Below are 72,089 nucleotides of genomic sequence, written 5' to 3' on the forward strand. Positions count from 1 at the left end.
GAGCTCACTGGTAGCGTCCCAGATCATCAGCCATTCGAGAGTTTAAATCATAAGCAGGATTAATACTAGGTCCCACCTTGCCAAGTTCACCATTTTACAGATTTCAGAAGGCTAAATTGAGACATCGTTATGGAGAATGTCATGTTTCTTTTCAAGATCTCTGTGCCATCTCTGTTTAAAGCAAATTGGCATCTTTCGAGCAAACATCCAAATCATCCTCTTTTACAATCTTCCAGAAATTTTCCTTTTCTGCTCATCAGTAATATCAGTTTCTTTCTCATTTGCAGCAATGATAGCATAAAATTGATCTTTAGAGCAATTTTCAATACCATCTGTTCCCTCCACCTCATTGACACCAGGTAGCTTGAGTCCCATGTTCGCAGCTTGTTGCAGGGTACTAGTTAAATACAGAGAAGTCTGCTGTGTAGAGCCAGACAGGGCATCATCACCAGGAAATCCTAAGACTTTAAAAGTTCATATACATAATCTCGGTCCTGTGCTCCATCATCTTTCAACACTTCTCCATTATCATCAATGGCAAGCACCCTTCGCAAGAAAACCATTAGCCCCTTCTTCCAGCATGTTACCATGACGCCCTCTTATAGGATGATAAGCTGGCAGATGATTTTTTGTACCTGAAATTGCCTCGCTAACTTCATTAGTTGTTGTGGATCCTACCTAATGTATATCCTTTTTCTCCAAGCTTCAGTGCTAGAGGCTTCTAGTGCCTGACTTTCAATCCACTTAAAGAGATTAGGAAGGTCAATCTCAGCACCATCGAGTTCTCCCAATAAGAGGGCACTCTCCCTCTCAAGATCATCAAGAGCTCCTTCCCACTGCTCCACCTATGTTTTCATTTCATCTTCCACAGCCATGTCCAGATCACGCCTTTGAATACTTTCTGCAAATTATCCCTACACTTTCGTGCTCTGTTAGAGGTACCTCTAAGCTTAGTTGATCATCATCCTCAGATGGTGAAATTGATTTGTCATTAGAATAAATCATGAATGAATGAAGTCACTTTCTCCTTATTCCAAAACCACCTGTATCAAACTCTCACTCCATTTACTATCATAGGTATATCTATATCATCCCCTGATGCACCCTCACATTTCCCTGTTGTAAATCAGAACCCCTACCATGGTTAGGCTATGCTGTTATTCATCTTTACTTCTGCACCATCACTTAGGTCTGGCTGGTCATCCCAACATTCTTTACCTCTCATTTTTTTTTATCACTGCAGCTTCCCATCCTTACCTTTATGTTCATTTACACAACCACTACTATAGCATAATTGCATCAGCATTTCAGTACTGCCTCTTTCTAACATCCAGCTGCATTTCACGATTCCTGTCATTCCATTTTCCCAGATGACCACCCCCGCTGTCACAGCTGGTTGTCCTCAGCCATACCACCTATATTAACAGCACCTTCCTACACAGCCCCCTTCACACTCAGCATCTCCACCTTCATACTTCATATCATTTCCTTAAAAATTGTTACATTTCACATGCACCTATTGATTGTAATAACAACAATATGTCACATCACCACACTCATTTGCATTTGCTATACCTTCTATACCTATGTCCACTAACCTTCATCAGCATCACTCTCATCCACCAATGTCACATGCATGTCATATGTGATATATATATATGTATATATATATATATATATAAATATGCATACATATATCTGTATATACTCATATACATATATATATATATATATATATATATATTTAGGTATACATCTATATATAGGTAGGTATCTATCATAAAAATCGTGGCACATGAATATCTCACCATCTACATGTTAAAGCCAATGTGAAACGTGCAAATTCTCTTTTGCTTTCATACTAACTATAGTGTTTTGCAGAAAATATGTGGGAAATGTCATCACTTGGAGGCCTGCATATTTAATTTGATGTAATTGTAATAATTAGATCTCAATGAGAATTTACAAATTTTCAGCTCTAGATAAAATGAATGAGCATTATAAATATCATGAATTACTTGTTTTTCATGCATTTTTGCCTTTATTCTTCAAATTCTCACAAATGGTTACACGAATGGCACGTGCACCATTTCGTAAGAGGTAAATTAATCCTAAGTTGATGATTTACATCAACGGCCATAGTCGGGATGTAAACAAGACTTAGGATTTTTATCTTTTATAGAATAACATTGGATTCACAATGGATCCTCTTCAAAAATCATCATATTTTCAAATATTTCCTTCTTTTATTAGAATTTAATTTAAAATTAACTCAAAATATATACCAATGGCCATAGTCAGGGTATATTGAGAGTTCATTTCATTTTAAATTCTATAAAAGCACCAAAAATATGTTTTATTCTTCACCTGAATTTAAATATAGATTATTATATAATATATTCAATGACCATAATCAAGGAGGTATTATATCTTCAATCTTATTTTTGATTCATTTAAAGAATGAAATAGCTTTTCAAAATCCAATTTCAAAAATTTAAATTCATTCATCATTTAGGATAAAATTGCATCATATTTTTAAGATTCCTTTTTCATAAATGCAAGTAATTCTTTCCTTCATTTCTTAGATCAAATCCTATTCATAAATTCAAATTCAACTCTATTTTTCAAAAGGATTCAATAATTCAAAGTCTCATTTGACTTTGAAACTTCAGAATCATCTTGTATTTCAAATTCCAATATCTATCTTAAATTCAAAATCCAATTTAACTTTGAAATTTATTTGTATATTCAAGATTCAATTTCTAAAATTCATTTTCCAATTTCAAATTAAACTTGGAAGTTCTTGATTCATCTTCTGAATTTAAACTTCAAATCCATTTTAGGATCAAGGATTCAACACTCACTTTGGATCTCAGATTTCAGATCCAAATCCATCTTAGGATCTAGAACCAATTCTACCTTGGATCTCAGACTTCAGATCCAAATCCATCTTAGGATCCAGAGTCCAATTCTACCTTGGATCTCAGACTTCAGATTCAAATCCATCTTAGGATCCAGAACCGAATTCTACATTTGGATCTCAGACTTCAGATCCAAACCCATTCTCATATCCATAACTCAAGTCCATCTCGGATTCCAAATCTCGGATCCCATTCTGTTTAGGATCCGAAATCCAATTCCAAATTCTAGATTTCAATTCCATTTTCGGATCTAATCTAAATCCATTTCTATTCTAAAATACCATTTGATTTTCTCAGTCCATTCCAATTTCAAACTTCAAAAATCTAAATTCAATTCCATCTCAAGTAATTCATTTCCCTTCCTAAATCCAAAGTTCAAATTCAAAGTCCATTTCTGACTTTGAAATTTCATTTCAAAAGTTTCAAATCATTCTTTCTCATTTATTTTCCCAACTCTGATTTACTTCAAAGACTTAGAATTTCTTTGATCTCAAATTCTAAGTTAGATTCAACCATTTCTTTATTCCCCTACCCAGTTCATCCCAGAATACTTGGAAACTTTCAAAAAACATCTTTTCAAAAAGAGCATACATCCTTGCATTAAACCAGCATGATTCTTTGTGCATTTAGAGTTAGAATAAATTCTTAGATTATATTTAGGCAAAGCAAAAGGCATAGATTCGATCCTTGGTTCAATTACCCCTGGTAAAAGCGCCAGGAACGGTCGAACCTCGTACCGACGAGCGAATCTCGTCTCTCCATTTTCCCGCAAATATTTTCAAAACGGAGGCGAGTTAAATTTCTAAATATTTTTCAAATCAAGGTCAAGTGAGACCGCGCAAAATAGTTCATCTTCTCTCTCTTTCTTTCTTTTTTCTTCTCTCTTTCTTTTCTGTCTTTTATTTCTCTCCCTTCAAAAAGGAAGAAAATAGAGGCTGGAAAAGGAAAAGAGAAGGAAGAGAGAGAAAACCACAAGAGAGGAAAAATTTTGCGATGATCACACCATTGCATTCTAAATCCTTTATTTAGCTGTCCCGGATAGCGAACTGACTTCAACGAAGGTTCCGTACTGGCGGTACAACTCAAGCAGGTCAACATATTCATTTTCGTCCAACTGGATCAGGGGCCAAGATCGGCGGCCTGTCATGCGAGCTAATGAATCTCTGGGGTCCAAACCCTTGACATTGATAAGGAATTGATGTTCTAATGGATCGCCTGGTTGATCGGCTGGTTCTGGCAACCCCATGATTTCTGAAAATTCATCCATTAAAACGGTCATTTCTGCCCATGGGAACCAGAAGGTGCACGTCCGAGGATTCCATCGCTCCGCCATTGCATGGATCAGGTTGCCATTGATGGTCTGCTTTCCAACTGCTGACGCCACTTCTAATCCGCACTCGCTCAAATGGTCCGGGAACATTCGGGAAAAGCTTTTTAGCCAGGAATAATACCACCAGGGAACGAAAGTTTCGATGCTGAGGGCTCAATGTTCAGGACAACCTTGTCGCACCTCGTAGGAGATGTGACCTTGAGGAAAGATAGGATCGACTTGACTGGATGCCATCGAACTGATAACAGAGAAAGACTTAGAATGAGACTTAGGAAAATGTGGGAAATTTTGAAAAAATTTGCAGGCAAGATATAAAATGTAGCTGGAAATTCGAGATCCACTAGAAAGGTAGAATGGAAAAAACACCTGGAGTTTTGAAAGAAATGGGATATTTGAGAAAATCATCCAGGGTTTGAGAAAAACATCTTGTGGAAAATAAGGATATTTTGAAAAAGGCCTAATAAGTTGGAAAACATTGGAAAATATAAAGAATTGAGGAAATCACACACATATAATCACATCCAGCACAAACATTTATGCACATTCAGCATTCCCTAAAAGGCTGACTCTAAATGCATCAATTTGAAAACAGCTGTAGGACCCTAATCCTAACTCTAGGTTCAGATCATCTTTGTCCAATCCAGTTATGCCGATATACCCAAATCGAAATTGGAGGTACGTGGCATATAATTTCAACTTCGGTTCTAAGGTAAGGTTTTCCAACATCCTTGAGCGCCTACCGATATACTTCAGACTCTGGCCCACGGTACGTGGTAGGGGGTGTTAACCCAAATAATTGGCCCAGTTGTGAGGCTCTGTCCCGAGCTAGGGATCTGGAAGAGAGCCCAACAACGTGAAGACCGGGTAATAATAGGTAATGGAGATTTTGAAAAATGATCACATGCAAGAAATAGAGGGCTCTAAAACCTAGAGAGATAGATTTTAAAAACTTTGAAGAAGCATACATTGTTTGCATTCAGATCCTAAATTGAGGAGAGTTGTGTTTAGACCTAAGTCTATGTGAACATGAAAACATCTCCTCAATCTGGTCCTACCAAACCATGCCTAGTCTATATGCAGTCAATGTTAGCTAGATCAGAATCTAGGCTCCTAGGTTCGCATGATATAAAAAGTAAAGAGCTGACATTTTGTGAACATAATTTTGATAATTGAACTAAGTCAAGCACAATTTTAATCAGACAAGGACAGGTCCCATCATGGTCGCCAAACCTGTTATCGTCGCAAAAATTTTCCCGTCTTCCCTTCCTTGCGGAAGAGAAAAAGGAAATACTTTCGCGCTTCAAACTTGACCGGATTTTGGAAATTGTTTTGAAATACTCGCCTCCGTTTTTGAAAATTGCAGGAAAATCCATGGGATGGGGCTCGATCTGTCGGTACAAGGTTCGACCATTCCTGCCGCCTTTAACAGGGGTAATCGAACCAAGGACCAAAATTGTGCTTGACTTAGTGAAATTACTGAAATAATGTTCTATCCTAAATGCACAAGGAATTCAGGCATGTGCTATGGGATTGGGTAAAATATAAGTTGGAAAACTATGTTGTATGCTTAGAAAATATTTGGAGTTGAAAAGCATTTCTCAGGAAAAAGATGGAAAGTCAATTTCTCAGGAAACTCATGCGAAGAGGTTTTAAAATCTCGAGAAAGTTTATAAAGATTAGAGAGAATCATAAAGAAATGAGAATCTTGAGAAAATGGTAAGAAATTATTGAGAAAAGATGAGTATTTGAAAAGAAAACACTGGACAGAAAAGCTTGGACTTTGAGAATTTTCTTAGGAAAATGATGGAAAATATATAGAAAAACTCATTGGAGAAAGAAAAACTGAACTTGGGAAAATGAAATCCTGGGAATCTTACCTTTGAAATACTTGGAAATCGATTTTGATCTTTGAGAAAAGTGAGAGACTTCTTTTGAAAATCTTGAGAAAATAACCTTTTCCATGGAAAATTGTGGAAAAACTTGACTTGGGAAAACCGATTTTGAAAATTTCTCAGAGTTTCTTGAGAAATCGATTTCTTGAGAATGAAATTTTCTTAAAAAAATCACGAGAAAACCAATGATTTCATGATGCAAATGAATGAATGAATGCACTTTGAAAAGATTTTCTAAGGAATTTGTTTGAAAAATGTGTATTAAGTCAAAATAAATCCTTCACATATTCTGACTGTGGCCATGAATATGTGTTCAGTGTTTAATTGATTTAATGCACAATACTTTGAAAATATTAGAAATATGATGTGCATTTTAAGATAGCCTAAGAGTGTAGGCTTAATGTGACTGGTAGAAAGATGATGGATTTGGGTCTCGTCCATATTCCGACTAGGGCCGTAAATATGGATTCCACCGAGTTCATCAACTCTCTAAGAGTTGGTGCACTTGCCATTTGTGTTCATCCACGGTGAATTTTGAAAATTTGAGATATATGCATCATAGAATCAGGATATTACTGAAAATCAAACTATATGAGATGCAGCCTAATCTAAGCAGTAAGGTAAATATTATTCCAAATTGAATTGTTACATTTCTTGACATAAAGTAACATAACGGAATATATGACGTAATGTAACGCCCCGAATTTCCAAAACAAAGCTAAGTTAAAATTTTCATGGATTTCTTTTTTTTTCTTTGCAGCGGAACTTAGAAAAGCTTTTAGCAGCGGAATAAGACGATAATGAGTCATCGGTTTTAGAAAACTCCGAGCACGTTGCAGGTATGTGGCCAAGCAACTCATTGACCACCAAAGTGTTCCATTTTATCGAAAGCACATGTTTATTACAACACTACTGCTTAGAAAAGCAGTGAAGGTTCAATAAAAAGGAAGCAGTACAACTCTGTCCAGAGAAACCCTGGAACTCGATGCCGCCTTGCTCCGCATATCGCCACGCAGGTTCAACACCTGAAATCCCCATAAAACGGGGTCAGAACCACTGATGGTCTGGTAAGTAGGCAAACACCTATCTATTCAACTCAAGTAAATGCATAGACCACTCAGGGTCGCAGTTTGTAATACGACGCTCAAGCCTCCATGACTTAGCGTATATCGCAAAAGCCTCATCAGAGCTATGAGTTGAACATCCACGCAAGTCGTCATGACTTCGCATAAGCCTCTTCAGGGCTGTGAGTTAGAATAACCTCTCAAGTCTCTACGACTTAGCCTTGACTTCCTCAGAGTCACGAATGGATGTCTAGCTCAAGCCTTTATGCTTGGCACATCCGTATCCTACGAATCTAAGGACAGCTCTTCGAGCTTCACTTAGTCGTACGGATATCAATGGGGTTCTTTCCCAATCGGTCCAGTAGTATACCGACCATGACACCTTCACAAAGGTTATGCAGGACTGACTCAACAACGTCATCCACTCATACATTCAAAGTAGCGCTGTACCTAAGCTAATGCTTTGTTTCGATAATTGCACCTCCCCCTGGGCTTAGGGGACTCATATCTGGGCGACAACGCGACGATCTGGGGGTTGATTATTCTATGTATTTTAGATACCCCAGAGGCCTGTTGACCCCATCCCCCTAGTAGGACGGTACAGCATACCAGAAGAGATCCTTACTAGGTATCCGAATGCATTCTGCTACTGCAGTAGTTGGGTTCAATCCTTAGATATTTAAGGATAACCACGACCTCCATACCTCTGAGTGACGAAGGCCATCAATGAACTCTATCAGGTTCGGGTGAAATATATGTCACTCAAGGCTGCACCATCACCGTCTTCCTCGGTGAGAAATTCTGAAAGGGGCCTGCCGGTCTTACAATTACTTGACGAGCATTGCATGCCTATAGGGCAGCCTTTAAGAAGTATGTACCGGACCCCAATCAACCACACGGTTTTCACCGTGGAACAAAGGTTTTATTCATATGCATGCTTAACTCTGCTCACGGCACTTCGGCCTTGACCAGCACTTCACCTCTTTCGGTGGAAACAACACACTCCGGCTCAGCGGCCCTTACGAGTCTGGTTGTCTGATAATTCTTAATGAGCATGCACATGACTCGATCTCTACGGATCGGCTACTCGGCATATTTTTACGCAACGAGCTCAGGACCTTGTCAAGGCGCTACCACTACTTTGGCGCAACGACTCTTACAAGTATGATGCCCTTGCAGGTGTCAGGGAGACGAGTCATTCTGACATCGTTCCAACAAAGGACATCATTGTGCCACTTAACTGGTTTTGGCAGCTCTTCTGCCAACCATTCTGTCAACACCTTCTCTGCTCTACCGGCAGTGGTGCGACGAACCTTTCTACATTGTAGAAGGCGTTCCATAACTGGGTAGCACTTCTGCTACGTTCTTTCTGAGCCATTCTTAGCTCCTTCAGGAATTTTAGCAGCACTTCCTCTCTTTTACGGAGAAAGCGTGCGTTTCTTTTATCCGTTTCAGCGGCATCTCCCCTCTTTGGTGGGAAATCGCTACGCTTAACTCGGGAAATGGATGCGCACCGTTGTGCGTACTTTGCATCCATCAAGGTTGCAGGAACCTTGGGCCATAGCCAGGCCATACGTAATTGATTTAGTCTTTACGTAAAGAGCATTTTGCCAAAAGGCGAAGCCTTTCCAATAGGGGCTTCATTCGTCAAGCAGAATCTTGTACGAGGAGCGGTAAGGGAATCGCATGGGCGATTTTGGAGTTGATCTCCGTTTGAACGCTCACTTACGCGCCATATATGTAATATAAGCAGAAGCCTGTGCTTTATACAGCGGCGGCGTAAAGGAAATGCATATACTATTGTTCAGGGTGTGTAACTGAACGAAATATTCTACATATATAACAAAACAGGAGCCTTGGCATCGTTCGACGCGACGGCGTAAGTAAATACATTGCAGAAAGCAGGAGCCTTGGCATCGTTCGACGCGACGGCGTAAGTAAATGCATAATCGGAAGTGCAGTAATCGGAAGTACAGAAAGCAGGTAGCCTTGGCATCATACGACGCGACGGCAAAGGTAAATTACATGGCCTGTGCGATATAAGACGCGTCGGCAGTATCAGCAGATATACACCTAGATCTGTATCCAACGATAGTTACGAGGCGAGCGAGTGAACACCGAAGTGTCCTAGAGGGCTCAACCAAGAACTAGGGTGAGATACTATTTTGAAGAACGCATATACTGCGTATTCGAACATATATATCCGACGATAGTTACGAGGCGAGCGCGTGAACACCGAAGTGTCCTAGAGGGCTCAACCAAGAACTAAAGCAAGATACTACTTCAGAAAGTATATGCTATATACAAACAATCAAATACTTGAGAGAGATGGTTTAATGAAGCGAACTTACTTCAATTTGAGGAAGAAACGACTCCGATTGCTTCAAACGCTTCGAACGAGGCTCGACTTCGAAAAAGGATCAACTTCGAACTTCAGATGAAAAAGGACTTGGACTTTGACTTTGAACCAAACTAGGTTCAAGTCAAGTCAACTAGGTTCAGACTTAGGTCAAGTAGGTTCAGACCTAGGTCAGGTGGGTTAGGACCAGGTCAGGCAGGCTCAGACCAGGTCAAGCAGGCTCAGGCTAAGTGAGGCAGGCTCAGGTGGGCTAGGCTAGGTAGGGGAGGTTTGGAAAAGGAGGAGAGAGAGAGGGGTTGGCGATTTTTAAAGAGAGGGGGGCTCCTTTATTTATAGATTCTGAAACTTGGGCCCCAAGTTTCAGAATCTCCTCTTTACCCCTTGGCTTTTCAGAAATCCCAGGTGCTGGAAGGAGCTGGAAGGCTCTGGAAGGTGCTGGAAGGTGCTGGAATATTCTAGAATCTTCTAGAATATTTTCTGAGAAATATTTCTGTGGGTCCCACCCATATTTCTGTGGGTCCCGCAAGAATTTCGGGTTTTCGGCGATTTTTTTCCGAAAAATTCTGAGTACGCCATTATCTTCGTATTGATGCCACTAAGAAAGTTGGCTCGCAGGAATCCTTTGATTTTGTTCAGATAGGAAGTTATGGCTTCCAGAGTGTTTGAGCATATATTCGCGATTCGACGAATATCCTAAGTGTAACTGGCTCGCAGGAATTGATTTGTTTCGCATTCTGAGAAAAATGCCATTTTTACCGGTAAATGCTTCATGAATTTTATTCAGATATTTTCTGAAAAATTGCGGGTCTTACACGTAAAGAATCAGCATCCTCCGGATTTTCCTGCATATATGAGTTAGCATACAAAAGAGAGATCGGGGATCTTATATTACTGCCAATGTGCCGATGATTATACATAGATTATAATAGAAATGCACATATCACTGAAAACATAGTACCAAAGGTATGTACGTAATGTTTATGAGAATGCCTAGATGCCATATCCAAGTTGAATGAGAAAATTTGCATGTATGTCTAAATGCTTAGGCTTGTGCTAAATGAAGTATGCCTATGGAGATATATTTGCTTGAATATATAGGAAAATGCAACTACCTAAATGCATGGGATAAGGCACATGCTTAAATGTTGTATCTAAGCTAAATGATGAAAATTGCATACATAAGATATCTAAGTAAAATGCTTATGTTAATAAGAAGCTATGCATGATATATACAAAACTAAAGTGCTTATGACATGTAAGAAATATGGAATGTATATATATATATATATATATATATATATATATATATATATATAAAGAGGTAGACTTAGGCTAAATGATGGGAAATTATGTATATATGATGCCTTCTAAATGTAATCGCTAAATTAGGAAGGAAATACTAATGAAATGATATATATGATAAACTGAATGACATGCTGTTAGAGAACTTACTGATATGATAAGAAATACAGGATATACTATAAACATATTAATTAATATGCTACAAAAAGATCACTAGAGATATCCTCAACCTATAAAGTAAAACATGGAGATGCATCAGTGACTGTACGAATGCCTTCTATATAGTGCAACAATGACATCAATATATATTAACATGGATGGATTGTACTGGAATAACCCGATGTAGAGGGTATGGCTGATAGATGAATACCTAGATACTACCACATATGTAAGTGATACAGGGACAATGTACAAATATGTTGTAAATACAGTGAGATGAGGATACGTGCAGGGACAATGTGAGACTATAAATCAAACTGATTTCATAATCAAACCAAGAAAGGCATTATGTATCAACAACTGAGGATCAAAGCATCTGCCTCTATAAGATCGAGTCATCTGAACGCCAAACAGAGGAACGGACACATCTAAAGATAATATATGACTTTTATAATATGACATCACTTAACTCGATTAAGGATTTGGCTCTTTTAATGTAATACATTTATTAAGCTGCCAAGTAAAGAGTTTATAGTTAAATGCAGTAAAGAAAATGGAAGCAATTCTCTGTTCCCTGTTATTAGCTGAATTTCAATCCTTTAGATGAATTGAAACAAGCTGGAAATTCGGTTATTACTCAGCTACAGGGGACAATGCAGGTAGGGTCAAAAATAGAAAGAGCATGATATAGGTAATGGGCTTTAGCATAAACAAAAAAAAATTATTAAGATAAGTTGATAGGCGCAAAACATATGCTGAGTAAAAAAAAAAGTGTAAGGGTGCAGAAGTTATGCCTGAACTGATCATATGTGCATATTAGATGATATATTGCCATACAGTTTTAATGAACCCAACTCATGGAATTTATCCAATGTACATACAGGGGTCGACATTGACATGATGTTATGGGAACATGAGTTCAAGATTAAACCGAAGTTAACTATAGTGCCCTGGTTAAAAGCACCATTCACTTTAGGATAAACCTTATTAGTTATCGCTTTACACCATGATGTGCAGGCAACTCGATGAAAAACCATATAGAGAAAAACAAATGTGACATACTGAATGTTTTAAACCAACTTCAAGCAAAAAGTTGTAAGACAACGAGGAGGTTACTACTACTAATGCCTGCAACCCAAATTGCTGCCCTTACAGGAGACAGAAAAACTGAAGTTCATGAAAAGGCATTTTTTTTGGAAGAAATGAGTATAAGTCATGGATATGCAACAGGGTAATCCAGGTGTGAAGGTCCTGAATTGCAATAAAGAGAAGACATTTTAGATGCTGAAATGAAAAAAAAAAAGTAAAAAAAAACTTTTAAGGAAAATGATGATTTTAGGACTATGCTGAATCGAGAATGTCATTAAATGGGCATCATCGATTCCAGACGCATTGAGAGAGAAAAAGAAAAAAAACCAAGGTGCAAGCCACATTAACTGCAGCAACGGACTTGCATTGCTAATGGCACAAACGTGAAGCCTAATTCACAAAAACGCAGAGGTGAAGAAGATCTTTACCTAGATTCGGTAGAGGTTGAGGGAACGCTTCCTATCAGGGTGGGCCAAAGAAGAGGGAAGTCTGCGTCTTCTGCTGGATGTCCTGCGTCTGGTGGGCTGAAGAAAATGCAGAGGCTGGACCCTTTCGTGAACAGAGGAGAACTGGGGTTAAGGGAAATCGCCCTATTGGGTCCTTCCTCTCAGGTTTTTGCTAGAGTTCCTTGGCCCTTGGCTGAAGGAAGGGCTGCAAATGGTAAGGGGAGAAGAGCCATCTGGTTTGGCCTCCTGCTAGCCGAAGGGGGAAGCCATGAAGAGGGAGGCACTGAAGAGTTCAGAAACACATACCGGGACCCTTTTTCGGGTGGCCTAAGCCTCACTTTTAAAAGAATTGTCTGCCCTTTCAGCCCAATAGCTCTGGCCTCTTTGTGAAAGGTTTTGATAACTTAAAAAAAAACTAACTTTTGAAAAATTTCAAAAAAATGTCGCCATTTGAAAAAAGGGGGGGGGGCTCCTTTTCTCCAGAAGTATATTTAAAAAAAACTTAGGTAAAGTGAAGTTTTGGTAGGGTTTTCATGGTGGCTCCATTTGGGGCTGAAAAGTAATAAAAAATAAAGTAAGAAAAATGAGTAAAAAAATGGATTTTGTTTTGGTGGTGCCACCTCAACTGAATTTGAAAACTTTTTGAGAAAACAAAAATTTTGCTTTTCTTGGCAAGGAGCCTTAGTGGGGCACCACTTACGTGGGCCCACTAAATATTTTATAAAAATTGAGTTAAAAACAAGGTTTTGTAAATCGGTGCCACTTTCGAGTGGGCACTATTTTGGAAATAAGGGGAAATTTTGAGAATTTGAGTGTGACACCACCTCGAGGTGGGTCCCACGTCCTTTATTTGAAATAAGAGCCAAATGAGATATTTTGGAATTTTCACAATAATAGGCTAGTTTTGGAAAACACGAAGCAAAATTTGGCTTGATTTCAAAACTTGGAAGAAAACGGTTCTTCAGGGCGAAATTTTGAAAGAAGTAGGGAGCCTTTTTTTGTAAAAGTTTGAAATAAGATCTTATGAATTTTGAAATTGTGTCCCCCTCTTTTCAACTGGCGAAATTTTGAAAATGTCAAAACCATCCAGATTGTTTTCTTGAGAAAACTTTTCATAATTCGGGGTCCTGGGGTAAAATGGGAAGAATTGATAATTTTGAAAACCCAGGGTTTTAAAAATTGATTTTGAAAAGTTTAGAAATCAAATCTGGATTGATAATTTTAAAAATCAGGAGTTTCGGATCTCAAAATGATATGCTATGCAGTGAAATGATGCGATGCTATGTAAAGACATGTTCTATGAAATGTCACTCTGAGCTCTAGAATTGGGAATTCTAATTTCTTGTCAGGGATAGGATTTTGGAAATTTGCAATTTGAAAATGTCTCTGAACCTAAATATAGAAATTTTGAAGCTCAAGGATGAAATTTTAGACTTTCTGCAAGGTTCAATCTCAGAAAATGACTATTTTGCCCTTCATTGCTCCTAGAGCACTGAAATGTGCCGATCGAGGGTGATGTCAAGAAGGTGAGTGAAAATTTGGGGTGTTTACAGGTGCATGTCTCACAGAACTTGAGGGTTTTCCTTCGCGTACCCGAAGGAGGTAAAAAAATGAACATAAGGACTAACCAATCAGACTGACTTACTGTAGTTGTTACTCTAGAGCCGTATATACTTGTGTTTAGTTGCTACTTTCTGTTGGTTAGTTCCTACTATGTTACTTTAGCTGCTACTTCCTATTGTTCAGTTTTTGTTCTGTTACTCTACTTGTTGCACTGTTACTTACTTGTAGTTTTACAGTCTTGTGGCACGTGCACCTTCCTGACACGCACTTGTACTTTTATTCAATTGCTTCTAACTGTTCCATCATGCTAGTTATAGTCTGGTACTTAGCACACGTGTAGCATGTTGCTTACTTTCTGCTTTTCCTTGAAAATGATAATTTATTGATGGTTTGTCTCACCAACTCGCAAGAGTACTGACCCCGTTTTATGGGGATACAGGTGACAAGTAGACGCAGCACAATGCGATGGCACACAGCAGGAGCCTTGAGGCCCACACTTTGTAGCAGATTCTGGCTTCTTCTGGTTTTGGGGTTTTGAGGGGTTGTACCCCTGCTTTTTGTGAGACTGACCCTTTTTGTACCCAGTCTCATTTTTGTATCATTGTAACTATTGTGGAAATGAAAATTACTTTAATTGTCCACTATGGTTTGGTTTTCTCACTGTGGCTCGCTCAGACTTGCGGCCTTTGCTTTACCCCTATTTCCCTCCTTTACTTCCGCTAGTTGTTTTTCACTCTGTATATCCTTTAAATTTTTTTTTTTTTGCTCAAAAACCAAGGGTTTTTACAAGGTCAGGTTTTGGGGCATCACATTGAATCTTCTTTCGATGACAGACTTCACATACTTCCTAGCTACTCTCTGGCGATAGGATTGAGCATGCTCTGCTGCTTTTAGCCTTCTCTCGTAGAGTAAGTCTAGTTGTACTAGTCACTGCTGCTGGTATTGATCAAGAGGTAATTCTAGCAGTGATGCAAATTTTAAAGCGGGCTTCTGAACATGTAGCTGCAATACTACTTCTATTCCATAGACCAATTCTGATGGAGTAGCATTCGTTGGTGTACAAATGGTGGTCTGGTAGGCCCATAGTGCATCATGGATCTTCTCATGCCAGTCACGGCCTATTTCCACGGTTCGCTCCAAGATACGAATTAAGATCTTGTTGGTGGCTTCTGCCTGGCCATTCCCTTGGGGATAATATGGAGCAGAGAAATGATGATAGATTTTGAATTTTGAGCAGAAGGTCTTCATCTTTTCATTCTTAAAATGACTGTCATTATCTGACACGATGTCAAGCGGGATGCCGAAACGGCAAAGGATGCTCTTGTGAATGAAAGAGACCACGTGTCGGCCTTCTACTGTGAGGAGAGTGATAGCTTCTACCCACTTGGTGAAATATTCTGTTGCAGCAAGAAAGTATTTGTGGCCATTTGAAACAGAGGGAGTGATGGGGCCTACGACGTCGAAGACCCACATAGAGAACAGCCATGGAGAAACAACAGATTGCAAATAAGTTGTTGGGGCATGAATAGAAGGTGCATGTATTTGGCATTGCACACACTTCTTCACATAATGATAATAGTCTTGTTGCATAGTCTTTCAATAGTAATCTGCTCTGATGATCTGCTTGACAAGGGTTTGGTAACCGACGTGGCCACCACAAATGCCTTCGTGTGCTTCTCGCACAACTTCTTTGGCTTCATCTTTGTCTAAGCATCAGAAATACTCTCAACTGAATCCCCGACGATAGAGGACATTGGCCAGAATGAAGTATCGGGTAGACATACGCTGGATTGCTCGCTGCACTTTTTCAGTTCTGGAGGAAATTCACCGGTTTCTATGAAAGTTTTGATATTGTAATACCAAGGCTTTTTCTTTTGCTCAGCTTGGTGTACTTGTTCTGTTGAAAGGAAAGCAGGTTGGTCGAATCTGTTGATTTCAAAAGAGCGACAAGATTCTCCATTTTTGAATGCCATAATGGAGCCTAAACTGGCTAGACTATCGGCCACTTGATTGAATTCCCTCTTGATATGGAAGAGCTGAAATTCTTCAAACTTGCTGAAACGATTTTCTGATAAGGAAATAGCTTCTGATCTTTGACTTGCCATTCGGTTCAGACTTGATTGACGATGAGTAATGAGTCACTGTAGGCATGCACTCTCTTGACATTGAAGTCTAGTAGAATCTTTAGACCTTGAATTAGAGCTTCGTACTCAGCCATATTGTGGGTACATTGGAAATCTAACTTGAGAGAAAATGGAATCATCTCTTTCTCAGGAGTGATTAACAAGATTATGAAGCCTATTTCAGCCATATTCTTGGAACCGTCGAAAAATAAATTCCAGATTGGAGATTGCTGGATATTGCATATTTGCTTATCTGGGAAGTCATCTTCGGCTTTCACCTCTTCTGCCAGAGGAAAATCTGCCAATTGATCAGCAATTGTTTGACCTTTGATTGATTGCTGCGAGACATATTCTAAGTCATACTGCATCAGTAAGACTTGTCATTTGGCGACTCGTCCGTTGAGGAAAGGTTGCTCCAAAATGTATTTGAGAGGATTGAGTTTAGACAAAATTTTGACTTCTGATGCTAGCAGGTAGTGTCTTAGCTTCTGACATATCCATACCAGAGCTAGGCAGGTCTTCTCTATTTGAGAGTATTTCTTTTCATAATCTATGAAAGTCTTACTCACATAATAGATGGCGTGCTCTATCAAGCTTCCTTCTTTGTATTGCGCCAAGAATCCGCCGCATGCGACTTGATTGACTGAGATGTATAACAAAAGAGGTTTTCCCAAATCTAGCAGATTCAAGAGAGGAGGATTGAGAAGATACTTCTTGATTCGCTCGAACGATTGCTGACACTTTGGTCCCCATTCGAATTTCACTCCTTTTTTGAGTAAGTGGTTAAAGGGATCGGGACCAAAAGGAAGTCCGGGTCGAAACTTGCGACTCCGGAAATACGAATATATATATAAAAAGGAGAAAACTCGAGTCGGAACCCAGTTTTTCAAAATAAAAGAACGAATGAGAATCGAGTTTTTGAGAACTCGAATTCTTGTTAACAATTGGTCCAATGCAAATATCGGGACCAAAAGGAAGTCCGAGTCAGAACTCGCGACTCCGGAAATACGAATATATATATATATATATATATATAAAAGGAGAAAACTCGAGTCGAAACCCGGTTTTTCAAAATAAAAGAACGAGTGAGAATCGAGTTTTTGAGAACTCGAATTCTTGATGTAACAATTGGTCCAATGCGAACATCAAAACCAAAAGGAAGTCCAAGTCGGAACTCGTGACTCCGAAAATACGAATATATATATATATATATATATATATATATATATATATATATATATATATATATATATATATATATATATATATATATATAAAATGAGAAAACTCGAGTCGGAACATGGTTTTTAAACTTAAAAGAACGAATGAGAATCGAGTTTTTGAGAACTCAATGTCTCGATGTAACAATTGGTCCAATGCGAACATCGGGACCAAAAGAAAGTCCGAGTCGGAACTCACGACTCTGGAAATAGGAATATATATATAAAAGGAGAAGACTCGAGTCACAACCCGGTTTTTTAAAATAAAAGAACGAATGAGAATAGACTTTTCGAGAACTCGAATTCTCGACGTAACAATTGATCCAATGCAAACATCAGGACCAAAAGAAAGTCCGAGTCGGAACTCGCGACTCCGTAAATACGAATATATATATAATTTGAGAAAACTCGAGTTGGAACCCGGTTTTTCAAAATAAAAGAACGAATGAGAATCGAGTTTTTGAAAACTCGAATTCTCTATGTAACAATTGGTCCAATGCGAACATCGGGACCAAAAGAAAGTCCAAGTCAGAACTCGCAATACCAGAAATACGAATATATATATATAAAAGGAGAAAACTCGAGTTGGAACCCGGTTTTTCAAAATAAAAGAACGAATGACAATCGAGTTTTTGAGAACTCGAATTCTCGATGTAACAATTGGTCCAATGCGAACATCAAAACCAAAAGGAAGTCCGAGTCAGAACTCGTGACTCCGAAAATACGAATATATATATAAAAGGAGAAAACTCGAGTCGGAACACGGTTTTTCAACCTAAAAGAACGAATAAGAATCGAGTTTTTGAGAACTCAAATTCTCGATGTAACAATTGGTCCAATGTGAACATCGGGACCAAAAGGAAGTCTGAGTCAGAACTCACGACTGCGAAAGTACGAATATATATATAAAAGGAGCAAACTCAAGTCGGAACCCGGTTTTTCAAAAAAAAAAGAACGAATGAGAATCGAGTTTTTGAGAACTCGAATTCTCGATGTAACAATTTGTCCAATGCGAACATCGGGACCAAAAGGAAGTCCGAGTCAGAACTCGTGACTTTGGAAATACTAATATATATATAAAAGGAGAAAACTCGAGCCGGAACCCAGTTTTTCAAAATAAAAGAACGAATGAGAATCGAGTTTTTGGGAACTCGAATTCTCGATGTAATAGTTGGTCCAATGCGAACATCGGGACCAAAAGGAAGTCCGAGTCAGAACTCGTGACTCTGGAAATACGAATATATATATATATATAAAAGGAGAAAACTCGAGTCGGAACCCGTTTTTTTAAAATAAAAGAACGAATGAGAATCAAGTTTTTGAGAACTCGAATTCTCGACGTAACAATTGGTCCAATGCGAACATCGGGACCAAAAAGAAGTCCAAGTCGGAACTCGCGACTTCGGAAATACGAATATATATATAAAAAGTAGAAAACTCGAGTCGGAACCTGGTTTTTGAACTTAAAAGAACGAATGAGAATCGAGTTTTTGAGAACTCAAATTCTCGATGTAACAATTGGTCCAATGCGAACATCGGGACCAAAAGGAAGTCCGAGTCAGAACTCGCTACTCCGGAAATATGAATATATATATATATATATAAAAGGAAAAAACTCGAGTCGGAACCCGGTTTTTCAAAATAAAAGAACAAATGAGAATCGAGTTTTTAAGAACTCGATTTCTCGACATAACAATTGGTCCAATGCGAACATCGGGACCAAAAGGAAGTCCGAGTCGGAACTCGTGACTCCGGAAATACGAATATATATATAAAAAGGAGAAAACTTGAGTCGCAGCCCGGTTTTTTAAAATAAAAGAATGAATGAGAATCAAGTTTTTAAGAACTCGAATTCTCGACTTAACAATTGGTCCAATGCGAACATCGGGACCAAAAGGAAGTCTGAATCAGTACTCGCGACTCCGAAAATAAGAATATATATATAAAAGGAGAAAACTCGAGTCGGAACCCGATTTTTCAAAATAAAAGAACAAATGAGAATCGAGTTTTTGAGAACTTGAATTCTCGACTGTTAGCGTCACAAAATTTCCCCCCGTCTTCCCTTCCTTGCGGAAGAGAGAGGGAAATGGTTTCGCGATTCAAACTTGACTGGATTTTGGAAATTGTTTTGAAATACTCGCCTCCGTTTTGAAAATTGCGAGAAAATCCATGGGATGGGGCTCGACCTGTCTGTACGAGGTTCGACCGTTCCTGCCGCCTTTGACAGGGGTAATCGAACCAAGGACCAAAATTATGCTTGACTTAGTAAAATCATTGAAATTAGGTTCTATCCTAAATGCACAGAGAATTCAGGCATGTGCTATGAAATTTTGGTAAAATATGGGTTGGAAAACTATGATGTATGCTTAGAAAACATTTGGAGTTGAAAAGCATTTCTCAGAAAAATATGGAAAACCAATCTCTCAGGAAAACTCAGACGAAGAAGGTTTGAAATCTCGAGAAAGTTTATAAAGAGTTAGAAAAATGAGAATCTCAGGACAATTTTGAGAAAGCTTAGAAAGACTTGGAAAATCATGAGGAAATAAGAATCTCAGGAAAACTGTAGGAATTCTTGAGAAAATATAAATATTTGAAAAAAGGAAAGCACTTGTTGGGAAAACTCAGACTTTGAGAATTTTTTTTTAAGAAAAGGATAGAAAATTTATAGGAAAGATTCATTGGAAAAGGAAATTTAGAACTTAGGAAATTGAAATCCTGAGGATCTTGTCTTTGAAATGTCTGAAAATCAACTTTGATTCTTGAGAAAGATGAGAAATTCCTTTTGAAAAGAATCTTAAGAAAATAACATTTTCAGAGAAAATCATGGGAAAACTTTGATTTTGGGAAAATCCAACTTCGAATATCATCATAGTTTCTTAAGAAATCGATTCCATGAAGTGAAAATTTCTTGAGAAAATCATGAGAAAAACAGATGATGCAAATGATTTGAATGAATGAATGCACTTTTGAAAAGATTTCTGAAAAATTTGTTGGAAAAATGTGGATTAATCCAAAGTAAATCTTTCACATATTCTGACTGTGGCCATGAATATATTCAGGGTTTATTTGAGTTAATTCACAATATTTTGAAAACATTGGAAATATGAGGTGCATTTTCAAGATAGCCTAAGAGTGTAGGCTCAATGTGACTGGTAGAGAGATGATGGATCTGGATCTCATCCATATTCCGACTAGGGCCGTAAATATGGACTCCACCGAGTTCATCAACTCTCTAAGAGTTGGTGCACGTGCCATTCGTGTTCATCCACGGTGAATTTGGAAAATTGAGATATATGCATCATAGAATCAGGATATTACTGAAATCAAACTATATGAGATGCAGCCTAATCTAAGCAGTAAAAGTAAATCTTATTCCAAGGTTTACATTGGGTTGTTACATTGCATAACATAAAGTAAAAGAAAATTGAAATGGAGCCAAGGAATCTGCATCTTCTAGATTTTCCTGCAAAATGAGAGTTAGTACAAGATAACCAAGGAAATGGGTATATATATACTATATACAACAAAGACATATATGTAGACATAGAAATACATGAATTTATGATGAATGATATATGACAATGAAGATATATTTACAAAAGTAAGAGAAAAGAAAAATATATATAATAGCAAGTACACATGAAGGGATATATATACATATATAAGTATATATATACATATATATACATATATATATATATACATATATATATACATATATACGTATACATATAGGTAGATATACAATAGATATACATATATATAGATATATATATACATGTAATGAGAAAATATACATATTAATGGAAAATCCATATAATGGGTAAAATCAGAAAATACAGGTATATACAGTTTCTGTAAGTGATTTTACACAGCCGTATTTCCCAGATTACAAGATATATTTCAACAAAAATGGGTATGGAGCTTCCCTATATATCAATAATGAAGTGTGCAAAAGATGGCATAGAGATCATGAACGGATATGGATATATCCGTTCATGAACATAGCCGATTATCAAGAATGGGTACTCCTGCAGAAAGGGGAATGAACACACATGGATGACACACCCATGAATAGGAATGATGGTGGATATCTACATAGAAAATATCTACATGAATAAGCTATACATGATGTAGATGACTATGCAAAAGCTAATATATGATAATCTACAGAAATTTTAGGCTGAAAGTATGTGGCTGAAAGTCATGAATAAAGACTTTATTCATTTTCCTGTAACCCGCTGAATTACAGTCATTGATGACTTAGGATAACTAAATACAAAATCTGAGATAATAAGATGGGCATCATTCAAATAATGTATACAAGATGTTAGGTAGGCAATGGAATCAACACAAGTGCTTGTAATGAAGGCATGAAGTTACTGTATAAGAAAAATGAATGTAAAACAGGGAGAATAAAACCTTATTTGATATACTGGAGATCAAGATACAACATCCACTGAAATGGCATGAAATTTTATTGAATGACAAACCATCAAAGACAAGAAATGGGCTAAAAGGACTGAAAAATGAAGTAACTAAGAACTTTACTTGAAGACAGCAGGAAATTCTGCATTTGCAAAAACAGAAAATGACTTGAAAAAGAAAACAAACAGGAAAATGACATGTAAAACAGGAAATTTATTGAATGAAGAAAACAGGAAAGAAAGCAAAACAGGAAAACTGAATGAAGAAACAGGAATTTAATGAACGAATGACAGAAAATTTTTGTAAAGGAATGACTTGAAACGAAAGCACAACAGGAAATAAAAACAAAACTGGAAATGCAGGAAACAAAACAAATATGAAATTCAAGTAATAAAAGACAGGAAAATATAACATTGAAACAATCATGGAATTCAGGAGATTATGATGAAATGAAAATTTTTCAAAATAACAAAACAGGAAAACATAAAGAATGAAATGAAAATACATACAGCCATACGTTACCTTGTAAGTCCTCTATTCCAAACGATCTGTAGAGGGCAAATAAATGTCGGTTTTCTGCTGATGGGCTAAAAAGAAAAGAAAAAAAAGAAAAAAAAAAGAAAAACTGCTGGATGGAGATTCTCTGCAACTGGAGGATTGAAGGAGATGCAGATGGTGGCTGATCCTCCTGCGGATGGGTTGAATGAAAGGGGACGACAGGTTCTCCTGCGGCTGAAGGAATGGTGGGCAGCAACCGTTGGGCTGAAGGCAAATGGCGAAAACGGTGGTGGCTCTCCTGCGGCTGGGGCTGAAGGAAGATGGAGCCTGCTGGATCCTTTACGGCTGGACTGAGAGAAAGGGGGCAGCTGATTCTCCTGCGGCTGAAGGATGTGCGGCTGGGCTGTGGGCACGTTGAGATGGCTGGGCGGTGGGCATCAGAGATGGCTGGAAGCTCAAGAAGTTGAAGACCACGTTGGCTGTTGGAGGTGGACAATGATGGGCTCTTGCTGTGTAGCTGCAAGAAATGATGGGCAGCTTGCTGTGATGGACCTCCCTGCGCCTGTGGATGATAGCCTCCCTGTGGTTGGGTTGAAGGCCAACTCCAGCAGCTGGGCAGCCTCTCCCTTGAGAAGAAGACCCCTGCACCACCGAAAAAAAGGAAAATTCAATTGCTCCCCCTTCATCGATCCATGGCTGGGTCCTTTAAAGACCTTCAACCCCTTTCTACAAAAACGTATCTTCTTTTAAGAGCACCGTTATGGTTTTTGAAATTCTTTTGAAACCGATATTTGAAAATCAAAAGGGGCGCATCTTTTTTTCCAAAATTTTGTTTCATTTACCTAAGTTTTAGGTAAAAAATGAAATTTTTTACTTTAGGGAAATTCGGCTGTGCCATTAAGGCTGCCTCTTTCTAAAAAAAAATTTTTTTATTAAAACAAATAAAATAAAAAGGAAATAAATGAGAGGCTTTTATGGAAATGCCACCTCAACCCACTTTTAAAATCCTTTTGAAAATAAAGTTTTGTTTTGTTTTGTTCTTGAAAGTCTTTTATTTTCAATTGGGGTGCCACATGTGTGGGGGCCCACTAACTAAAAAAAAAAATAAGTATTGAGAAATGAAAAAGATAATTTTGCAAATTGGTACGAACTCCGGGTGGGTCCCGCTTGAGAATAAACAACTTACCTGGGAGTCTGAGTATGATGCTAGTTTCAAAGGCGGGTCCTGCTCCATTTATTTGAAGATACGAGATAAAACATTATTTGTTTTTCAAGAATTTGGAAAAATTGGGTTTTCAGGGCAAAAATATGGATAAATGTAAAAACAAAATTTGTAAAGAGATTTAAAATCCTTTTTGCAAAAAGTTTTGAGATAAAATCTTTAAAATCAATATCCAAATATCAAAATGAGAAAATTTTTGTAATTCAAAGTCCTGGGGGTAAAATGGGAAATTTTGGTAATTTTGAAATCCCAGGGTTAAAAATCAATTTTGAAAAGTTTAAAAATCAAATCTGGATGGACAATTTTGAAACTCAGGAGTTCTGGATCTCAAAATGACATGCTGTGCAGTGAAATGATGCAATGCTATGCAAAGACATGTTCTATAAAGTGTCACTCTGAGCTCGGACTTGGAAATTTTAGCTTTTTGTCCAGAAAAAGGATTTTAAAATTTTGCAATTTGAAGATGTCTCTGAACCTAACTATGGAAATTTTGAGGCTCAAGAATGAAATTTTAGACTTTCTGCAAGGTCTAAACTCGGAAAATGACCATTTTGCCCTTCATTGATTCCGGAGAACTGAAATGTGCCGATTGAGGGCGAGGTCAAGAAGGTGAGTGAAAATTTGGGGTGTTTACATCGACGTAACAATTGGTCCAATGCGAACATCGGGACCAAAAAGAAGTCCGAACTCGCGACTCCGAAAATACGAATATATATATAAAAATGAGAAAACTCGAGTCGGAGCCCGGTTTTTCAAAATTAAAGAACGAATGAGAATCGAGTTTTTGAGCACTCGAATTCTCAACGTAACAATTGGTCCAATGCGAACATTGGGACCAAAAGGAAGTCCGAGTCGGAACACGCGACTCTGAAAATACGAATATATATATAAAAGGAGAAAACTCTAGTCAGAACCCGATTTTTCAAAATAAAAGAACGAATGAGAATCGAGTTTTTGAGAACTCGAATTTTCGATGTAACAATTGGTGCAATGCGAACATCGGGACCAAAAGAAAGTCCGAGTCAGAACTCGTGAGTTCGGAAATATAAATATATATATAAAAGGAAAAAACTCTAGTCGGAACACGGTTTTTTAAAATAAAAGAACGAATGAGAATCGAGTTTTTGAGAACTCGAATTCTCGATGTAACAATTGGTCCAATGCCAACATCGGGACCAAAAGAAAGTCCGAGTCGGAACTTGCGACTCCGGAAATATGAATATATATATAAAAGGAGAAAACTCGAGTCAGAACCCAGTTTTTCAAAATAAAAGAACGAATGAGAATCGAGTTTTTTAGAACTCGAATTCTCGACGTAACAATTGGTCCAATGCGAACATCGGGACCAAAAGGAAGTCCGAGTCGGAACTCGCGACTCCGGAAAATTGAATATATATATAAAAGGAGAAAACTCGAGTCGGAACCCGGATTTTCAAAATAAAAGAACGAATGAGAATAGAGTTTTTGAGAACTCGAATTCTCGATGTAACAATTGGTCCAATGTGAACATTGGGACCAAAAGGAAGTCCGGGTCGGAACTCGCGACTCCGGAAATACAAATATATATGGTTGATATTTTGAGATGATATCTTTTTAAAACAATTATTTTCAATAAAACTTTGGAAAATCGTCAACCAAAAGTATAAAAACCGACTTTCCACAAAGTGGTAAGTACGGGTCGAATCCTGAGGGAACGGGAATTAATCAGAACATTTCTTAAAATTTAATTTATTAATTATAAATATCAATGTACAATTACACAACTAATTAAATTAAAATAAAAACAACTTGAAATAGCACTCCAGTCTTCAATTGCATGCCAGGGGTATTTTAGTCTTTTCACCACTTAAACGATACTTGCACTTGAATATAGAATCCTGGAAAAAAAATGAAGATGCTTTTCAACCTAAAATGAAGAAAAATACAAAGTTAGTATTCTATCCTAACAATGAAAACGATAAATAAAACTAAGTCTAATTTTACGAAATTAATAAAACAAATGTTAATTATCAGACAATAATTAAATAAAATACTAAACTAATTCTAAAATTAACTAAATTAATTCTACTAATGCTGTATGATGATTATGCAGCTCCTAAAATGCAGAAATTACTGAAAACAGATCTAAAATGCCGAAACTAAGGAAATTACAAAAATGCCCCTAACTAGTGTAAAATAGATTTCTAACAGGTTCTCGGAAAATCACTGTTTGAGAAGGCAAACGAGGTCCGATTTTCCCGAAACTTATTCTGTTCTGTAACTAACAGATTAAATAATCTGACAGTTTTTAAAGAATGAAAAAAAGATATCTGGAACTCCAGATATAAGCGTTTCAAAACTGGGAAAAATCAGGATATCGAAAGTCCTGTAATTTAAAAACCAGAAAAAGCGGTTTTCACAAAACACTTAAAAATCAGACCAAATCAACTCGGATCGAGCTGAAATTTGGTCTGAAGTTAGCTAACACGTTGATAAAGTGAATAGAAAAAGAATTTTCTAAAAAATCAGAATTTTTGCCTATGAAATTGCGACAGTGCGATGCAGCAAAAATCAGTCTTTTCTTTCAATGCACTATTCACTCTATGAATCTATTTTACACACTAAGAATGTAATCTAAATGTAATGCAGACTTAAATGATCCTATATGACTGATTATATGCTGATATTAACTATGATGAAGCTAAATGAAATCTAAATGAAGTATGATATGCATTTTATGACTCTAAACTAAATGAAATAATAATGCAATTACAACTAAGGCACTAAGTCATGCATTTAACTATATGACTAAGTACTGCACCAAATATAAACTAAATGCACTATACTAACTAAATTATTAACATACGACAAACCAACACGCACACATCAAATCAACAAATATAAAATTTAACTAAAACAATTAAATAAATAACTACACTATCTATTCTAAAATCACGATGGATTAAATCTCAAAAGAATGAGACTAATAGGGAACAATAAGATACGGAGTTGAAATAGGACAAGGGTCGACTCGACTAGGCTCGGTTGACTTAGGTGGACTCGGTTTTGACTTAAGCTTAGGGTAGTTTTGACTTGACTAGGCTTAACCTAGGGTTTGACTTGGGCTAGGATTCAAGTTGGGTTAGACACACGACACACCTAACTAAGTCAACTAGGTTGACTAGGTTAGGTTAGGTTTCAATAGGTAGGTTCGGTTGACTCAAGGTTGGATTGGGTTTGGCTAAGGTCGGTTTGGTTTAGGTGGGCTCGGTTTAGGTTAGGTGCACGACTCACCTAACCAAGTCAATCTAATTGACTAGGTTAGGTTAGGTTTCAATTGACTAGGCTTAACCTAGGGTTGGACTAAGACTTGACTAGGGTTAGGTCTTGGTCTATGACTTGACCTAGAGTTGACTCGACCTAGGTTTGGTCTATGATTTGACTTAGGCTAGGTTCGGTTTTGACTAGACTCAGGTGGGTTTAGACTAGGGTTTGACTCACTTAAATGGGTCGACTAAATTAGTAACCTCTTAATTATCCTAAAATTAATTCAAAGTTAACGATTTTAATGTAGAAGGTTGAAAAAATAAGGTAATAATTATCAATGCTCAAAATTTGAAATGATTTGGATTCTCAAAAATCGCCAACTTAATGAGGGAGTTACACTCCTTAATTATATTTAAAGGCTTTCTTTGGAAAACGGAAAGTCCAACTTAGAAAACCACGATTTTTGCTTTCCAAGATGGAATTAATTTGCATTTACTTCTTTCTTGAAATCGTGGAACCTAAATTGGAGGTTTAATTGAATTTCAAAAACACTTTCCAAAACCAAGAGTAACTCCTTTTTTTAATGCACACTCAAAATTTAATTCTCCCTTAAATGCTCCACACGATTTTTGAAGAATCTACTATTTCCAAAAACTTTTCAAATTCAATTACCTTAATTATCTTCCTTCTCAAAAATCACCAACCCTAATGGTGCTACTTTCTAAGCTAACACAATTAAAACTACCTAGGGAATAAAAGGATTTAAATAGAAATACGATTTTCTAGGATTAAATGCTACCCTAATTCGCAAAACTTACTTAAATGACCCCTAAAAAACGGCTAAGGCAATAAACCCTAATACATTGAACCTAGACACCTTCCCAACCTACCTAATTGCAATTAATGCTTTCTAAAAAATCGACCTAGAGCTCAATTGAAGCTCTAATGGCTGCCGCCCCACCTTGGGGAAGAAGAAGACCAACAAAAACAAAAATACAAACTAAAAAAAACGATTAAACTAAGTAACAAATAATTTGATAAAACTAAATTAAAATATAATAAAAAAAACTTCTAATTACACAAATGCAAACATGAACAATACTATGCTGGAATTCATTAAAAACATAAAGAAAATAAAACTCGATTTTTGTAATTTTTTCTTTCAATCACAAGAAACTACCTAAAAATTGCAAACACAAAGAAAACAAGGATTAAGACAATCCTAAAATGATGAATTTGACACACCTAACTCTAGGAGGATGTTAACTAACACTCAAACAGAAAATCACACGAATAACACGAAAGACTCACCTACACTTGCATGATTTCAAACCTTCATTCACGATTTTTACAAAAACTCTTCATGCAACATGTAAGAAATTCATTTTCCCTAAAACGAAAACTAAAGGATACTGAAATAAACAAAACTCACACACAAAACACAGCAACACTACAGAAAGAAAAAACAAAACAAGAATATTTTTGTAAAACCCAAGAATCGGCTAGAAATAGTCTAGCCGATTTTTGTAATTTTCTTTTCAAATTAAACAAAAACCACAATACACAATCAAACGACTAAGATGAACAAAAATGAACACTTTTTATATTGGATTTTCAGTAGAACAGGACCAAGAACATCTATGACAGATTTGAAGAATCGGCTAGATGAAGATCCAGCCGGTTTTAATGAAAAGGGTGAAAAAAAATTAGAAAAACGAGATTCAAATGAATCAATCAAGCAAATAAACCTAAGTTAACGTGCTGGCCTATGCAAGAATTATATTCTAAGGTTGAAAACAAAAAGAAAAACAAGAAACACTTAGAAAAATAAGAAAATAAAATCAACACTCAATTCGGTTTTAGCTAGAAGAGAAGGAAGAAGAAGACCTACCTCTTGGGAGATCCGACGACCGGGGGGATGAAGAAGAGCGGACCGTGGCTTAATCTTGACGTCCCAAACAGTTCGAGAATGCTGGACTTCACCAAAAACAGCACCTTTGCAGCTGCTACACGTTGGAGATCCACCGAAGATGGAGTATGCGTCGATTCTCGATCGGAGGGTGTAGAAAAACGGATGGAAGTAGGGCCGGCTCACCTTGTTGGTGTGTTTCGCACTCCCATACAAGGTTAATGGTCTCCACCTCTGCTACATCTGCAAAACACAGAAAAATGGTGAAAACACAGCAAAGAAAAAGAAAGAAATGCAAAGGAATCACAAAGGAGATCGAAATATGCTTGGAAACCAAGCATGAACCGGTCTTCAATGGCCAAAACGTGAGAGAATGGAGGGGAAGGAGGTGCTGGAGCTAGAGGCACTGCAGAGGGCGTCAATCCAAGCCAAAGACATCTAGGGTTTGCTAGATTATTTTATTTATACTTTTGACATTTTTCAGAAAGAAGGTTAAAAAATAAAATTTTGCTAGGCGCCACTTTCTGGAAGGTTTTCTGCAAAACTTTTTGAATTAGATATGGATAGGCGTGTGGGTTGGGTTTTGGGCTTTCTAAAGGTTGATCCAAAGTCCAAATACCCTAATTGGGTCGGATATGGATCCGATCCACCTCCAAATTCGTGCCCAAACACTGAAATAGCCATAACTCTCCTATTTTAACTCCGATTTTTCTGAAATTCGAACCATAACCTCTTACTGTCAAAATACATCTAAACATGGATTTAAAACCTTAAACTTGTTACAAAATGCATGAAAAACTTATTAACATAATGTGCATTTCATGCATCATCAATATATATAAAAAGGAGAAAACTCGAGTCGGAACCCGGTTTTTCAAAATAAAAGAACGAATGAGAATCGAGATTTTGAGAACTCGAATTCTCGACTTAACAATTGGTCCAATGCGAACATCGGGACCAAAAGGAAGTCCGATTCAGAACTCGCAACTTCGGAAATACGAATATATATATATATAAAAAGAGAAAACTCGAGTCAAAACCCAGTTTTTCAAAATAAAAGAACGAATGAGAATCGAGTTTTTGAGAACTCGAATTCTCGATATAACAATTGGTCCAATGCGAACATCAGAACCAAAAGGAAGTCCAAGTCGGAACTTGTGACTCCGAAAATATGAATATATATAAAAGGAGAAAACTCGAGTCGGAACACGGTTTTTCAACTTAAAAGAACGAATGAGAATCGAGTATTTGAGCACTCAAATTCTCGATGTAACAATTGGTCCAATGCGAACATCGGGACCAAAAAGAAGTCCGAGTCGGAACTAGCGACTCTGGAAATAGGAATATATATATAAAAGGAGAAAACTTGAGTCGGAACACGGTTTTTCAAAATAAAAGAATGAATGAGAATAGAGTTTTCGAGAACTCGAATTCTCGACGTAACAATTGATCCAATGCAAACATCGGGACCAAAAGGAAGTCCGAGTTGGAACTCACGACTCCGGAAATACGAATATATATATAATTGGAGAAAACTCGAGTCGGAACCCGGTTTTTCAAAATAAAAGAACGAATGAGAATCGAGTTTTTGAGAACTCGAATTCTCTATGTAACAATTGGTCCAATGCGAACATCGGGACCAAAAGAAAGTCCAAGTTGGAACTCGCGACACCGGAAAAACGAATATATATATAAAAGGAGAAAACTCGAGTCAGAACCCGGTTTTTCAAAATAAAAGAACGAATGAAAATCGAGTTTTTGAGAACTCGAATTCTCGATGTAACAATTGGTCCAATGCGAACATCAGAACCAAAAGGAAGTCCGAGTCGGAACTCGTGACTCCGAAAATACAAATATATATATAAAAGAAAAAAACTCGAGTCGGAACACGGTTTTTTAACTTAAAAGAACGAATGAGAATCGAGTTTTTTAGAACTCGAATTCTCGACGTAACAATTGGTCCAATGCGAACATCGGGACCAAAAGGAAGTCCGAGTCGGAACTCGCGACTCCGGAAATATGAATATATATATAAAAGGAGAAAACTCGAGTCGGAACCCGGATTTTCAAAATAAAAGAACGAATGAGAATAGAGTTTTTGAGAACTCGAATTCTCGATGTAACAATTGGTCCAATGTGAACATTGGGACCAAAAGGAAGTCCGGGTCGGAACTCGCGACTCCGGAAATACAAATATATATATATATATATAAAAGGAGAAAACTCGAGTCGGAACCCAATTATTCAAAAAAAAAGAACGAATGAGAATCGAGTTTTTGAGAACTTGAATTCTCGACGTAACAGTTGGTCCAATGCGAACATTGGGACGAAAAGGAAGTCTGAGTCGGAACTCGTGACTACGGAAATACGAATATATATATAAAAGAAGAAAACTCGAGTCGGAACCCAGTTTTTCAAAATAAAAGAACGAATGAGAATCGAGTTTTTGAGAACTCGAATTCTTAAAGTAATAGTTGGTCCAATGCGAACATCAGGACCAAAAGGAAGTCTGAGTCAGAACTCGTGACTCTAGAAATACGAATATATATGTATATAAAAGGAGAAAACTTGAGTCAGAACCCGGTTTTTCAAAATAAAAGAATGAATGAGAATCGAGTTTTTGAGAACTCGAATTCTCGATGTAACAATTGGTACAATGCAAACATCGGGACCAAAAAGAAGTCCGAGTCGGAACCCGCGACTTCGGAAATACAAATATATATATAAAAGGAGAAAACTCGAGTCGGAACCCAGTTTTTCAAAATAAAAGAATGAATGACAATCGAATTTTTGAGAACTCGAATTCTCGACTTAACAATTGGTCCAACGCGAACATCAGAACCAAAAGGAAGTCCTAGTCGGAACTCGCGACTCCGAAAATACGAATATATATATAAAAGAAGAAAACTCGAGTCGGAACCTGGTTTTTCAACTTAAAAGAACGAATGAGAATCGAGTTTTTGAGAACTCAAATTCTCGATGTAACAATTGGTCGAATGCGAACATCGGGACCAAAAGGAAGTCTGAGTCAGAACTCGCGACTCCGGAAATATGAATATATATATATATATATATATATATATATATATATATATATATATATATATATATATATATATATATATATATATATATAAAAGGAAAAAACTCGAGTCGGAACCCGGGTTTTCAAAATAAAAGAACTAATGAGAATCGAGTTTTTGAGAACTCGAATTTTCGACATAACAATTGGTCCAATGCGAACATCGGGACCAAAAGGAAGTCTGAGTCGGAACTTGTGACTCCGGAATTACGAATATATATATAAAAAGGAGAAAACTCGAGTCGGAGCCCAGTTTTTCAAAATAAAAGTATGAATGAGAATCGAGTTTTTGAGAACTCGAATTCTCGACTTAACAATTGGTCGAATGCGAACATCCGGACCAAAAGGAAGTCCGAGTCAGAACTCGCGACTCCGGAAATACGAATATATTTATAAAATGAGAGAATTCGAGTCGGAACCCGGTTTTTCAAAATAAAAGAACGAATGGGAATCAAGTTTTTGAGAACTCAAATTGTCGATGTAACAATTGGTCCAATGCGAACATCAGAACCAAAAGGAAGTCCGAGTCGGAACTCGCGACTCCGAAAATACGAATATATATATATATATATATATATATATATATATATATATATATATATATATATATAGATATATATATATATATATATATATAAGGAGAAAACTCGAGTCGGAACACGGTTTTTTAAAATAAAAGATCAAATGAGAATTGAGTTTTTGAGAACTCAAATTCTCGATATAACAATTGGTCCAATGCGAACATCGGGACCAAAAGAAAGTCCGAGTCAGAACTCGCGACTCCGGAAATATGAATACATATAAATATATATATATATATATAAAAGGAAAAAACTCGAGTCGGAACCCGGTTTTTCAAAATAAAAGAACTAATGAGAATCGAGTTTTTGAGAACTCGAATTTTCGACATAACAATTGGTCCAATGCGAACATCGGGACCAAAAGGAAGTCTGAGTCGGAACTCGTGACTCCAGAAATACGAACATATATATAAAAAGGTGAAAACTCGAGTCAGAGCCCGGTTTTTCAAAATAAAAGAATGAATGAGAATCGAGTTTTTGAGAACTTGAATTCTCGACTTAACAATTGGTCCAATGCGAACATCGAGACCAAAAGGAAGTCCGAGTCAGAACTCGCGACTCCGGAAATACGAATATATTTATAAAATGAGAGAATTCGAGTCAGAACTCGGTTTTTCAAAATAAAAGAACGAATGGGAATCAAGTTTTTGAGAACTCGAATTCTCGATGTAACAATTGGTCCAATGCGAACATCAGAACCAAAAGGAAATCTGAGTCGGAACTCGCGACTCCGAAAATACGAATATATATATATATATATATATATATATATATATAAGGAGAAAACTCGAGTCGGAACACGGTTTTTTAAAATAAAAGAACGAATGAGAATCGAGTTTTTGAGAACTCGAATTCTCGATGTAACAATTGATTCAATGCGAACATTGGGACCAAAAGAAAGTCTGAGTCGGAACTCTTGACTCCGGAAATATGAATATATATATAAAAAGAGAAAACTCGAGTGGGAACCCAGTTTTTCAAAATAAAAAAACGAATGAGAATTCAGTTTTTGAGAACTCGAATTCTCGATGTAACAATTGGTCTAATGCGAACATCGGGACCAAAAGGAAGTCCGAGGCAGAACTCGCGACTCCGGAAATATATATATATATATATATATATATATATATATATATATATATATATATATATATAAAAGGAGAAAACTCGAGTCGGAACTCGGTTTTTTTAAATAAAAGAACGAATGAGAATCGAGTTTTTGAGAACTTGAATTCTCGACGTAACAATTGGTCCAATCCGAACATCGGGACCAAAAGGAAGTCCGAGTCGGAACTCGCGACTCCGGAAATACGAAAATATATATACAAAGGAGAAAACTCGAGTCGGAACCCGGTTTTTTCAAAATAAAAGAACGAATGAGAATCGAGTTTTTTAGAACTCGAATTCTCGACATAACAATTGGTCCAGTGCGAACATCGGGACCAAAACGAAGTTTGAGTCGGAACTCGCAACGCCGGAAATATGAATATATATATAAAAGGAGAAAACTCGAGTCGGAACCCGGTTTTTCAAAATAAAAGAACAAATGAGAATCGAGTTTTTGAGAACTCGAATTCTCGATGTAACAATTGGTGCAATGCGAACATCTAGACCAAAAAGAAGTCTGAGTCGGAACTTGCGACTCCCGAAATACGAAAATATATATAAAAGGAGAAAACTCGAGTCGGAACTCGGTTTTTCAAAATAAAAGAACGAATGAGAATCGAGTTTTTGAGAACTCGAATTCTCGATGTAACAATTTGTCCAATGCGAACATCAGAACCAAAAGGAAGTCTGAGTCGGAACTCGCGACTCCGAAAATACGAATATATATATATATATATATAAGGAGAAAACTCGAGTCGGAACACGGTTTTTTAAAATAAAAGAACGAATGAGAATCGAGTTTTTGAGAACTCGAATTCTCGATGTAACAATTGGTTCAATGCAAACATTGGGACCAAAAGAAAGTCTGAGTCGGAACTCCTTACTCTGGAAATACAAATATATATAAAAGGAGAAAACTCGAGTCGAAACCCGATTTTTCAAAATAAAAGAACGAATGAGAATCGAGTTTTTGAGAACTCGAATTCTTGAAGTAACAATTGGTCCAATGCGAACATCGGGACCAAAAAGAAGTCCGAGTCAGAACTTGTGACTGTGGAAATATGAATATATATAAAAGGAGAAAACTAGATACGGAACCCGATTTTTCAAAATAAAAGAACGAATAAGAATCGAGTTTTTGAGATCTTGAATTCTCGACATAACAATTGGTCCAATGCGAATATGGGGACCAAAAGGAAGTCCGAGTCGGAACTCGCGACTCTGGAAATACGAATATATATATAAAAAGGAGAAAACTTGAGTCGGAGCCCGGTTTTTGAAAATCAAAGAACAAATGAGAATCGAGTTTTTGAGAACTCCAATTCTCGATGTAACAATTTTTCCAATGCGAACATCAAAACCAAAAGGAAGTCTGAGTCGGAACTCGCGACTCCGGAAATATGAATATATATATATATATATAAAAGGAGAAAACTTGAGTCGAAACCCAGTTTTTCAAAATAAAAGAACGAATGAGAATTGAGTTTTTTAGAACTCGAATTCTCGACGTAGCAATTGGTCTAATGCAAACATCGGAACCAAAAGGAAGTCCGAGTCGGAACTCGCGACTCCGGAAATACGAATATATATATATAAAAGGAGAAAACTCGAGTCAGAACCCGGTTTTTCAAAATAAAAGATTGAATGAGAATCAAGTTTTTGAGAACTCGAATTCTCGATGTAACAATTGGTCCAATGCGAACTTCGGGACCAAAAAGAAGTCCGATTCGGAACTCGTGACTCCCGAAATACGAATATATATATAAAAGGAGAAAACTCGAGTCGGAACCCGATTTTTCAAAATAAAAGAACGAATGAGAATCGAGTTTTTGAGAACTCGAATTCTCGACGTAACAATTGGTCCAATGCAAACATGGGGACCAAAAGAAAGTCCGAATCAGAACTCGTGACTCCGGAAATACGAATATATATATAAAAGGAGAAAACTCGAGTCGGAATACGGTTTTTTAAAATAAAAGAACGAATGAGAATCGAGTTTTTGAAAACTCAAATTCTCGATGTAACAATTGGTTCAATGCGAACATTGGGACCAAAAGAAAGTCTGAGTCGGAACTCGCGACTCCGGAAATATGAATATATATATAAAAGGAGAAAACTCGAGTGGGAACCCAGTTTTTCAAAATAAAAGAACGAATGAGAATCGAGTTTTTTAGAACTCGAATTCTCGACGTAACAATTGGTCCAATGCAAACATCGGGACGAAAAGGAAGTCCGAGTCTGAACTCGTGACTCCGGAAATACGAATATATATATAAAAGGAGAAAACTCGTGTCGGAACCCGGTTTTTCAAAATAAAAGAATGAATGAGAATCGAGTTTTTGAGAACTCAAATTCTCGATGTAACAATTGGTCCAATGCGAACATCGGGACCAAAAGGAATTCCGGGTCGGAACTCGCGACTCCGGAAATACGAATATATATATAAAAAGTAGAAAACTCGAGTCGGAACCCGGTTTTTCAAAATAAAAGAACGAATGAGAATCGAGTTTTTGAGAACTCGAATTCTCGACTTAACAATTGGTCCAATGCGAACATCGGGACCAAAAGGAAGTCCGAGTCAAAACTCGCGACTCCGGAAATACAAATATATATATATATATAAAAGGAGAAAACTCGAGTCAGAACCCGTTTTTTTAAAATAAAAGAACGAATGAGAATTGAGTTTTCGAGAACTCGAATTCTCGACGTAACAATTGATCCAATGCAAACATCGGGACCAAAAGGAAGTCCAAGTCGGAACTCGCGACTCCGAAAATACGAATATATATATATAATTAGAGAAAACTCGAGTCGGAACCCGGTTTTTCAAAATAAAAGAACGAATGAGAATCGAGTTTTTGAGAACTCGAATTCTCTATGTAACAATTGGTCCAATGCGAACATCGGGACCAAAAGGAAGTCCAAGTCGGAACTCGCTATAAACACCCCAAATTTTCCTTCACCTCCCTGACATCGCCCTCAATCACCACATTTGGGTTCTCCGGAACCCATGAAGGGCAAAATGGTCATTTTATGAGATCGAACCTTGCAGAAAGTCCTAAATTCCATTCTCGAGTCTCAAAACTTCTCTCTTTAGACTGAGAGACACCTTCAAATTGCAAATCCTCAAAATCTCATGCTTAACCAGAAGTCAGAATTTTCAAATTCAAATTCAGAGTGGCAGCTTTGTAGGACATGTCTTTGCATAACATCGCATGAGCATTCTGTATCATTTCACTGCACAACATGTCATTTTGAGATCCGAAACTCCTGATTTTCAAAATTGTCCATCCAGATTTGACTTCTAAACTTTTCAAAATTGATTTTAAAACCCTGGGATTTCAAAATTATCAATTCTTCCCATTTTACCCCCAGGACCCCGAATTACAAAAAGGTTTTCTCAAGAAAACAATCTGGATGGTATTGACATTTCAAAATTTCGCGAGTTGTTAAGAGGGGGACACAATTTCAAAATTCATAAGATCTTATTTCAAACTTTTACAAAAAGGCTTCGAGTTTCCCTACTTCTTTCAAAATTTCGCCCCAAAGAACCATTTTCTTCCATATTTTGAAATCAAGCCAAATTTTGCTTCGTGTTTTCCAAAACTAGCCTATTATTGTGAAAATTCCAAAATATCTCATTTGGCTCTTATTTCAAGTAAAGGACGTGGGACCCGCCTCGAGGTGGTGTCACACTCAAATTCCCAAAATTGTCCCTTATTTCCAAAATAGTGCCCACTCGAAAGTGGCATCGATTTACAAAACCTTGTTTTTAACTCAATTTTAATAAAATATTTAGTGGGCCCACGTAGGTGGCGCCCCACTAAGGCTCCTTGCCGAGAAAAGCAAAATTTTATTTTTTATCTCAAAAAGTTTTCAAAATCGGTTGAGGTGGCACCACCAAAACAAAATCCATTTTTTACTATTTTTTTTATTATTATTACTTTATTAATTTTCAGCCCCAAGTGGAGCCACCGTGAAAACCCTGCCAAAACTTCACTTTACCTAAGTTTTTTTTAAATATACTTCTAGAGAAAAGGAGTCGCCCCCCCCCCCCCCTTTTTCAAATGGCGACATTTTGAAAGTTTTCAAAAATTCGTTTTTTTTTTAAGTCTATCAAAACCTTTCACAACGGATTTCAAAGGGCCCGAGCTTTGGGCTGAAAGGGCGGACAATTCTTTTAAAAGTGAAGGTTAGGCCACCTGAAGAAGGGGACCTGGTATGTGTTTCTAAACCCTTCACCGCCTCCCTCTTCACGGCTTCCCCCTACCAGTTGCAGCTCTCCTTCAACAGAGGGCCCAAAAAAAAAACTCCAGCAGAACTTGAGGCCAAACCCGACGGCTCTTTCCCCTTTTCCAGTTGCAGCCCCTCATTTGTTCTTTCTGCCAGTTTCCTCCAACGAAATTACAAGAAGCAGCATAAGAACGCCCAATTTGCAGTGACAATCTACCAGGAACCAGGCAGAAAGGAACCAGTCTCTGGGGTTTTCATTCACGGATCCAGTTGGCATAGAAGACCCCAAGGTAATGTGATTTTATATCCTTTCACCCCTTCGTTCAGGTTTATTAATTCAGATCTTGTTGTCATCGGCTGGAGGGAAAGACAGTGCCAAGAAGGGTCACTAGAAGCCCAGATTTCAGCATCATAAACGAGTTCAAAAGAAACAATTGGAGGGCTTTCCTGATCAGACTAATTGGATGAGATGGTTTGTCCTTTTCATGGACCGAACCTCTCATTCCAATGCCCTATATTAATAAGAACAACATATCTCCTGTGTTATCTATTTGTTATCAGATTTTTTTATTTATTTATTTTGTTTTATTTTAAATGTGTTGTATCTCTGTTTGTTGCTTAAATCCCATAAGTTCTCTTTTCATTCATGTACTTTAGTCTTTTAGCTTAGTGTCATCAGACTGAAAGTTCTTGAGTCCTCCCCAAAAAAAAAAAAAGCTGATCTAGAACCTGTAAAAGGCAATCTTTCCACAGATGATTTCACGTGCAATGGCATTGTGTACATGTATAAGGCCTGCGTAGGTGTGTCTGTGTCAATCAGGTCCAGGAAATTTCAAAACTTATTCAAGGTTCTTGGATGATAAAAGTGTTCGTGATCCTACTGCACAAAAGCCCTGTTCATGAACTGGCCTAGATAATGTACATAGTTGTGTAAGTCATGGCCTTAATTGTGTGCTTACTGTGGAGTTTCCAGTGATAACAAACTACATTTGGGGTAACTTTGATGATTTTTTTCCGCCATGGTTCTTCGCACCAGTTGGGCATTCGACCTCATGATTAGCATTCTTGAATCAATCAACAATGTGGCGTTGGTCCGTATGGCTGAAGGCCATTGTCTGCATATTCCTATTACTGCTGGCCTGTTTTTTTTTGTTTTATTAGGTCCATGATTTCTAATGGAGCACCCACACGGCCATACACTGTTATGAGATGGTATATCTGCTTGGTCCTCACTCAAAAGATGTGATGTTACCAGCCATAGATGGCGTGAATGTCTCCCATTGCAGCTACCAACGTTTCACTGAAAGGCTCTATAGTTAAATTATGTCTGATTTATGGGAAAAGCTTTGTATCTCTCTGCAGTATGTTAGCTAGCAGTTTAATTGATAAATCCTATGGTCTTCCTTGCCAAATCAATCAGATTTTTTTTTATTATTGGTGAATTTCTGTGCAGTTGGAATACTACTAAAATTTTCTTTTCATTATAAAAAAAAGAAAAGAAAAGAAATGGAGATTAGCTTTGTCCATTGGAGGCATATACCTGAAAGGGGTATGACATGGATGAGGATTGTGATGGGTAGATGCTATGTCTACAGCTGAAATAACCTTTTGGATGTTGTTTATGATTCTCCATTAATTGATTTTTTTTTTTTGGTATAGATGGCTGAAGTCCCATGCCATTTATATATGTTAAAGTAACCGGCTGCTGTGTCACTGCATATGGTTGTGTCAATGATTCATGTGCATATGGCTGCACAGGAGTTAGTGTCCTTCCCTGCTGTTGTTTGTATAAACCCTATCGTAGAGCCTATTACGAATTTATGAGGCCATCGACTGATTTGGGTTAACCTTAGCCCTGGATATGTAGGTCTGATACTGGGTCTGCAGAAAGGAGAATCTAGCTGTTGTGATGTCTGTTGTATGGTGCTAATATTTCCTAAATGTTTTTTTTTGGAAAGATTCACTACTTTTCCAACCAAGTTAGGAAAACCAATACTTCTGTTGCTCACTCATGTCTACTCGAATTAAGCCTTTTATTTTCAAATTTATGCTTTTCCAATGGTTGTTTGAATCTTAAAGCAAAATAGGTTACTTTGTTCATTAACAAAGCTCCCTTAAATTTCATGAATTCTGGTGATGGATTAGCATTTTATCAGTTTTGATGTTATAAATCCTTATGATGTTCGAACCTTATCATGCAAGACATCATTCCATGGGACCTCATGATCTATTTATCCTTATTTCTATTTGAATAAATATATATATATGTATATTTGTTTCAAAATCATCACTTTACAGGAGTATTTTAGGCAATTTCACTTTGATCTTGAAATGTCAAAATTCTTATTTTCATATTTTCTTACATCTATATTATTTTAATTATATTTATAGCAAGGAGATATGAGATTAGGTTTATATCTAGATAAATCCAATAATCCCTGGATATTATTGGAATACTCTGGAAAAAACTACAAGTCTATACTGATCCCATTTTAAGCTTGGCAGGGGTATTCAAAGGAAGGAGCTGGAATCTGCAAATTTTTTTTTTTCATTTTATTTAGTGATGTAATAATTCAATTTGGAATAATATTTAATTTTACTGCTTAGATTAGGATATATCTCATGTAGTTTGATTCCTGCAATATCCTGATTCTATGAGGCATATATCTCAAATTTTCAAAATTCATCATGGATGAACACGAATGGCACGTGCACCAACTCTTAGGGAGTTGATGAACTCGGTGGAGTCCATATTTACGACCCTAGTCGGAATATGGACGAGACCCAGATCCATCATCTTTTTACCAGTCACATTGAGCCTACACTCTTAGGCTATCTTAAAATGCACATCATATTTCCAATATTTTCAAAACATTGTGTTTAAATCAATTGAACTCTCAACATATTCATGGCCACAGTCAGAATATGGGAAGGATTTATTTTGACTTAATACACATTTTTCAACAAATTTCTCAGAAAATCTTTTCAAAGTGCATTCATTCACTTATATAATTTGCATCATGAAATCATTGGTTTTCTCATGATTTTCTTAAGAAAATTTCATACTCAAGAAACCGATTTCTTAAGAAACTCTAAGAATTTTTCAAAATCGGTTTTCCCAAGTCAAGTTTTTCCACAGTTTTCCCTGGAAAATGTTATTTTCTTAAGATTTTCAAAAAGAATTTTCCAATCTTTCTCAAAGATCAAAAAATCGATTTCTAAGTGTTCCAAGGCTAAGATTCTCAGGATTTCAGTTTCCCGAGTTTCAATTTTCCTTTTCCAAAAGTTTTCCAATGAATTTTCAATCATTTTCCAAAGAAAGATTTCAAAACTTGAAGTGTTTCCTGACAAGCATTTTCCCTTCAAATGTTTCTCCTTTTCTCAAGAATTCTTTCCATTTTCTCAGGATTTTCATCCATTCATGATTTTCTCACAACTTTATGAACTTTCCCGTGATTTTAAAACCCCTTTCTTCTGAGTTTCCTGAGAAATTGACCTTTTCCCGAAGAAATATCTTTCAACTCCAAAGGTTTTCTGAGCATACATCATGTTTTCCAACTTACATTTTCCAAAGTCTCATAGCACATGCCTGAATTCTCTGTGCATATAGGATAGAACATAACTTCAATAATTTTGCTAAGTCAAGCATAGTTTTGGTCCTTGGTTCGATTACCCCTGTTGAAGGCGGCAGGAACGGTCGAACCTCGTACCGACAGGTCGAGCCCCATCCCATGGATTTTCCCACAAATTTTAAAACGGAGGCGAGTATTTCAAGACAAATTTCCAAAATCCGGTCAAGTTTGAAGTGTGAAAGCATTTCCCTCTCTCTTCCGCAAGGAAGGGAAGACGGAGAAAAATTTGCGACGATAACAGGTTTGGCGACCGTGATGGGACCTGTCCTTGTCTGATCAAAATTATGCTTGACTTAGTTCAATTATCGAAATTATGTTCACAAAATGTCAACTCTTTACTTTTGCTATCATGCAAACCTAGGAGCCTAAATTCTGACCTAGCTGACATTGACTGCATATAGACTAGGCATGGTTTGGTAGGACCAGATTGAAGAGATATTTTCATGCTCACATAGACTTAGGTCTGAATATAACTCTCCTCAATTTAGGATCTGAATGCAAACAATGTATGCTTCTTCAAAGATTTTCAAAATCTATCCCTCTAGGATTTAGAGCCCTCTATTTCTTGCATGTGATCATTTTTCAAAATCTCCATTACCTATCATTACCCGGTCTTCACGTTGCTGGGCTCTCTTCCAGAACCCTAGTTCGGGACAGAGCCTCACAACTGGGCCAATTATTTGGGTTAACACCCCCCTACCACGTACCGCGGGCCACAGTCCGAAGTATATCGGTAGGCGCTCAAGAATGTTGGAAAACCTTACCTTAGAACCGGAGTTGAAATTCTATGCCACGTACCTCGGATTTCGGTTCGGGTATATCGGCATAACTGGATTGGACAAAGATAATCTGAACTTAGAATTAGGATTAAGGTCCTACAGTTGTTTTTCAAAATGATGCATCTAGAGTCAGCCTTCAGGGAGTGCTATATGTGCATAAATGTTTGTGCAGGATGTGATTGTATGTGTGTGATTTCCTTAATTCTTTATATTTCCCAATGTTTTCCAACTTATTAGGCCTTTTTCAAAGTATCCTTATTTTCCACAAGATGTTTTTCTCAAACCCTGGATGATTTTCTTAAATATCCCATTTCTTTCAAAACTCCAGGAGATTTTCCATTCTACCTTTCTACTGGATCTCGAATTTTCAGCTACATTTTATATCCTGCCTGCAAAATTTTTCAAAATTTTCCACATTTTCCTAAGTCTCATTCTGAGTCTTTCTCTGTTATCAGTTCGATGGAATCCAGTCAAGTCGATCCTATCTTTCTTGAAGGTCACATCTCCTACGAGGTGCGACAAGGTCGTCCTAAACATCGAGCCCTTAGCACCGGAACTTTCATTCCCCGGTGGTACTATTCGTGGCTCAAAAGCTTCTCCCGAATGTTCCCAGACCATTTGAGCGAGTGCGGATTAGAACTGGCGTCAGCAGTCGAAAAGCAGATCGTCAACGACAACCTGATTCACGCAATGGCGGAGCGATGGAATCCACGAACATGTACCTTCTGGTTCTCATGGGGAGAAATGACCGTTTTAATGGATGAATTTTCAGAAATCATGGGGTTACCAGAACCAGTCGGTCAACCAGGCGATCCAATAGAACATCAATTCCTTATCAATGTCAAGGGTTTGGACCCCCGAGACTCCTTAGCTCGTATGACAGGCCGCCGATCCTGGCCCCTGATCCAGTTGGAGGGAAATGAATATGTTGACCTGCTCGAGTTGTACCGCCAGTACGGGACCTTCGTTGAAGTCAGTTTGCTATCCAGGACAGCTAAAAAAAGGATTCAGAATGCAATGGTTCTGTGCACTTGTTATCATCGCAAAATTTTACTTTTGCAAATCAAACTGACCTTTGAAAAAGATTTTGAAAATAACTCGCCTCCGTTTTTAAAATGCGGGATTATTCCGAAGAATGGGACTCGCCTGTCGGTACGAGGTTCAACCGTTCCTGCCACCTTTAACAGGGGTAATTGAACTAAGGATCAATCTTATGCTCTACTCTATTCAACTTGTCTAAATCATATTCTAATTTCTAAATGCACATAGAATCAGGCATGTGCTATGAATTTTCAGAAAATGCACATTTGAAAACATGATGTTTGCTTTGAATGATTGAAATATTTAGAATAGATATCACATGGAAAATCGTGAATTGGGATTTGAAATATACTTCTGAGAGAAGTAAAAATCGATTTTGAGGAATCCTTGACATTTGGTGAAAATCGATTCTGAGAGACTTGGTTTCTCTGAATTCAAACTTGGAAATTGAAATTCTAACTTAGAAAATTTGAATTTGGAACTTGGTAAATACTTGAAATATCATTGGCAAATCCATATTTTGAGAAAATTGATTTTTGAATAAGACTTAGAAAAATTTTGATTTCTCTAACTTCAAACTTTGAAATTGACTGCATAACTTTGGAAAATTGAGTTTATGAACTTGAGAAATACTTGAAATATTCTTTGAAATTCAATGCTTTTAGGAAAATCGATTTTGCTATAAGACTTAGGAGATTTTGAGGAATTCAATTTCCTTGACTTGGAATTTGAATTGGAATGGGCAAATGCATGAAATGAATGAATATGAATTGGATGATTTGAGAAATACTTTTTTGTATTTTGAGAAATGCAGTGCATTTTGAAGTTAGCCTAAGAGTGTAGGCTGAATGTGGCTAATGTGAAGATCATAAATCTAAGTATCATTCGTATTTTGACTATGGCCATAAATACGAATTCCACCAAGTTTATAAACTTCATAGAAGCTAGTGCATGTGCCATTCGTGTAGACCATGGTGAGTTTGAATATGCATGAATCATCATCCATCACACATTGAAATTATAAAAAAAATAAACTATATGCAATGCAACCTAAGCTAAGCAGGAAATGTAAATTCTTATTCCAAAGTTTAATTACAAATTATATCACTATTGAAATTTAAATACATGAAAAATAAAGTCTTCAATGTACCTGCAAAACTAGAAAACTTGGTTAATGAAAATATGTTGGCTTTTCTAGATTTATCCAGCAATATCAGGAAATTGCTGGATTTTGTTAGATATAAGCCTTTTTGCCATGATTCCCTTAAATCAAAATGATAAAGTATGAAATAAAATTGAATAAATAAGGAAGATAAGATATGAAATTTCGAAATTGGAGTCAAAATGACCAAAATACTCCTAATAACAAGACTATGGCCTTGAAATTAGGGTTTTCAGAAAGATATTTGATAAAATGCAAGTTTTGAAATACAAATAATGATAAATCAAACTAGACATGATGTGACATGATTAAAAATATGAAAATTAGGGTTAGGGATTTCAAAATTTAGGTCAAATGACCAAATTGCCCCCGATAGCAAGACTATGGCCTTGAAATCAGGGTTTTTAGAAAATATTTTGGTAAAAACTTGGATTTTATGCACTAAATGAAATCAAATGAGCATAAAACTAAACCTAAAGCATCCTAATATGATTATGAACATGATTGAACCCTAAAAATATATGCTTATGCACGAAAATCCAAGAATATCACAATTTTTGTGATTTTTGCAATGTTTTGGAATTCTTCGGGTACCCTGTTTTGCAATTTTATTAATTCAGACATCAAATAGATTCCAAAATCCATAAAAATTGGTACCTGAACTTGTTATAACTCTAGTTTTGACTTAGAATTATAAAAATAATTTTTTTGACATTAAATTAACCCGACAATTGCATCAAACCCTAAAAATATGCTATTTTTGACCTAATTTATCAACCAGTTTCAATCCAATACCCGAACCAGGGGTCAAATCTCTATGAAAATTTATGAAATTTTACAGAGACTAACTAAGAAGAAAAACAGAGATTTCCCAATTTACAGATCGGAAAAAGAATCTTCGGTTAGGGAGAAACCCTTCCGGCAATCTGAGCTAAAATATATCACTTTCAACAGGGATTAAAACGGCTACTTCATATTGAAAATACATACATAAATAGCAATCCTAAACAAAAGTCTCATAAGTTTTAGTGGTGAACAGTAGACAGAAAAATAACAATACTCACTTTTTACAGATCATGAATCGGATCTGTGGTTTGGGATTTATGACTAACACAAGTCTGATCAAGGTTTTGGTAAACCCTAACGAGTTCTAAATTTAAAAACAGATTCTCTGAAAGAGTAAAAATACTAAACAGTGATAAAAAAATCCTAAAATTTCACAGCAGACATATCTACTCAATGTGAATCCATAGCATTTTACAGATCTAAAATCGGATATAATATGAGAGAAATATCATAACAGCAAGTTACCTTCTTGATTTTAACCACGATTTTAAAGCTTTAAAAACCCGATTTGATGTCTGATTTTTTTGACAGGGTTCCCGAGGTCCAAAACCTCTGATTTTTTTACAGCAACTCAATAACTCATGCATTCATCACATATAAAAAAATCAGAAATGAACAATGAGTACTTCAATCTTAAATAACATTATCTTTACTGTTCTAAACCTAAAACACACAGAAATTTAAGAAACTTGAAAAACCATGCATTAACTAATGTAAATCCATAAAATAAACTATAAAACAGTAAATAAAAATTATTTCTATGCTATATAACGTAAAACAAACATGAATAAACCATGAAAAAAAAATAAAAACAGGGAATCAATGGCTGAAATTTGATATCACTTTTAAAACATAGATTTAACCCATTAAAAGGGGTAAATCATGTATTTTATTGGTTAATAAGGTAAAAAATCATATTAAAATTAATTCTAATGGATTAAAATCCCTGTAAATCACCCAAAACAGGGTTAGATCACCTTATTGGATCGTTCTTGCCGATTCTTGATGATTCTTGAGGTGAAACCATGGTTGAATCCATGAAATAGGAGGTATTAATGGCTAAAATTGATTTAAAACTATTAAAAACATGAAATAAAAGCTAAAAATTTAACAAAATAATTACCTTGAGGTGGCTGCAATGGGGGAAGGTCTGGAAAGGAAAGAGAAGCTCCAAGAATCCCAAGGAGAGCAAGTTGGAAAAATCGACCCCCTATGGCCTTCTATTTATAAAAAAAATTTAGGGTAAAAATCAAATGTTTTAAAAAAATTGGACTCTTCTAAGGGGGGGCGATTTTTGGGTGGAAAGACCTAACTACCCCTAGCCTAAATTATCTAAACTAGTGCCTAATTAACCCCTAGACTTTCCTAAAAAATCCCCAAATGTAATGCCACTTGGCATTTTCTACATTTGGCTTTTTAAAACACCTTTAAAAACCTTTTAAAAATACTAGTTTTAAAAACTAACTTTCAAAAAATGAGTTTTTCAAAATGGTTTTGACTCTTCTAAACCTCTAACACTAACCAAGACATCAACTAACCCTAGTCTAGCCCTGACTGACTCAAATATGGCACCACCCCGAGTGGGCCCTACTTGAGTTTTTTTCAAAAAGCGATTTTAAAACTTGAAATTGAAGGAGTTTTCAAAAGGATTTTTCAAAAGCAATCTTAAAACTAGAATTTTTGAAATAACATAAGGTTCTAACTGAGTTAGAATTCCTTTGGATATGGTGCCAACTGAGTGGGCTCACATCGAGTTTTGGAAATTTTGAAATAAACACTGAAAATGGCTTTGAAAAGGGGTTAAAATCGATATTTGAAGTTCAAGATTTCTGAAAATAGGGTCTCAAGCGAACTGGAACTCCGAGTTAGAGTCCTGAACTCTTAGGACTCTGAGATTTTAAATTTTAGAATTCAAATGTAAAAATTTTTGAAAGATTTTATCAAGAAATGATGAAATAAGTCAGAAAACACAGTCAGGGTTAGACTCCTAACTCGACCGAATTCTAAAATAGAGTCCTGAACTAACTGGACTCTGTAAAATGACCTAAATTTCGAAAACAAACGAAAAATATTGAAAATGGAAGTAAAACAGACTTCAAAACAGACTCCTGACCGGATTAGGACTCTGAGACAGAGTCCTGATCCGACTGAAACTTTCAAAAATTTGAGAAATTTGATGAATAGAGAAATTCAGAAGCAACACCATCTCAATGGGTCTCATCTGAGAATTGAAATCGATTGAAATTTGAATTTAACATGAATCCAGATTGTTTTCTGAGAAAATATTTCGAAATATAAAGTCCTGGGATTGGAAAATGACGGAGTATTGAATAAAAACCTAGGTTTTGAAATTGATTTTTTTGAAATAAAAGCTTTGAAATTCAAATCTGGATTAAATGTTTTGAAAGCTGGAGTGCTGGATCTCAAGAATGAGATGCAATGACATGCAATGCTATGCAGTGCAATGAAATGGTATGCCAAATGCATGCAATGACACATGAAATGTGAGCACTAGATAAGAGTGAAAATTTGGGGTGTTTACATATGCCCCTCTTTGCTGCTAAGCTGGTTGAAAGCCGAGCTTAGTGACAAAGAAAACACACCAAATTTGGATTATAAAAATGCCCCAGTTAGATGAATCTGACTGGGTATGAAAGAATTAGTTCAAGTGATGATGGTACATATAAAATGGAGAATAAGGAGAAAATTTTATTTCAAAAGAAGTGAGATTCAGGTTTTGCCCTTAACCTGGATGGGACGGGAAATACCTCGTATGGAACGAAGCTCAGGCTTAAACCTTAACCTGATTGGGAAATGAAATACCTCATCACGTGAGGCTCAAGTTTGTACCCTTAACCTGATTGGGCAGAAAATGGACGGAATCCTCGAAAGAAGAGACCGTGATGGAACCTTCGGATTTCCGCACAATGAATCCGATAGGGTTTTTGCAAAAGGAAGGAAATTGGGGTCCCTAAAGTTTAAAAAGGGATTTGATTTTGGGCGCCTCATTGCTGAGACTAATTAACTTTTGAAATTGCCTTTTGCTGGAATTGGTGGCTTAACCTCAAGCCGAAATTGGATTGTCTATGGTGGGACAGTGGGGACACAGGGAAGTGTGCGAATCTGAGAGCCCGTGCGCTCAGATTATACCAAAGAAGGGAAGGAATCTTGAAAACTCCCGTTATCAAGTCCTAAAAAGGGATAACAATTGATGTCAGGATGCACCAAAGATGAACCTCAAGCTCTCGTTTCATGCCAGGATAGCTAGAAAATATTGTCAAAATGTTGAAAATTGTTGTTGATTCAAAATAATTGAAAATGATGCACATTGTTTTGAAAGTATTCCCTCTTTTCTACCTGAAGTATTACCTCCAACTGAGCTTAACTCCGTAGAATCAAGATTCGAATTCAAATTGCTTGCGATTGACTTTCTTTCAAGGAAGCTATCAATTTCCTTGATATGGATGGAAAAAAAAGTATTCTTGATATTGCGAGAGCTATTGGTGAAAGAATATTGATAAAAGAATTTCACAAAATTAAAAAAGATTCTTGATAGATTCTGCAGTCTGATATCCTAGGATTCTTTTCTCATGATGATCTTTCTGCACTCTTTTTGACAGAATTGGAGCTCTCTTGGATTTTTCGGGAATTACATCATCCTTCATTTTGGAGATGTCCTGACTTTTCTCTCCTTTTTTTTCTTGGGAACGGTACGTCACAAACTCCTTCATCTCAGAGATGTTCTGATCCTTCTTTTCTCTCAGGGATTATCTTCAAGATTATTGGCTCATTGGTTGGGATTCTCTTGATGATAGCAGAAATTAAATATCTTTTAGGGTTTGTCGGTAGGCTCATCACACTCGCCTTCATCTCGACGGTGATCTGAACTTTCCCTGGAAGGATCTGTCACAAACTCCGTCATCTTGGAGATGATCCAAATCTTCTTTGGCCCCGGGGGTCGACTCGCTTAATTCGCCTTCATCTTGACGACAATTGAGAGATCCCTTTTGCAGATATTTAATTGCAACTTAGGTGATTGAGGAGATATGGAGATTGAGTGGATTTTTCTGTATCACCCAAGATATTTCGACTGCTTTATTTTTCAAGAATGGTCTTTAAAAATGTGCCATTGACTGCGATCAATATCGATCACTCATGGCTTTGCAACAACATTGAATTCTCTTTGCTGGCCATATCGTGGATTTATTCTTCATCCTTTTGGTTGGCCAATAGAAAGATTTTGAATTTTGAATCCTTTTTCGCGAAAACATTGCCCTTTCGGAAGTAATAGTGGAGGTATTCTGAAGTAATAATTTTGTGCAATAAAGATTTTTGAAATCAACAAATATTTAATGACAAATTGGCAAAATTTTCTTGAAATCCTTTTGTGAAAGCGAGCATTTGAAGCACAACGCAACACATCCATGACATAAATTTTCTTCTCTTTTCCCCAAAGGAGAAGATTCAGAAATTGGAATTTGGGAATTACTCCTCTCTTCCCTGAAGAGGAGGTGTTTGCAAAACGAACTTTCTAAGAGAAATTAAGCTTTCGTCAAAACTTCCTAATATTAGGCTTCTCTTATGGAAAGGGGGCCGGATTTGGTGAGGTTGGTAAATTGGTCATGAATGAACGAGTTCATCACACACTCCCTGAAAAGAGGGTCCTTCATGATGAAAAGGCCTAGTCTGAAATTATGGTTACAAGGAAAACGAACTTCCGTCGAAGCTCTCTCTGACCTAAGGGTTCCTTGTATGAAATTGGAATTTTGTTTTGCAAACGGTTCACAAAGGCATGAGTCCCTTCAAACTCTCCCTAAAAAGGGGCTAAGTGAACGAATTGGATAGCATGCGAAAAGAGCGAGCTCCCTCGAACTCTCCCTATACAAAGGGTCTCTCGCAAGATAAATTTTTTTGGAATTGGGTATTGGGTGACCAAAAGGTCGAAATTTGGAATTTTGAATTTTGAATTTTGAATTTTTGAAATTGGAATTTTGATATTTGAAATTAGAAATTGGAAGTTTGGAATTTGATATTCGGAAATTGGAAATTAGAATTTGGGAATTTTGGAATTTGGAAATTGATATTTGGAAATTGGAAATTAGAAATTAGAAATTGGGAATTTTGGAAATTGATATTTGGAAATTGGAAATTGGAAATTAGAAATTGGGAATTTTGGAAATTGATATTTGGAAATTGGAAATTAGAATTTTGGAATTTGGAAATTGATATTTGGAAATTGGAAATTAGAAATTTGGGAATTGGATGAATGATCAGCACGAAGACTGAACTCAAGAGGTCGACTGACATGACCATTCAGTGGAACACTAACACGAGTGCTTGATTTTGAAAGGATACCAGTATGCATACCGGTTTTAAAAATGTACCAGTTTGGATACTGGATTTTGGTTCAGTTCTGGTGATTGTCTTTCAATCTTGAATCGTTAGGAATTGTGATGGGATTGATAGTTGAAATCTCAATACTGACCAGATCGTTATTAATGCGATTGTATACAAATGAATGCAAATTGATGCACATGAATGCACAAGTGCGTGAAATGAGAGATTTGTTTATCCTGCCTGCATACAGGATATTTGTAGATAAAAACAAAATTTTAAAATGCCCCAGTGTAACTGGGAAAAAGAATTTTGATCATTATTGAAGAAAATTTGGAAGAATTACAAAGAATAGGAAATTGTTCAAGTATAGAATTTTTTCAAATGTCGAGCATTGATGGGATCTGATAATTCTATTCCATCAGCATTGCTGAGCCGATATGAATTGCGAAGTAATGCCTCTTTGACAACATAAGGACCTTCCCAATTTGGCGACCATTTGCCACCCGGGCGGTGCCTGAGATAAGTTGTTGATCTGAGCACTAGATCACTGACCCGAAATTTTCTCTCAATGACAGATTTTGCATATTGTCGGGCTATCCTCTGGCGATAGGATTGAGCATGCTCTGCTGCTCTGAGCCTTCTTTCATCAAGCAAATCAAGTTGTACCAGTCGTTGTTGCTGATACTGATCAAGAGGTAATTCTAGAAGTGATGCAAATTTCAGAGCAGGTTTCTGAACATGTAGAGGCAGTACTACTTTAGTTCCGTAGACAAGTTCTGACGGAGTAGCATTCGTTGGAGTTCAAATGGTGGTTCTGTATGCCCATAATGCATCATGAATCTTTTCATGCCAGTCACGGCCCGTTTCTAAAGTTCGCTCCAGGATTCGGATCAGAATCTTGTTGGTGGCCTCTGCCTGACCATTCCCTTGAGGATAATAAGGGGCGGAAAAATGATGATGAATTTTGAACTTTGAGCAGAATGTCCTCATTCTCTCATTCTTGAAATGACTGCCATTATCCGACACAATATCATGCGGTATACCGAAACGGCAAAGGATATTCTTATGGATGAAAGAAACCACGTGTCGACCTTCTACTGTGCGTAGAGTGACTGCTTCTACCCATTTAGTAAAATATTCTGTTGCGGCAAGAAAATATTTATGACCATTGGAGGTTGAAGGAGTGATGGGACCTACAACATCGAAAGCCCACATGGAAAATGGCCATGGTGAGACGACAGATTGCAAGTATATCGTTGGCGCATGAATGGAAGGCGCATGCATCTGACATTGAATGCACTTCTTTACAAAACGATAGCAATCTTGTTGCATAGTTCTCCAATAATATCCTACTCGGATGATTTGTTTGACGAGAGTCTGATAGCCAACATGACCACCGCAAATGCCTTCATGTGCTTCTTGCACTACTTTTTTGGCTTCTTCTTCGTCCAAACATCTGAAATACTCAGAACTGAATCCACGACGATAAAGGACGTCGGTAAGAATAAAATATCGAGCAGACATGCGTTGAATTGCTCGTTGCTCTCTCTTTGATAATTCTGGAGGAAATTCGTCAGTTTTAATGAAATTCTTGATATCATGATACCAAGGCTTCTTCTTCTGCTCAGCCTGGTTTATCTGCTCTACTGGGACGAAAGTGGGTTGATCAAGTCTGCCAATTTCAAATGAGCGACAAGATTCTCCACTCCTGAAAGACATGATGGATCCCAGATTAGCTAAATTGTCTGCAACTTGATTGAAATCTCTCTTGATATAAAAAAGTTGGAATTCTTCGAATTTGTTGGCAAGAGCTGAGACAATCTTCTGATAAGGAAGTAATTTCTGATCTTTCACTTGCCATTCGACTAGGACTTGATTGACGACGAGCAAGGAGTCGCCATAAGCATGCACTCTTTTGACATTGAAGTCCTGTAGAATTTTCAGACCTTGTATCAAAGCTTCATACTCGGCCAAATTATGAGTGCACTGAAAATCCAGTTTGAGAGAAAAGGGAATCATCTCTTTCTCTGGTGTGATTAGCAGAATTCTGATTCCTATGCCTGCCATATTCTTGGAACCGTCGAAGAATAAATTCCAAATTGGGGATTGTTGAATATTGCAGATCCTCTCATCGGGGAAATCATCCTCAGCTTTAACATCCTCTGCTAGAGGAAAATCTGCTAATTGGTCTGCAATTGCTTGGCCTTTAATAGATTGCTGAGAGACATATTTCAAGTCGTATTGCATTAATAGGACTTGCCATTTGGCGATTCGTCCGCTGAGAAATGATTGTTCAAGAATGTACTTGAGAGGATTTAATTTAGATAGAATCTTGACTTCAGACGCCAATAGATAATGTCTCAATTTCTGACACATCCATACCAGAGCTAAACACGTCTTCTCTATCTGAGAGTATTTCTTCTCGTAATCAATAAAGGTCTTGCTCACATAGTAAATGGCATGTTCTACCAAGCTGCCTTCTTCGTATTGCGCCAAGAATCCGCCGCAAGCAACTCGATTAACTGAAATCTATAGCAATAGGTGTTTCCCTAATTCTGGCGGCTTTAAAACAAGAGGATTGAGAAGATATTTCTTGATGCGTTCGAACGACTGCTGACACTCTGGTCCCCATTCGAACCTCACTCCTTTTCTGTGAAAATGATTGAAAGGCTCACATCTCATGGCCAAATTAGAAATGAATCGCCGAATTGATTGCATGCGTCCTTGAAGGCTACGCAATTCTTTGAGATTAGTCGGGGGCGGCATGCCAATGATAACTTTGGCCTTAGCGGGATCCATTTCTATCCCCTTCTTGCTGACCAAGAAGCCTAGCAACTTGCCTGGATCGACTCCAAAGACACATTTTTGTGGATTGAGTCTTAGCTTGTAAAGAATGAGTCGTTTGAAGACTTAATTAAGAGCTTCGATGTGATCTTTCTCTTCTTTGGACTTCACCAGAATGTCATCGACATATGCATCCATAGTCTTGTGCATCTGATCATGGAAAATAACGGCCATAGCGCGCTGATAAGTGGCTCCAGCATTCTTAAGCCCAAAAGGCATAACCGTGTAACAGAAAGTGCCCCATGGCGTGGTAAAAGATGTTTTGGATTGGTCACGAGCGGCCAACTTGATTTGATTATATCCGGAGTATCCGTCCATAAAGGAGAACATAGCATGTCCGGTTGTGCTATCGACTAGGAGATCAATGTTTGGCAGCGGATAGTCATCCTTCGGGGTGGCTTTATTGAGATCACGGAAGTCGATACAGATTCGTACTTTACCATTCTTCTTAGGAACTGCTACGATATTCGCCAACCAATCCGGGTAATCAATTGCTCGAATAAATCCTGCTTTAAGCAGATCCTCAAGTCCTTCCTTGACCTGTTGCTCAATTCGAGGATCCATTTTTCTCAACTTCTGCTTGACTGGTTTCGCCTCAGGCTTCAGAACGAGGCGATGCTCCACCAATTTCGGATCTAAACCTGGCATATCCTCATAAGTCCACGCGAATACTTCTTCATGCTGCTTGAGGAAATTAGTGAGCCTTTCTTTCTCTCCTGGACTCAAACCACTGCCAATCTTGAGGATTCTAGGATCGTCTTCTGATCCGATATTGATATCCTCAGTCGGATCTTGAACTAAGGTTGATGGCTCATCTTGCTTCTGAACTGATGCAAATTCTGGCAGTTCTTGAAGAGCTTAATCGAACTCTGCGGATTCTTTTGACTGCTTTGCAGTCTGACTACATTCTGTTCTTATTCTGACCTGATGAATTATTGCTGATTTTGAACAGGCTTTTGGATTAAAGACGAGCTTCTTGATAGATCGGGAAGACATTCTGAAAATTGGAGGATAAATTGATTTAGGGAAATTGCTCATCATGAAATAAATTGCTTTTATTGAAAATAATTGGAAAGATAAAAGAGCAAAATGATTTCAATTTTGTGAAGATTTAATATTGAGAAGTAAAGAGACAAATGGCACCAAGATAGACAAAGGAAACTTGCAACTTTATTAAAAGATAGAATTAATCAAAATGACAATGATGAGAATGAAATGGGATATCATCCCGACAAAAGAATAGAAAAGGGAAGACAAATGAATTCTTCTAATGCGTTCCCTTAATGAAAACATTGCCCTTCCGAGATCTTCGGCCATTAAAGCCCAATCCGGCCCTTTTAGGGCAATGCTGAGGAATCACTGGTTCAAGACGACCATCTTCATTTTTGCCTAGGCCTTGAAAAGGCTGATAGCCGTGCTTCACTAGTAAATCAAATCCCTTTTTAGCCTTCATAAATTGGGAGAATAGAGGATGACCCTTAACTGCTCTATAATCAATTCGTCCTCTAATCTTGAAGAACTGTGGGCCTCCCCATCGGGTCGCAGCCACTATATGCTCGGGTTGCTCTGCCGTCTGTATTATTCCTGAATCCTCTTCAAAGCTGACCTCTTCAATACCCCTAATGCTAGGGATATCAGTAGTGAAAGAGGGCCTGGGAACCATGGGTTGTGCTAGCCTCTGCTCCAGATCTTTGCCTAAGACTGTCGTGATCATACCACCTTTTGACCACTTGATGCACTGATGCAGAGTAGACGGTACTGCGTTTGTGTTGTGGATCCATGGTCTCCCGAGAAGCAGATTATAAGTGGGCGGCACATTGACCACGTGAAAGAGAATTGAATGGACCGATTAGTCAATGAAGATCTCTAGGAAGATTTTTTCTTTCGTTGTTTGGCCATGATTGTCGAACCCATAAATGGTGATTGGATCTGAACTGTATTCTTCTTCTTTAATGCCCAAAGCTTTGGCGGTCATTTCCGGACATATATTGAGGTTGCTGCCTCCATCGATCAACATATGAGGAACTGTCATCCCTCTGGTTCGAACCAGAACATACAAGGCATTGTTGTGAAATACATGAGGTTTAGGGAGATCCTCCTCGGAGAAAGTAACTGGAGCATTAGTCATGGCCTGATTGACTATGTAGGCCATGTCTTCCGGAGTTATGCTTGGTTTCACCTTGATTTTCTGCAACAGATTATTTAATACTTGCTGATGTTTAGCGGAAGCTTGGGTTAAGTCCAAAATTGAGACATTGGATAATGCTGTAATAGGCTTTAGAGTGGATGTCCCGCTTTTCTTTGGGGTGAACTTAATGAGATGCTTAGGGAGCCATGGCATACTTCTGGCTACCTCGGGAGATACCCCAGCGGGCTTGTCAGATACTTTCAATTTGCCGAAAGCTGAAATAAGGTCCATCTTTTGGGCCTTGGACTGAGCCTGTTGCAATACCAGGACCTGATGCTGAGCTTGCATATCATTTTCAGAGCATGGCATGATATGCTCCTGTGGTTGAAACGACTGTTCGGTGATGACTACTGTAGAATGACGAGGAAATGGCTCTTTTAGAATATCTATATTTTCATCTTCCGCACCTTCTACCAGAAGATTTTTATCAATAAGGTCCTGAACAATGTTCTTCAGAACGAAGCAATTCTCAGTGTTGTGCCCCACTGTTCGATGAAATTTACAGAATTGGTCTTTGAATTTTCCCATAGGAACGGAAGGATCGACCAGCCTGGGCAATTTGACCATCTCCTTGGTCAACAGATACTCGAGTACAGTCTCGAGTGATTGATCTAATGGAGTGAACTTCCTCTCATAGCTCCATCCTTCGTGCTTCACTTTCTCTCGGGGTTTTGGTACCTGCTCCAGCTGAAGCGGCTTGTTGAATTGCGGGATCGACTTTCCTTTTTGGTTATTCTTGTTTGAACCTCCTGCCCCATAACAGAAGTCTCTATTCTGCCCCTTGCGATGATTCCGTTTATTACTGACAGAATTAGTGAAATGAGTCTTCTTTTTCGACTCATTCTGACTGTTGTTCTTGGTGAAAGTGAAACCTTCGTAGAAACCATTCTCCATACTCAATTCGAGCCATTCGGCTCGCTCTGTTAACTCTATAAAGGTTCTGGATGGTGCGGTGGAGATGAGGCCTTTTAGGGGCTGCGAGAAATTGCTTAGAATCAAGGACAAAGCATGCCCTTCTGATATGGGGTCTTTCATCTTGTTGCAAGCTGACCTCCAGCGGTGGATAAAATCTCGGGCCTTTTCATTTTCTCTCTGTTTCAGGCCACAGAGGTGGCTGAGGGTCGGGAGCGCCTCAGCATTGAACAGAAAGCGCTCAATGAATATATTCACCACCTTATCAAATTCTTTCAGCTCTATGGGGTTGATGTGCTCCGAGTACCATTTAGTTGCCGTTCCCTCCAGACTGCGAGGGAAGCAAAGGAAGAGTGCCCGATTGTCACGCTTGAATCGTGAACATTCAGCGAAAAACATGGCGAGGTGAGCCTTAGGGTCGCCAGAACCATCAAACTTGATAAATTTTCTGGGGAGATTATCTAGATTGTCGTCCCCATCCAAGCCATCATAGAAGTCTTCGCTGGTGAAGACTTCCTTGCCCTTGTCGCGGGCCTGCAGATCTTTAACCATTTTCATCATATCTTTTAGTTGCGACTGAGTAGGGTCATCAACAGACTGATTTTTGGATTTGTAAGCCGACCCTTGGCCCTGAGTCGACCTTTTGAATTCATGTTTATTTTTATATTCCTTGTCAGCATCGTCAGCTGATTCTGATTGATCAGACATTTCCTTATGACGACTCTGCTTTTTGCTGATATTCTTGACGGTATGACCCTTATCTTTCTGTTTGGTCTGAATTTGCTCAGTACTGGCCTCAGCTTGCTCTGCCAGCATCTTGGTCATCATTTTCTTGAACATGACGTACATTTGAGGATTAATGTCATCCTCAACCTGATATCCCTGATTTTTAGCTGATCGGGGGAAATCCATTTCCTCTTCTGAAGTGATCGAGTATGCCACACCTTCGATTGATGAGGTTTTCTTTCCAGATCTTGTATGAACCATCGGGTATCACAAATGTTCTCTTGAATATTGCTGATGCTCTCTACAAGGTAGGATTGATGGTTAGGTTCTTGAAGGAAATTTGGTTTGGAGGAAAATATTTATTGAGAATTTTGGTAGACAATTGAAAGAGTATCCCATTACTAGGGATTGAGTCGTCGCTGGAATTACGACAATTGCGTTGCTATTCTTTGCAAAATAAACAACTGGAAGTATGCCTTGTTACCTAGGCGAGGTCGTCAAACCAAGATAGGATGAAATTTAAAGGAATTTTATTGAAGAAAAGGACATGATTTTATTAATAATAGACTCGACAAAGGGGAGGGGGACAGACAATTTTCCACCACTCCTGATAATCAGAGGACACTCGAGGACCAGGAAAAATAGTGAGAGTGACAAAAGAATCCCAGCCATGTCTGGCAGAATGATATGCTCCGGACCACTGATCTGATACGAGGTCGAACTTTGGCAAGACCCCCGATAGTGGACGAATCTCTACGTGCTTCTGCCTCTAAGAGAACTGCCTGACACACCGCTCTGGATAGTAGTATGCGCAGAAGAATGGACCAAGTAGCCTGAACCGCTCGCCATAAGCGTAAGTGTATCTGGGAGGTGATTCCTGATGATCGAAGTAGTCCCATACGACTTCTTCCTCCTGAAGGTTGTCGATCAAGAACCGGTATCGCGCAACTGGAAGAAGCTTCTCTCCATTGTATCTGAATGAACTGGCTCGGGCTGGCACATGCCGGAGGAACCATGATTGCAATGCATAAGTGAACCCTTCGACTAGAATCGATTCTCCGAGTGTGAAACGAGTCAACCCTCGGTATAGAAAAGCGAGTGCAGCCATGGCTATTGAGAGGTGGCTGGTTTGTCGACTTCCCCATCTCCTTAGAAACTGAACTATTCTGATATTCATGTAATTCCGTCCATCGGGAAAGAAAGCTAATCCCACCGTGCACAGAACTATCGCGTGTTGAATTCTCTCTCGAGTTGTCCTGGACAACGAGCTGACTTCCACAAAAGACCCATACTGTCTGCAGATTTCGAGCAGGTCCACATATTCGTTTCCATCCTCCTCTATCAATGGCCAAGACTTGCGTCCTGTCATGCGAGCTAAGGCATCCTTAGGGTCCAAACCCTTAACATTAATCAGAAATTGTTTCTCCAATGGGTCTCCAGGCTGACCGACTGGCTCGGGCAATCCCATAATCTCTGAAAATTCATCCATCAGTACTGTCATCTGGCCCCACGGGAACCAGAAGGTAGAAGTGCTCGGATTCCACCATTCTGTTAGTGCATGGATCAAATTGCCGTTGACTGTCTGCTTTCCCAATGCGGACGCCAGTTCTAACCCACAATCGTCCAAGTAGTCCAGAAACATACGAGAGAAATTCTTCAACCATAAATAGTACCACTGGGAAAAGAAGGATCCGGTGCTGAGGACGCGATGCTCGGGAAGACTTTGTCGCACCTCGTAGGAGATGTGACCCTCAGGGAAGACTGAATCAAGCTGACTGGATGCCATCAGACTGGAAGACATAGAAAATTGGAATAATTCTTGGGAAAATACAGGAATTTTGAAAGAGAATTGCAGGCAGGATAAAAATAAAGTAGGAAATTCGAGATCCAGAAGACAAGAAAGATGGGAAATCACTTGGAGTTTTTAAGGAAATTAAGGGAAATTTGGAAAATTGTCCAGGGTTTGATGAAATATGAAGAAATAAATGGAAAATGAAGTATTTGGAAAAATCGTCCAAGGTTTAAAACATGAACAGTACATGGACATAGATTGGGGAATTTTGAAAATCGTCCAGTATTTTAGAAAATTGGGAAAATATGGAAAATAACAAAGAAATGATTATAACACATTCAATTACAACAAGTATGCACATACAGCATTCCCTAAAAGCTGACTTTAGATGCATAAATTTTGAAATGGTTGTAGGACCTTAATCTTAACTCTAAGGTTTAAATCAACTGTATCAAATCCAGTTATGCCTATATACTCAAGCCAAGGCTCGATGTACGTGGCATAAAATCAATTTCTCCGGTTCTAGGTTCAAGTTTTCCAACATCCTTGAGCACCTGCCGATATACGTTGGACTATGGGCCTTAGTACGTGGCAGGGGGGTTTTCACCCAAATAGGTGGCCCAGTTGTGAGGCTCTGTCCCGAACTATGGTTCTGGAAGAGAGCCCAGCAACGTGAAGACCGGGACAATATAGGTGGGGTGGTTTTTGAAAAATATGAGCACATGCAATCAAATCAGAAGGCTCTAAAACCTAAAGAGATAGAATTTTGAAAAATTTGTAGAAGCAAACATTGTTTTCAATCAAACCTAGATTAAGGAGGGTTGTATTAGACCTAAGTCTATGTGAGCATGAATAATTTCCTCCTCAATATGGTCCTACCAAACCATACCTAGTCTATATGCATTCCATGTCAGCTGGGTTCAAGTCTAGGCTCCTAGGTTCACATGATATCATAAAGCAAAGCTGACATTCCATGGAAATCGATTTTGACAATTTGCACTAAGTAGAGCATTAGATTGATCAGGCAAAGACAGGTCCCATCACGGTCGGCAAACCTATTATCATCGCAAAATTTTACTTTTGCCAAATCAAACTGACCTTTGAAAAAGATTTTGAAAATAACTCGCCTCCGTTTTTAAAATGTGGGATTATTCCGAAGAATGGGACTCGCCTGTCGGTACGAGGTTCAACTGTTCCTGCCACCTTTAACAGGGGTAATTGAACCAAGGATCAATCTTATGCTCTACTCTATTCAACTTGTCTAAATCATATTCTAATTTCTAAATGCACATAGAATCAGGCATGTGTTATGAATTTTCAGAAAATGCACATTTGAAAACATGATGTTTGCTTTGAATGATTGAAATATTTAGAATAGATATCACATGGAAAATCGTGAATTGGGATTTGAAATATATTTCTGAGAGAAGTAAAAATCGATTTTGAGGAATCCTTGACATTTGGTGAAAATCGATTCTGAGAGACTTGGTTTCTCTGAATTCAAACTTGGAAATTGAAATTCTAACTTAGAAAATTTGAATTTGGAACTTGGTAAATACTTGAAATATCATTGGCAAATCCATATTTTGAGAAAATTGATTTTTGAATAAGACTTAGAAAAATTTTGATTTCTCTAACTTCAAACTTTGAAATTGACTGCATAACTTTGGAAAATTGAGTTTATGAACTTGAGAAATACTTGAAATATTCTTTGAAATTCAATGCTTTTGGGAAAATCGATTTTGCTATAAGACTTAGGAGATTTTGAGGAATTCAATTTCCTTGACTTGGAATTTGAATTGGAATTTGAATTGGAATGGGCAAATGCATGAAATGAATGAATATGAATTGGAGGATTTGAGAAATACTTTTTTGTATTTTGAGAAATGCAGTGCATTTTGAAGTTAGCCTAAGAGTGTAGGCTGAATGTGGCTAATGTGAAGATCATAAATCTAAGTATCATTCGTATTTTGACTATGGCCATAAATACGAATTCCACCAAGTTTATAAACTTCATAGAAGCTAGTGCATGTGCCATTCGTGTAGACCATGGTGAGTTTGAATATGCATGAATCATCATCCATCACACATTGAAATTATAAAAAAAATAAACTATATGCAATGCAACCTAAGCTAAGCAGGAAATGTAAATTCTTATTCCAAAGTTTAATTACAAATTACATCACTATTGAAATTTAAATACATGAAAAATAAAGTCTTCAATGTACCTGCAAAACTAGAAAACTTGGTTAATGAAAATATGTTGGCTTTTCTAGATTTATCCAGCAATATCAGGAAATTGCTGGATTTTGCTAGATATAAGCCTTTTTGCCATGATTCCCTTAAATCAAAATGATAAAGTATGAAATAAAATTGAATAAATAAGGAAGATAAGATATGAAATTTCGAAATTGGGGTCAAAATGACCAAAATACTCCTAATAACAAGACTATGGCCTTGAAATTAGGGTTTTCAGAAAGATATTTGATAAAATGCAAGTTTTGAAATACAAATAATGATAAATAAAACTAGACATGATGTGACATGATTAAAAATATGAAAATTAGGGTTAGGGATTTCAAAATTTAGGTCAAATGACCAAATTTCCCCCGATAGCAAGACTATGGCCTTGAAATCAGGGTTTTTAGAAAATATTTTGGTAAAAACTTGGATTTTATGCACTAAATGAAATCAAATGAGCATAAAACTAAACCTAAAGCATCCTAATATGATTATGAACATGATTGAACCCTAAAAATATATGCTTATGCACGAAAATCCAAGAATATCACAATTTTTGTGATTTTTGCAATGTTTTGGAATTCTTCGGGTACCCTGTTTTGCAATTTTATTAATTCAGACATCAAATAGATTCCAAAATCCATAAAAATTGGTACCTGAACTTGTTATAACTCTAGTTTTGACTTAGAATTATAAAAATAATTTTTTTGACATTAAATTAACCCGACAATTGCATCAAACCCTAAAAATATGCTATTTTTGACCTAATTTATCAACCAGTTTCAATCCAATACATGAACCAGGGGTCAAATCTCTATGAAAATTTATGAAATTTTACAGAGATTAACTAAGAAGAAAAACAGAGATTTCCCAATTTACAGATCGGAAAAAAAATCTCCGGTTAGGGAGAAACCCTTCCGGCAATCTGAGCTAAAATATATCACTTTCAACAGGGATTAAAACGGCTACTTCATATTGAAAATACATACATAAATAGCAATCCTAAACAAAAGTCTCATAAGTTTTAGTGGTGAATAGTAGACAGAAAAATAACAATACTCACTTTTTACAGATCATGAATCGGATCTGTGGTTTGGGATTTATGACTAACACAAGTCTGATCAGGGTTTTGGTAAACCCTAACGAGTTCTAAATTTAAAAACAGATTCTCAGAATAAGGAAAAATACTAAACAGTGATAAAAAAATCCAAACATTTTACAGAAGACATATCTACTCAATGTGAATCCATAGCACTTTACAGATCTAAAATCGGATATAATATGAGAGAAATATCATAACAGCAAGTTACCTTCTTGATTTTAACCACGATTTTAAAGCTTTAAAAACCCGATTTGATGTCTGATTTTTTTGACAGGGTTCTCGAGGTCCAAAACCTCTAATTTTTCTACAGTAACTCAATAACTCATGCATGCATCACATATAAAAAAATCAGAAATAAACAATGAGTACTTCAATCCGAAATAACATTATCTTTACTGTTCTAAACCTAAAACACACAGAAATTTAAGAAACTTGAAAAACCATGCATTAACTAATGTAAATCCATAAAATAAACTATAAAACAGTAAATAAAAATTATTTCTATGCTATATAACGTAAAACAAACATGAATAAACCATGAAAATAAAATAAAAATAGGGAATCAATGGCTGGAATTTGATATCACCTTTAAAACATAGATTTAACTCATTAAAAGGGGCAAATCATGTATTTTATTAGTTAATAAGGTAAAGAATCATATTAAAATTAATTATAATGGATTAAAATCCCTGTAAATCACCCAAAACAGGGTTAGATCATCTTCTTGGATCGTTCTTGCCGATTCTTGAGGTGAAACCATGGTTGAATCCATGAAATAGGAGGTATTAATGGCTAAAATTGATTTAAAACTATTAAAAACATGAAATAAAAGCTAAAAATTAAAAAATAATAATTACCTTGAGGTGGCTGCAATGGAGGAAGGGCTGGAGAGGAAAGAGAAGCTCCAAGAATCCCAAGGAGAGCAAGTTGGAAAAATCGACCCCCTATGGCCTTCTATTTATAAAAAAAAATTAGGTTAAAAATCAAATGTTTTAAAAAAATTAGACTCTTCTAAGGGGGGGCGATTTTTGGGTGGAAAGACCTAACTACCCCTAGCCTAAATTATCTAAACTAGTGCCTAATTAACCCCTAGACTTTCCTAAAAAATCCCCAAATGTAATGTCACTTGGCATTTTCTACATTTGGCTTTTTAAAACACCTTTAAAAACCTTTTAAAAACACTAGTTTTAAAAACTAACTTTCAAAAAATGAGTTTTTCAAAATGGTTTTGACTCTTCTAAACCTCTAACACTAACCAAGACATCAACTAACCCTAGTCTAGCCCTGACTGACTCGAATATGGCACCACCCCGAGTGGGCCCTACTTGAGTTTTTTTCAAAAAGCGATTTTAAAACTTGAAATTGAAGGAGTTTTCAAAAGGATTTTTCAAAAGCAATCTTAAAACTAGAATTTTTGAAATAGCATAAGGTTCTAACTGAGTTCGAATTCCTCTGGATATGGTGCCAACTGAGTGGGTCCACATCGAGTTTTGGAAATTTTGAAATAAACACTGAAAATGGCTTTGAAAAGGGGTTAAAATCGATATTTGAAGTTCAAGATTTCTGAAAATAGGGTCTCAAGCGAACTGGAACTCCGAGTTAGAGTCCTGAACTCTTAGGACTCTGAGATTTTAAATTTTAGAATTCAAATGTAAAAATTTTTGAAAGATTTTATCAAGAAATGATGAAATAAGTCAGAAAACACAGTCAGGGTTAGACTCCTAACTCGACCGAATTCTAAAATAGAGTCCTGAACTAACTGGACTCTGTAAAATGACCTAAATTTCGAAAACAAACGAAAAATATTGAAAATGGAAGTAAAACAGACTTCAAAACAGACTCCTGACCGGATTAGGACTCTGAGACAGAGTCCTGATCGGACTGAAACTTTCAAAAATTTGAGAAATTTGATGAATAGAGAAATTCAGAAGCAGCACCATCTCAATGGGTCTCATCTGAGAATTGAAATCGATTGAAATTTGAATTTAACATGAATCCAGATTGTTTTCTGAGAAAATATTTTGAAATATAAAGTCCTGGGGTTGGAAAATGACGGAGTATTGAATAAAAACCTAGGTTTTGAAATTGATTTTTTTGAAATAAAAGCTTTGAAATTCAAATCTGGATTGAATGTTTTGAAAGCTGGAGTGCTGGATCTCAAGAATGAGATGCAATGACATGTAATGCTATGTAGTGCAATGAAATGGTATGCCGAATGCATGCAATGATATGCAATGACACATGAAATGTGAGCACTGGATAAGAGTGAAAATTTGGGGTGTTTACAGCACTGTAGGGTTATCCCTCTTTCCAGATGGACAAAACTACATGAACATCAGAATAATCCAGCTTATGAGAAGATGGGGAAGTCGACAGACCAATCGTCTCTCCATAGCCATGGCAGTGCTTGCTTTCCTATATCGTTGTCTGACTCGATTCTCACTGGGAGAATCCATCTTAGTTGAAGGTTGCATCTATGTGCTTCAATCCTGGTTCTTCCAGCATGTTCCAGCCCGAGCAAGCTCTTTTAGATACAATGGTCAAGAACTCCTTCCAGTAGTGCAGTATCGATCCATGATCGACGGCATTCAAGAAAATGACATTGTCTGGGACTATTTTGATCGGCAATTATCCCCTCCCAGATATACGTACGCTTATGGCAAGCGGTTCAAGTTGCTTGGACCATTCTTCTGCACCTACTATCAACCAGAGAGATGTGTTCGACAATTCTCCCAGAGGCAGCAGTACGTCGAAGCCCGACTGTTATCAGGAGCTATGGCAGAGTTCGATCTCACCTCCGCACAATGGTCCGGGGCATATCATTCTGCCCGCTACAGCTGGGATTCTTTTGTTTCTCTTAAAATCTTTCCTGGTCCTAGAGTGTCTGCTGACTATCATGAATGGTGGCAAATTGTCTGTCCTCCACCTCTTTGTGAAGATCAATAAAATCATGATTCCTCATTTCTATAAAATTGTCTCTCTATTGTGGTTTGACGACCTCGCCTAGGTAACAAGGCATATTTTCGTTGTTTATTTCTTTTGCAAAAAGAATGACAACACAATTGTCGTGATTCTCGCGATGACTCAGTCCCTAGTAATGGGACATCTTTTTCAAATTGTCTACCATATTTTCAGCAAATATTTCTTCCAAAAATCAATTCCTACAAAATCTAATATGGTCTTTGCCCTGCAGAGAGCATCCACAACATTTTGATGGTGCAAACAAGATCAGGCTAAAGGACAACAGCACCGCAGTACTCGTCAGCCTCAGAAGAAGAGATGGGTTCCCCCCGATCCGAGAGGAGTCAAGAGCAGCAACAAGAAGATGATGGCATAGACCCTTAAATGTATGCCATGTTTCGAAAAATGATGAATGAGCAGCCCGGGACCAGCTCAGAAAGGAACCCATTTAGAGAAAAGTTCCATGGTCACAGGGGTAAGAAGGCTTCTAAAAGGCAGAACCAGTCAGAGGAAATCTCAGATGAATCAGACTCCATTGAAGATACGGACGAAGAATATGAAGTGCCTCTGGCATTTCAGAAACGTGGCCAAAGTAAAAGCCGCAGATCAAAAAGCCGAGACGCGGAAAAACCCCTGCAAGCACAGTTCAGGGAAATGGCCCGAGTTGTCAAGGATCTGCAAGCCCGGGACAAGGGCAAGAAAGTCTTCACCAGTGAGGACTTCTATGACGGCTTAGAAGGGGATGATGATCTGGAAAATCTTCCCCGAAAATTCATCCATTTCGACGGTTCTGGAGACCCGAAAGCTCATCTCGCCACTTTCTTTGCAGAATGCTCTCGGTTCAAAAGGGACAACAGAGCACTGTTCTTATGCTTTCCCCGCAGCTTGGAAGGAGTTGCAGCTAAGTGGTATGCCAAGCATATCAACCCAATCGAGCTCAAGAAGTTCGATAAAGTCGTAAATCTGTTTATTGAACGCTTCTTGTTCAACACAGAGGCGCTTCCTACATTGAGCCATCTCTGCAATCTCAGGCAGAATGAGAATGAAAAAGCACGAGACTTCATTCACAGATGGAGATCGGCCTGCAACAAAATGAGAGATCCTATCTCGGAAAGGCATGCCTTGTCATTGATTATCAACAATTTCTCGCAGCCATTAAGAGGATTGATCTCCACAGCACCATCCAAGACTTTCATCGAGTTGACTGAATGAGCCGAATGGCTCGAATTGAGTGTGGAAAATGGAGTCTATAAAGGCTTCACCTTTTCCAAAAGCAACCCCTAAGGTGAGCAGAAGAAGAAAGCTCACTTCACCTATTCTGCCAACAACAACAACAGTCAGAATCAGTACAAAGGGTAGAAGAAAGATTACTGCTACGGCTCAGGCAGTTCAAACAACAACGATCAGAAAGGAAAACATGCTCCTCAGTATAGCAAGCCTCCTCAGCAGGAACAAGGGCCGAAGCTGCGTGAGAAGACTAAACATGAAGGATGGAGCTATGACAGAAAGTTTACTCCTTTAGACCAATCACTCGAAGATGTGCTCGAGTATATGCTGTCAAAAGAGATGGTCAAGTTGCCTAGATTGGCCGATCTCCCTGTGCCCATGGGAAAGTGGAAAGATCAGTTTTGCAAGTTCCACAGGACAGTGGGACACAACACCGAGAACTGCCTTGTTCTAAAAAACATTGTACAAGATCTCATTGAAAAAAATCTTTTAGTGGAAGGAGAAGAAGAAGAGAAAATGGATATTCTCAATCAGCCCTTTCCTCCACACACCAAAGCAGTAGTGTCTGCACAGCCATTCTTGCCGCATGAACACATCAAGTCGTGTTCTGCACAAGATCTACAAGTTCAGCACCAGGTGTCAGTACTACGACAAGCAGCTCCTGATTCTAAGAAGATGGACCTAATTTCAGCATTCGGCAAGATGAAAGTTTCGGAAGCACCTGTAAAGTCAGCCCCCAAGTCAAAGGGAACTCCTGACTCCCTCAAGCGAATCATCAAACCCAGGCTGGAGAATTCAAGTCAAAAGCCTCTGACTGCTCTATCCAATGTTTCCATCTTTGACTTGACCAAGAATTCTAGCAAGCACCAACGAGTACTAGAGGATTTGCTCAAGAAGATCAAAGTTAAGCCCAGTACCACTCCTGAAGACATGGCACAGATTGTGAACTCTGCCATGACAAATGCGCCGATCACTTTCTCGGATGAGGACCTTCCAAAGCCTCTTTCATTTCATAACAATGCTTTGTACATTGTTGTTCGAGTCAGGGGAATGACAATACCACATGTACTAGTCGATGGAGGCAGTAGCCTCAATATTTGTCCCGAGATGATCGCAAAAGCATTAGGGATCAAGGATGAAGAATATATTCCAGATCCCATCACAATCTACGGATTTGACAACCATGGTCAAACGGCCAAGGGCAAAATATTTCTGGAAGTATTCATCAACTATTCGGTGCACTCCGTCCTCTTTCACGTAGTTAATGTGCCACCAACCTACAATCTGCTGCTCGGAAGGACATGGATTCATAATGCAAATGCAGTGCCTTCCACCCTCCATCAATGCGTGAACTGGTCAAAAGGTGGAATGATTACCACAGTGCTGGGAGAAGACCCAGAAGAAAGGCTCCCGCAGCCAATGATTCCTCGGCCCTCATTCAATGCGGATGTTTCCAGCATCAGGGAAAGTGAAGAGATCAGTCATAGAGAAAATCGAGAAATACTCCAGGCAACATCAGAATTATCCCTGCACACTGTAGCCATGACCCGATGGAGAGGTCCCAAGTTCTTCAAGATTGGAGGTCGTGTCAGCTACGACACTGTCAAAGATCATCCATTATTCCCACAATTCATGAAAGCAAGAAAGGGATTTGATTTACTTCTGAAGCATGGTTATCAACCCTTTAAAGGACTGGGCAAAAATGAAGATGGTCGTGTCGAGCCAATGATCCAAAAGCATCGTCCCCATAGGGCAGGACTAGGGTTTTCCGGTGAAAGCTCATCAAAGAAGACTGTTTTTGTCAAAGGGGCACATTGAAGACCATTTGTTATTTTCTTCCTATTCTTTCCAAAATAAATGTCTCAAATGTCATTGATCAATTCAAAATCAATAAAATTCCAAGTTTCTTTGTCTATCTGGATGCCATTTACGTCCTTTCTGTCTATCTCTTCATTTTATAATTTTAATGTCATTTTATGCATAGTTCTCTTCAAGTGATTGCTTGTCTTACGGTGGGCAATTTTATCTGAACCAAATTTCTTATCCAAAAATTTTAGAATGACTTCTCAGACAATCAAGAAGCTCGTTCTCAATCCCAAGGCTTTTCAGAAGTCGGCAGCAATTCACAGAGTCAAGGCAAGCACCGAAGGGGACAAGAATGCAAAGCTGTCAGATGATTGTGCAGAATATGATCAATCTCGGCAGGAATTACCGGAGTTTGCCGCCGTTCAGAAGCAGGACAAACCATCTCCTTTAGTACAAGATCCGATTGAAGATGTCAATATCGGTTCAGAGGAAGATCCCAAAATTCTCCAGATCGGAACCCGTCTGAGTCCGGAAGAAAAGAAAAGGCTTACAGATTTTCTCAAGCAACATGAAGAAGTGTTCGCATGGACATATGAAGATATGTCGGGCTTAGACCCAAAATTGGTCGAACACCGACTCGTTTTGAAGCCGGATGCTAAACCAGTTAAGCAGAAGCTGAGAAAAATGGATCCAAAAATAGAACAGCAGGTCAAAGAAGGACTCGAAGATTTGCTCAAAGCAGGATTTATCTGAGCTATTGACTACCCAGATTGGTTAGCCAATATCGTCGTTGTCCCAAAGAAAAGTGGCAAAGTCAGAATCTGCATAGACTTCAAAGACATCAATAAGGCAACTCCGAAGGATGACTATCCACTTCCAAGCATCGATCTTCTAGTCGACAGCACGACAGGACATGCCATGTTCTCATTTATGGATGGATATTCCGGCTACAATCAGATTAATTTGGCCGCCCGCGACCAATCCAAAACTTCCTTCACTACACCTTGGGGCACTTTCTGCTATACGATTATGCCTTTTGGGCTCAAGAATGCCGGAGCAACGTATCAACGGGCAATGGCCGTTATCTTCCACGATCAGATGCGCAAAATCATGGATGCGTATGTTGATGATATCCTCGTGAAATCTAAAGAGGAAGAAGATCACCTCGAAGCTCTTGACCAAGTGTTTAAGCGACTCATTCTTTACAAGTTAAGGCTTAACCCGCAAAAGTGTGTTTTTGGAGTCGAATCAGGCAAACTGTTGGGTTTTCTGGTCAGCAAAAAGGGAATTAAAGTCAACCCAGCAAAAGCAAAGGCTGTCATTGACATGCCACTCCCGAAAAATCTCAAAGAATTGTGTAGCCTTCAAGGACGCATGCAATCAATCCGGCGATTTATTTCCAACTTGGCAATGAGATGCGAACCTTTCAATCACTTACTCAGAAAAAGAGTGAAGTTCGAATGGGGACCAGAGTGTCAGCAATCATTCGATCGGATCAAGAAGTATCTTCTCAATCCTCTAATCCTGAAGCCGCCAGAATTGGGAAAACCTCTGCTGTTATACATCTTAGTCAATCAAGTCGCATACGGCAGGTTCTTGGCACAATACAAAGAAGGCAGCCTGATAGAGCATGTCATCTATTATGTGAGTAAGACTTTCATAGACTATGAAAAGAGATACTCGCAAATAGAGAAGACTTGCCTAGCTCTGGTATGGATGTGTCAGAAGCTAAGACACTACCTGCTGGCATCTGAAGTCAAAATTTTGTCCAAGCTCAATCCTCTCAAGTACATCTTGGAGCAACCTTTCCTAAGCGGACGGGTCGCAAAATGGCAAGTCTTATTGATGCAGTACGACTTAGAATATGTCTCGCAACAATCAATCAAAGGCCAGACAATTGCAAACCAATTAGCGGATTTTCCTTTGGCGGAAGAGGTGAAAGCCGAAGATGATTTCCCTGATGAGCAAATATGCAACATCCAGCGATACCCGGTCTGGAATTTATTTTTTGATGGTTCCAAGAACATGGACAGAATAGGCATCGAAATCTTATTAATCACTCCTGAGAAAGAAATGATTCCATTTCCTCTCAAATTAGACTTTCAATGCACTCACAATATGGCTGAATATGAAGCCCTGATTCAAGGTCTGAAGATTCTACTAGATTTTAAGGTTAAGAGAGTGCATGCCTATGGAGACTCATTACTTGTTGTCAATCAAGTCCGAGCCGAATGGCAGGTCAAAGATCAGAAGCTATTTCCCTATCAGAAAATTGTTTCAGCCCTTGTCAGCAAGTTTGAAGAATTTCAGTTATTCCATATCAAAAGAGATTTTAATCAAGTAGCCGGTAGTCTAGCCAGTTTAGGCTCCATTATGGCATTCAAGAATGGAGAATCTTGTCGCTCTTTTGAAATTGACAGACTTGACCAACCTGTTTTCCTTCCAACAGAACAAGTAAACCAATCTGAGCAAAGGAAGAAGCCTTGGTATTACAATATCAAAACTTTCATAAAAACTGGTGAATTTCCTCTAGAACTTTCAAAGAAAGAGCAGCGAGCAATCCAGCGTATGTCTACTCGATACTTCATTTTGGCCAATGTCCTTTATCGTCGAGGATTCAGTTCAGAGTATTCCAGATGTTTAGATGAAGATGAAGCCAAAGAAGTCGTGCGAGAAGCACATGAAGGCATTTGCGGTGGCCACATCGGCTACCAAACCCTTGTCAAGCAAATCATAAGAGCAGGGTACTACTGGAAGACTATGCAACAAGACTGTTATCATTATGTGAAGAAGTGCGTGCAATGCCAGATACATGCACCTTCTACGCATGCTCCAGCAACTTATTTGCAATATGTTGTTTCTCCATGGCCATTCTCCATGTGGGCCTTCGATGTCGTAGGTCCCATCACTCCTTCAGCTTCAAATGGCCACAAATACTTCCTTGCCGCAACAAAATATTTCACCAAGTGGGTAGAAGCTATCACTCTCCGCACAGTAGAAGGCCGACACGTGGTCTCTTTCATTCACATGAACATCCTTTGCCGTTTCGGCATCCTGCATGACATCGTGTCAGACAATGGCAGTCATTTCAAGAATGAAAAGATGAAGACATTTTGCTCAAAGTTCAAAATCTATCATCATTTCTCCGCTCCCTACTATCCTCAAGGGAATGGTCAGGCAGAGGCCACCAATAAAAATTTAATTCGTATCTTGGAGCGAACTGTGGAAACAGGCCGTGACTGGCATGAGAAGATCCACGATGCACTATGGGCCTACCGGACCACCATTCGTACACCAACGAATGCTACTCCATCAGAATTGGTCTATGGAACAGAAGTAGTATTGCCGCTACATGTTCAAAAGCCCGCTTTGAAATTTGCTTCACTTCTGCAATTACCTCTTGATCAATACCAGCAGCAGCGACTAGTACAACTAGACTTACTCGACGAGAGAAGGCTAAATGCAGCAGAGCATGCTCAATCCTATTGCCAGAGAGTAGCCAGGCAATATGCGAAGTCTATCATCGAAAAAAGATTCAAAGTCAATGATTTAGTACTTCGATCCACAACTTATCTCAAGCATCGTCCTGGCGGCAAATGGTCGCCAAATTGGGAAGGTCCCTATGTTATCAAAGAAGCATTACCCCGCAACTCATATCGGCTCATCAATGCCGATGGGGTAGAATTACCAGATCCCATTAATGCTCGACACTTGAAAAA

Source organism: Nuphar pumila, chromosome 17, assembly GCF_984573655.1.
Source record: "Nuphar pumila chromosome 17, dmNupPumi1.hap1.1, whole genome shotgun sequence".
Taxonomy (NCBI): Eukaryota; Viridiplantae; Streptophyta; class Magnoliopsida; order Nymphaeales; family Nymphaeaceae; genus Nuphar; species Nuphar pumila.